At 42.4% G+C, this 66,075-nt stretch overlaps 4 protein-coding genes across 4 annotated transcripts; 1 reads left to right on the top strand and 3 right to left on the bottom strand.

The window, feature by feature from the left end:
- The first annotated feature begins 5,549 nt into the window (after positions 1 to 5,549).
- Positions 5,550 to 13,628, top strand: LOC120241367 (olfactory receptor 6K6). The gene is given in 2 exon segments (XM_039246425.1): positions 5,550 to 6,488; positions 13,590 to 13,628. Coding segments are annotated over 2 exon segments (978 nt in total).
- A 1,165-nt stretch (positions 13,629 to 14,793) lies between these two features.
- Positions 14,794 to 32,498, bottom strand: LOC120241332 (olfactory receptor 6N1). The gene is made up of 2 exons (XM_039246385.1): positions 32,435 to 32,498; positions 14,794 to 16,417 (listed from the first exon to the last, which is right to left on the bottom strand). Exon 2 carries the CDS (start codon positions 16,397 to 16,399, stop codon positions 15,425 to 15,427), a length of 975 nt encoding a protein of 324 aa, XP_039102316.1. The 5' UTR covers positions 16,400 to 16,417; positions 32,435 to 32,498; the 3' UTR covers positions 14,794 to 15,424.
- Positions 26,314 to 32,736, bottom strand: LOC120241331 (olfactory receptor 6N2). Its single transcript, XM_039246384.1, has 2 exons — positions 32,435 to 32,736; positions 26,314 to 27,800 (listed from the first exon to the last, which is right to left on the bottom strand). Exons 1-2 carry the CDS (start codon positions 32,483 to 32,485, stop codon positions 26,850 to 26,852), a joined length of 1,002 nt encoding a protein of 333 aa, XP_039102315.1. The 5' UTR covers positions 32,486 to 32,736; the 3' UTR covers positions 26,314 to 26,849.
- A 6,946-nt stretch (positions 32,737 to 39,682) lies between these two features.
- LOC120241366 (olfactory receptor 6N1-like) lies at positions 39,683 to 40,627 on the bottom strand. Its single transcript, XM_039246423.1, has one exon. It carries the CDS (start codon positions 40,625 to 40,627, stop codon positions 39,683 to 39,685), a length of 945 nt encoding a protein of 314 aa, XP_039102354.1.
- Positions 40,628 to 66,075: the final 25,448 nt, after the last annotated feature.

Raw genomic sequence — 66,075 nt, 5'->3', positions numbered from 1 at the left:
GTTCGAGCCCCGCGTCGGGCTCTGTGCTGACTGCCAGCTCAGAGCCTGGAGCCTGTTTCAGTCTGTGACTCCCTCTCTCTCTGACCCTCCCCTGCTCACGCTGTCTCTCTCTCTCTCTCCTAGAAATAAATAAAAAAACATTAAAGAAAAAAAAGAGAGAAAGAGACAGAGTACGAGTGGGGAAGGGGCAGAGAGAGAGAGACAGAGTACAAGCGGGAAAGGGGCAGAGAGAGAGAGGGAGACACAGAATCTGAAGCAGGATCCAGGCTCTGAGCTGTCAGCGCAGGGCCTGACACGGGGCTCGAACTCACAAACTGCAGGATTGCTACCTGAGCCGAAGTCAGATGCTTAACTGACTGAGCCACCCAGGTGCCCCTGTCTTTGTTTTCTTAATGGTACCATTTGGTAAATGGAAATACTATATACCTGAATTTAATTATCTTTTCCTTTATAATTTACATTTCTATTGACTTAAGATTTTTTCCTACATGAAGTGATAAAATAGTCCCCCCAATTTTAAGTATTAAAGTTTTAAAAGTAAAGTCTTTTTTTTTTAAGGGAGGCACCTGGCTGGCTCACTCAGTACAGCATGTGACTCTTGATCTCAAGGTTGTGAGGTCGAGCCCCGTGTTGGGTGGAGAGATTACTTAAATATAAAATCTTTTTAAAAAAGCATTAAAGTTGACTTCTCAGATTAAACCTTCATTCTATCTATAGCTGAATGGGAATGTAACTTCAGGACAATTTTATTTTATGTCGCTCATTTGCTTAAATCGAGATTCCTGCACCACTTAGTAATAATCAGCCCTTTCTGCAGACCCACTGTGTGGCTCTGCCCATCCTTCCCCCATACTCTGCTCTGGGGCTTCTGTTCCACCATATGTCAAAGCTCCGTATTGTGTCCCTCTAGACCCTGGCTTCCATTTGCTTGCTATGTTGCTCTGCTATAACCTTTGATACATCTTAGGACAGGCCTTACCATTTGAATCTCTTCCTTTGACATATCTTAGTCTTTTCCCTCATCTTGACATTCCCCACTCCCCCTCCCCAAATGGAATTTTGATGGAAGTTGCATTGCAGGAATGGACTGATTCATGTAGAATTGCCATGTTTTGTAATGAAGACATTCTATTCGTGAACACATCATATCAATCCACTTATTTGGCTGTTTGATATCTTCCAACACAGTTTTATAAAGTACAGCATCTACATGTTACACATCCTTTACAGTTCCTTATGTTTGTCGATATTCCGAGTGATTTATCATAAGTATCATCGTCATCATTCTGAGAGCAGCAGAGGGAATGCACAGATCAGTGAAAGTTGACAGAATGTTTCCAGAGAAGCCTGGCCCTGGGTGGTCAGTTCTGACACCCGCAGCTACTCCAGCCCCAGGGCCCCGCTCTATGGTCCCCTGTGAGACACAGGTGAATTGGCCACAGGAAGGCCTTTGAGACCTGACCCAGGGGAATATCTAATTACTGTGTGACATTTTCCCCTTAATTTATCCCTCAGAGGGAGGGTGGAATGTACCACTTGCCTTTAAATCTTGCATCATCTAAAGAGAAAGTCCCAGGAAATGATTTTTCCTCTCTAGAAATTCCTTGAAGGGCCTTCTAAGACATCAATATCCTTGTTGACAGACAGGCAGAGAGGGGTAAGTGGCTGCAGGGACTCTGAAGAATGTCAGTGTGGCATCAGGCAAGGTGAGTGCAAAAGGCTGTTCAAAGGAAGTTTTCCAATCTAACTGCTCACCTCCTCCACTCCTTCTGCGCCTGCCTACTGCTTTCCTTGTATCCTCAGCTCCTCTGGACCCAGATTTGCCCTCATTTTCCAGGTAAAGTTTCCTCAATGTCTGGGGTAAAACTTCATATTTTTAGAACTTTATTACATGAGTGAGAAAGTTAAAAAAAGGAAACATGGAATCTGGAAGAGCCATTGGAAAGATCATAGTGCAGCCAATGGATGAAGATACTGATAATATGTAAGGTCTTTCCAGCACTAGAATTTTTGTCAACACCAAAAAATTACAGGGGGAGTCACAGGGCTAAAATCTAAATCGAGTCTCTTTTTACTGTACAAGGGATATTTGTAGGCTGAGCTCCTTGGGCACGGCTGATTATCTGACATTCAAGGAAACTTAAACTGTTCTTTATGTGTTTCAGGAGAAGAATAAAGTTTTATTCACCAGCAGGTAGCTCTCAGATTTATGGCAGTGATTGGGACATAACGGAGGGTCAATATGAGTCAATATGACTGTTAACTGAATACATATTTGAACAGTGACCAATGGAGTAACCTTCCTAGTGAGAAGCGCCTCACTCAGCGCAACAAAACAGTCACTCTATTTGCCTGTTATGAGACACTTAGTGTTGAACTTGCTTGCCTTTTCTCATAACGCCGTAGCCTCCTGTTTTGTCCATCAACGTTCTCCATAAAGATCACTCAGCATGGCCATGCTCTGGGGCTTCTGGCTGAGAACGGAGAGAGAAGTGGCTCCTTCAGTCAGAGAGCATTCAGCTCTCCCAGCTCTCCCAGTGCAGGCTCTTCCCTCTGCTAAGCACGGATACCTCCTCCCTCCCAAAGCCTTCTTCGAGGCTTGAGGCTTAAGACAAGAGGCATTTTATATAAATTAATTTTCCTAACCTGCAATGCATTTATTGTAATCTGCTTTTGACCTGAAAGAACAAAATGAAACAACCTGCTCATTTTACCCTCAGGACGGTCCTGAGCATATGGAGGTACTCAGGGTAGGAAGCAGACAGAGCGAATGCCTGGTGACTCCTGACCTAAATTTCCCACTGTGGAACAGAAAATAATAGTGGAATTTTAAGACCTACAGACCAGGCTTCCAGTCACTGTTTTGGATCCCAGAAATGTGTATTTGAACAAATATTTCTCCCCCTCCCCGGTTCTCAGCTTTTCTACTTATAAAACAATAATAATAATCTCTCTGTCATAGGTAGAAATTAAATGAGAGAAAATAATGTAGGGGCACCTGGGTGACCCAGTCGGTTAAGTGCCCGACTTCTGCTCAGGTCATGATCTCATGGTTTGTGGGTTCACACCCCGCATCAGGCTCTGTGCTGACAGCTCAGAGCCTGGAGCCTGATTTGGATTCTGTGTCTCCCTCTCTATCTGCCCGTCTCCCTCTCTCACACACAGACTCTCTCAAAAGCAAGTGATAAACATTAAAAAAATAATAATGTAGGGGTGCCTGGGTGGCTCAGTCAGTTAAGCTTCTGACTTCAGCTCAGGTCATGATCTCACTGTTCAAGGGTTCGAGCCCGGCATCGGGCTCTGTGCTGACAGCTCAGAGCCTAGAGCCTGCTTCCCATCCTGTATCTTTCTCTCTCTGCCCCTCCCCCACTCATGCTCTGTCTCTCTCTGTCTCTCAAAAATAAATAAACGTTAAAAAATAATTGAATGCTGAGAACAAACTGAGGACTGATGGGGGGGAGGGGGAGGGGGAGGGGGATGATGGGCATGGAGGAGGGCACTTGTGGGGATGAGCACTGGGTGTTATATGGAAACCAACTTGACAAACTATTTAAAAAATAATAATAATGTAAAGTGCCTGATATCATGATTATCACATGGGAACTCTTAACTATTTTATTTGTACTTTATAACTCCTCCTGAAGAACTTTCAGTCCACTTGGGGGAGGGGGGGATACCGCTAATACACATATATTTAAACTGTAGGAAGCAGGCATTAGAAGTCACGGGGGAAGACAAGAGCAAGCGTTCCTGGGGTCAGAGGACAGAGTGTGCACTTCCAGCAGTGTAGGTCAATGAGAGGTGCAAGAAGATGGGAATGTTTGGTGGACACCGGCAACTACGATTCCAACAAGAAGAGAGCAAGAACAAGGAAAGAAGAAATGGCCTCAGCAAAAATAAAAACACAGGAAATTCATCCTATTTGGCTGAGCTGATGAGTATGTAGAAAAATATTTGGCTCTAGAATTTGATTGAAACCAGATCAGAGAAGATAATGCATATCAGGCTTATCCTTGAATGGTTTTGGAAAAAAAACAGGGACAGTGAAAGCCATGCTTAGGCACGTTCATCTGCAGAATGGCTTGTTGGAGGTTAGAAGGCCAGTTGGAAGAGGTGCTAGAATAGTCCGGGCGAGGGGCGCCTGGTTAAGCGTCCGACTTTCGCTTAGGTCATGAAGTCGCGGTTCGTGGGTTCGGGCCCCGCGTTGGGCTCTGTGCTGACTGCCAGCTCAGAGCCTGGAGCCTGTTTCGGTCTGTGACTCCCTCTCTCTCTGACCCTCCCCTGCTCACGCTGTCTCTCTCTCTCCTAGAAATAAATAAAACATTAAAAAAAAAAAAAAAGAATAGTCCGGGCGAGAGGTAATACACCCTGCTATCATGAACTTTAAATAGACTTACCCAAAATCTGCTTGGCCCTTCTTCCTAACAAGTAGATGCTGGTCTGATTTCTATTGCAGCTTGGTTTTGGAACAGTTCCCTCCCAAGGCCAGTGTAGTTATGTTAGAAATGATTTTTTATTTGGAATTATTTCCTTCCTGTTGGCTCTTAGATGAGGCCTGGGAGGTGTGCAGTGTGTAGGGTGGAGTTATATGCCTGCCTGAAATTCAGTGACAAATAGTCAAGTGCAAGGTAGGTCTAGAGAGACTCTTGGCTTGAGGAACTATCAGGATCAACCACTGGGAGAGGCGGAGAAGGGGGAGTAGGAGAGGGATGTGAGGAGGAGTATTTGCTGACATCTGGGCACTTAGCATCTAATGAGAAACAGATGTCACCGTGAAACAAACAGAAACAGGGTAGTGAAGATGACAATTCAGCCAGCCTCAGATTAGGGATCAGGGCCAGAAAAAAAAAGGAGAACAAAGTCGAATTATTGAGGCAAGGGCTTCTGACAGCGTCTTTGTATTTTTTTTTTTTTAAATCACTGTCTGAAGAACAGGAGTGGAGAATACTTGGAAGGAAAAGTACATATTTTAGAGTTAAACACAGAGAGGCAGAGAGTGAGGAGGAGAACCAAGGAATTAAAGAAGTGGTCCCCCAGCAAGTATTTCCAGAGAATTAATTTGTGTGTCGCTTTGTGTTTTCTTTGCATCAACTGAAGTTGTTTACAAAACAACAATGTTTACGCAATGACGGGTGCCTCAGTGGCTCAATTGGTTGAACGTCCCACTTCAGCTCAGGTCATGATCTCGTGGTTTATGAGTTCCAGCCCCTCATCAGGCTCTGTGCTGCCAACTCGGACCTGGAGCCTGCTTCCATATTCTGTGTCACCCTCTCTCTGCCCCTCCTCTGCTCATACGATGTCAATCTCTCTCTCTCTCAAAAATAAATAAACATTTAAAAAGTTTTTTAAAGATGCATTGAGGAGTCCAAAAGCAAATAGTCCAGATATTTCTGGTGTGGAGATACAGTTGAGAGATATTTCTAACTACCCTGTCTAGGATCTCGAGGTCGACTGAGATAACTGATTACAGAAAGGAGTGGAGCTGTTACCAGTGTACGATCACCTCCCCAATTCCACGAGTTTCTTTGTCTCCTTTCTTCCCTTCGCAGATGACACAGTTGGTCACCAGTGGGAACTCGACTATGGTGACTGGGTTCCTCTTCTCTGTGTTCCCACATCTACATGAAGGTGGCCTCTTATTCTTTATTGCCTTGCTTCTCATCTACTGATTCATTGTAACTGGGAACTTGATAATATTCATCGTCGTCCAGCTGGACAGGGCCCTGCACACCCCCATGTATTTCTTCATCAGTGTCCTCTCTTTCCTGGAGATCTGGTATACCACCACCACCATCCCCAAGATGCTCTCCAGCCTAATTAGCAAGCAGAAGACCATCTCGTTGCCTGGCTGCCTCCTACAGATGTATTTCTTCCACTCCCTGGGCATCACAGAAGGCTGTGTCCTGACAGCAATGGCCATTGACAGGTACATCGCTATCTGTAGTCCTCTCCGTTACCCAACCATCATGACTCCTAAGCTCTGTGCCCAACTGACAGCTGGGTCCTGCCTCTGCGGCTTCCTTCTTGTGCTTCCTGAGATTGTGTGGATTGCCACCCTGCCTTTCTGTGGCTCCAACCAGATCCAGCAGATCTTCTGTGACTTTACACCCGTGCTGAGCTTGGCCTGCACGGACACGTCACTGGTGGTCATTGTAGACGCCATCCACGCAGGGGAAATCGTGGCCTCCTTCCTGGCCATCGCCTTGTCCTACATCCGGATCATCGTGGTGATTCTGGGGATGCCGTCAGCTGAGGGCCGCCACAAGGCCTTTTCTACCTGTGCTGCCCACCTTGTTGTGTTCTTGCTGTTTTTTGGCAGTGTGGCCGTCATGTACCTACGATTCTCAGCCACCTACTCCGTCTTTTGGGACACAGCAATTGCTATCACCTTTGTCATCCTTGCTCCCTTCCTGAACCCCATTATCTACAGCCTGAGAAACAATGACATGAAAGATGCCATTGGAAGGCTTTTCCATTGTCGGAGAAGAGCTAGCGGGGCCAGGGGGTAGATCTAGAGGCTGGATCCACCACCTCTTGACTTGTTCGTGAGTATGCTCTGTTACTATTGCCATGACCTACTCACTCTGTTATTATAAACAAGAACAGAAAACGACGGTGTCCAAGGCATTGGCGGCAATGTCACAGCCTGTTTGCATCAGTGCCCCTGCTGTGTTGTCTCTGAGGCAGCACGAACAGACTCTGCCGTGACACAGCACAGGCTGGTCTCCTCCTCCCCACCCCGTCTGGGCACCTGCCCTTCTCTGTGGCTGCACATGCAGATGAGACCAGCCAGACCAGTACTGACCAGCAGGACAGAAGAGGCATGAAAGACATGGTAGTTCTGAAAATTGCCACAGTCAACTCGCCCCCAGCCCTCTTTCCATTCACAACTCCCCCCACTGCTCAGCACCCCACATTAATAAACCATTTCCTGACACTAAAGAGAAACTGTCTCCATTTTTAGCTTATTTAATCCAGAAACTCAATTCAATGTCCACGCACCCATCACACACACACCAGGTGGTATGGAATTTGAGGGTCCATGGAGTGACATAAAGGTGAATAGTGACAATAGTCTACTTCTCTAGCAATTTACCATTTGAAATACCTTCACATATATGAATCATCTTTAAACTGAAAATATCCCAAAGTAATTCGGTCAGAAATCACCATCCTTTACATGTTGGAGCTGAGCTCTGGAGAAGTTTACTGACTTGCCTGTCATGTAGGTACTTATTGACAGAGCTGGTCTTGACCTCAGGCTCTACTTCATGCTATGTTCCCAGTAAATGCACACTTCCATTCGATCTATTTGGTGTTCAAGGAATGAAACTATATGAATGTCCTTCCCCCAAAGTTCAGGAAACCCAGTGGTCTCTGATGAAGTCTTTGGCTCTGACCTCCATGAGCTTCAAGTCCTTTCTCAGGTGACTGTCATCCCTGAATCACTATTGTTCAGACCAGATTTTATACCTTGTTCTGCCACTAAGATGTACTGTTTGTGTAAAACCTTTGGTTCCATCAGATCAGCGGTTCCCCAAACCAACTGATTGTTGGAACTAAGGATTTAGAAAACCTGATGGTGAAGCCCATGTATCTGCATTTCTGAAGAGCTGACCTGAAAATTCTAAGGGTGGGTCAGCGTTGAGAGCAGCTGCATAAGATGATCACTAAGATCATCCCCAGCCCTGGGGCCCTTTGGTATTTAGAAGAGCTAACATTTTTTTTTCCTTAAATAGTTTATTGTCAAGTTGGTTTCCATATAACACCCAGTGCTCATCTCAACGAGTGCCCTCCCCCATGCCCATCACCTTCCTTCCGCTCTCCCCCATCCCCATCAACCCTGTTTGTTCTCAGCTTTCAAGAGTCTCTCATGGTTTGCCTCCCTCCCTCTCCCCAACTATTTTTCCCCTTCTCCTACTTCATCCTCTATTAACTTCCTCCTAATCCACCTATATGTGCAAACATATGGTATCTGATCTTCTCTGCCTGACTTATTTCACTCAGCATAACACCATCTAGTTCCATCCATGTTTCTACAAATGGCCAGATTTCATTCTTTCTCATTGCCATGGAGTATTCCATTGTATAAATGGAATGTACCACATCTTCTTGATCCGTTCATCAGCTGATGGACACTTAGGCTCTTTCCATGTTTTGGCTATTGTTGAGAGTGCTGCTATGAACCTTGGGGGTTCAAGAGCTAACATTTTTAATGACATCTGAACTTGTAGTAAGTACCTTACAGGTACTGTCCCATTTATACTCACAACAATCCTGGAGAAACAATATTAACCCTGATTCTTCCAAAGGAGAAAGGTGAAGTACAGAATTTCAGTAACTAGCCTGGGTGCACAGGGTTAACGATGAGGAAAGCAGGGCAGAAACACAATGACTTCTGTGCCCGGACCCAGGGTCTATTCACCGTGCTCTGTGTCCCTTCCATACAGCTTTCCCCCTAAGGCAAATTGTTAAACCCAGCAAGAAATCCAGAGGAAATGTGGCCTTTCAGTAAGTCTGATACCTAATTATTACACAAGACATGCTAAAGCTTTTGCTTCTCCAGATTTCAAGATTGATTTATTAAAAACAATTTGCATAGCAATTCTATGTCAGAGACTGTGTTAGGTGCAGAGGATCCACTTAGTGACTGTCACACCAGCCACTTGGCCTTGGAGTCCTCAAGGGCTAATCATTCATTAGCTGCTCTTTTTTTTTTTTTTTTTTGTATCTAAAGCAATTTATTGGTGTTAATTTCTTCATTTGCAAATGCACAAAGTTCACCTGTTGAAATGGATGTTTTAACACATACTATAAATTGTTTCTGAACTTGCACATTGTTTTAAAATTATCTGTAGTTCAGTTAAATTTGTGTGAGGGTGCTAGAGAGGACCTTTCTCTCTTATCCCTGCATAATTGAGTATTTCTGTTTTATATATAGGGAAATAGGCCCTCTGGAAAACAGTGTGGAGGTTCCTCAGGAAACTAACAATAGAACTCCCCTAGGATCCAGCAATAGCACTGCTAGGAATTTACCCAAGGGATACAGAAATGCTGAGGCATAGGAGCACATGGACCCCAATGTTCATAGCAGCACTCTCCACAATAGCTAAAACATGGAAAGAGCCTAAGTGTCCATCAACAGATGAATGGATCAAGAAGATGTGGTTTATCTATACCATGGAATACTACATGGCAATGAGAAACAATGAAATCTGGCCATGTGTAGCAACATGGATGGACCTTGAGGGTGTTATGCTGAGCGAAATAAGTCAGGCAGAGAAGGACAAATATCATATGTTTGCACGTATAGGAGGATTAGGAGGAACTTGACGGAGGAACAAGGGGGAGAAGAAGGGCGGAAATGGTGGGGGAAAGGGAGAGAGGCAAACCATGAGAGACTCTTGAATGCTGATAGCTGCTCTTAATAAGAATGTCACTAGCCATTGAATTTGCCATATTTCTTGGGATGAGATGCAATGTTCCCTGTACCTTCATTGTTCCCAGCCATTAGGTTGTTTTATTTCCTTTAAACCTTCCAGATGTGCTATTTTTGTTCCAATTCTCTTTGACTATGTACCTGTCTTGGTCCTTTCCTCTCTCAACTCCATGCATTGGTTCTTTCTTTTCACAAGGACATCTTAACCTTTGGGATCAAGGCTCAGGAGTGATTACTTTTTGCCACTGTCACTCCCTATTTCTCAACGTTACTCCAAATTGCTGGAATCTTCAAGAAAGATTCCTTACGCTGATCATCACTACCATTGGTTTCAGGACCGCCGTGGGTCCTTGTTTTGACATTACTTGCTTTCTGTCTTTCTGTTTTTCTGTGGTTTCCTGTTTGCCCCACTCAAACAGGATGTTTGGATTAAAGGCCCACAGACTGCACAGGAAGACGTTTCCCTCATCCTTCTGAACCTCAGAGCCTTCAGCACAGGGCTCTGATGACTGCTTGTCAACTAGCCAAGCCTTGTTCTTGACTTGTGGACCCACCAAGTCAATGTGGCTGTGCTGGGGCTGGCTGACGGGACAGGTCGATGGATGCCTGTAAGAGAAAAGGCAACAGAGAGAAGAGCCCTGATGACAACACCGGGCAGTCCCTACATCTACCCAAAGCAGCAAAAGGAGAAATATGGGAGGGAGGGTCGATCACCTGTGGGGAGACAGGACCCAAAGGATCCAGGCTAATCTGATAATTCCATGTTCTCAAGAGCTTTGTTTCCTTGACGTCTTCCTAGTCCCAGCCCCCCTTCAGTACAAGAGCATCTCTTACGCATAATAACGCCTTTGCTTTTTGCTTAAGTTCATCAGTTTTAGAGAATATCTATTTTCCCCATTTGTTTTGAAGTCGAAGCTACTTTGGGAGATATCTAGCTATCTCTGCACCTGAGGTAGGAACTCCTCCCCAGCATATCTGAAAAGAAGATAACCCAGGCTCTGCAGGAACACTCTACCAAGACGGTCTCCTACCAAGGTAGATAGTTACCAGATAACTCCTCCTTACTGGAGTGAATTTCAGATGGTCACTAAGACAATGGACCCTGAAGTCACACTGTCAAAACATGAATCTGGCTTTTGTACTTTCCAACAGTACAACTTGGAAAACTAACAAAGGTGTCCTGAGCCTCAGTGTCCCTATTTGTCATTTAGGAGCTTTGAGGACTTTGAAGATTAAATGCTATAATGTGTATAAAACACTGAGCACAGTGCCTAAAATATTCATCAAGTATTATTTATTATTTAATGCTTTTGTTACTCTTACTATCGTTCTGAGCTGAAAATCACATCAAGGGCCCTCATGTTGAGTCACTCCAGGGAGTGGCATTCAGTCCTTCCTTCTTGCTTTCCAGGAACCCAGTAGCAAATGCTGGATCACCTAAATTTCACAAAGTAGGTTTCACAGGGCCTAGAATTAAAATTGTTGTATGCTTTTTGGCACAGAACAAAAGAACGCCTTGCACGTATAGTTGAGAGAGTCCTGTTTAGGATGGATGATGCTTCCTCATGTTGGAAATTTCCTATTTTTCATAAGACATGGGTTTTTTAAATTTTGGAACTGGAAAATGATCAATCTTATAACTAAGTCCCTTCGCAGGAAGAGTCACCCCTTCTCTGAGAATTGGAAGAAACTAACACTTTCTGAGACCTCTCTGAAAGAAATAAAAATAATTATGCCAAGCAAATAATAAGTATGGATATGGAAAAATCAAACTTAAGTTTGAATATATATATATATCCTATAAATACATATCATATTATATGTAATAAGCTTTAGTTGCCTATAACATAAATTTTATATGTAAAATAATATACAAGTGTTATATATATATAAAGTTCTGTGTGTGTGTATGTATATGGATAGATAGCTAGATCTTATATATCCAACTTATAGAGGAAACACATACATAGGAAGCATTTACCAAGTTGATACAACTCATAAAGAAATTCTCTACTGGGGCCCCTGGGTGGCTCATAGGTTAAGCATCCATCTTCGGCTCAGGTCATGATCTCATGGTCCATGAATTTAAGCCCCGTGTCAGGCCCTGTGCTGACAGCTCAGAGCCTGGAGCCTGCTTCCAATTCTGTGTCTCCCTCTCTCTCTGCCCCTTCCTCGCTCGTGCTCTGTCTCTGTCACTCTCAAAAATAAATAAACATTAAACACCTTTAAAATATTAAAAAAAAAAAAAAAAAGAAATTCTCTATTGAAATACAGATGCCTTAATGATTGCATTCTCTGAAAATAATGATTTTAGGTGGAGGAAGGGGATGGGAAGAGACTATTTAAAGGAGAGAAATGCAACAAAATAACTGTTTCTCTAGCGTTCGCTCACCCTCTGTTCCTACTCCCTTCTCCACTTCGTCTCTCACTCTCTCTCTCTCTTCATCTGTCTCCCTAAATCTAAAGATCGTGTTTAAAGGCTTCTGTCTTGTGGAGGTATCTAGAAAGAGTCCATTCAGTCGACAAGCTGGTGGACAGGTTGGACGTGTTCTGGTGAGACTGTGTTCATACACCTGTAAAGCCCAGAACTTCCTAGAAAACTCCAGACAGTGCACTGCAGTCGGTTTTAAAGCAAATATTCATCAGGTTAGCCTAACTTCAGCCACCTTTTTTAGAAACAGCTTTACTGAGATACAATTTACAAACCAGAAAATGCACTCATTTGCAGTATGAAAATGAATGGCTTTTAATATATTATTTTATATTATTAAAATGTATTAAATATATTTAGTTAAATATATTATTAATATATATTTAATTAATTAAATACATGTTTAATTAAATACATTAATATATTAATTATTATATTATAATTAATATATAATATATTAATTAATATTAATTAATAATTAATTAATATATTAATTATTATTATATTATTAAAATAATTAATATATTAATATCTTTTAATATATTCACAGATGCTGCAACCACCACTACAATCAACTTTAGAAATGTTTAAAGACCTCAGAAAGAAACTCTGTATGTTTTAGCTATCACCACCCCTTACCCAGTTGCCCCCTAGCACACACTTCTGCCACTAATCTAGTTGTTGCTTTATGCTTTCTCTATTCTGGGTATTTTAGATGAACGATATCACAGAGTATGTGGCCTTTGTTGTGTCTGGCTTCTTTCACGTAGAGTAATACTTGCAAAATTCCTCTGCGCTATGTATGTATGGGGACTTCATTGCTTGTTATATATGAAGATATTCCAATGTTTAGAAATGTACATGTTTAGTTCATTCAGTTCTCCATCGATAGACATCTGGATGGTCTTTCTGTTTTGGCTACTAGAAATAATACTGCCATAAATATTCATGCACAAGTTTCTATGTGGACATTTATTGTCATTTCTTTTGGATATACACCCAGAATTCGAATTGCTGGGTCATGTGACAACTCTATGTTTAATCTTCGGAGGAAACCCCAGGCTGTTTTTCAAAGTGGTTACATCGCTCTCTGTTCCCACGAGCCATGTGTGAGGGTACTGGTCCCCCTGCATACACACAGCATATGTGGTTATCCAACCCTTTGACACTAGCCATCCTAGTGGGTGTGAAGTGGAATCTCATTGTGGGTTTGATTTGCATTTCCCCGAGGACTAATGATGCTGGGCACTTTTCATGCTGGCCACTTGCATGTCTTCTTTGAACGAGTGTCTACTCAGATCATTTGTTCATTTTTCAATTGTGTTATTTGCCTTTTTATTACTCAGCTGTAAGGGTGCTTTATACTTGCTAGAAACAAGTCCCTTATTGGATACAGGGTTTGCAAATAATTTTTCCTGTTCTATGAGTTGTCCTTCATTTTCTTGAAGGGGAGACCTACTTTCATACCTGCCTCTACAAGTACCGATGTCCTGGCTCAAGGGACAGGTGTCCTCAAGTGCCGATGTCCTGGCTGTCACTCTCTGCTTGTTTCCAGGCCCAGAACCTGGCTATCAACTCTTTCAACTGGTAGTTTCATCTTTTCTCCTTTTCCTGTGCTTTCCTGGACCTTTTAAAGATGAGAGGGACCTAACTGGGAGGCTGAAGATTTTGTTTTCTTAGTCAAAGTCCCCGAGTGAATTGTTCTGTAGTGTCGGCAAGTTGTTCCATCTACCAGGGTCTCGATTTCCAATTTTATGAAATAGATACAATCATTGCCTTGATGAAATGGCTGATTCTAATTTATCTTTCAGTTTGCATCTTCAGTGTAACCTCCTCAAGAAGAGGGTGTATGTGTATTTATTACTAATTACCACAATTTTAATTAACTAACTGTAACTAAGTATAAATCAATTATAATTTTAATATCTATATTCTCAACTCTTTCCAACCAGCTTAAGGGCAGGAAATGGCCAGTATCTGTTTTGTTCACCCTTCTATGGCCTTATCAGTCACCTGATGTATAGTCAGAGCTAAATAAACATGTGCTGGATGGAAAAGATGGCTGGCTGGATGGGTACCTTTAAGATGGTATGAATATAAACACTTAGGGATTTTTGTAAAAAGTTCTATAAAAGTGCCAGTTTTCTTAATAGCCAATGTTTGACTTCCTAGTCACAGTAGGCATTCAGATGCATGATAACCTCTAACACTGGCTAATAATTCAATTACCATATATGTCATATGCTAAACTATAGGATTAGTTTTCACATATTTTCATATGTCTAAGGAACTAATTAGCTTGAAATAGAATAAAGACGAAGTCCAATGTAAAATGTAACCCTATTTCTTGCCAGCTGTTCGACTCCTGCACTGTCCTTGTGAACGGATGTCAAGGTCACAAAGACTGACATGCACAGAACCCAAATGCAATGAGCTAGCCCACCTCTCAAGTACATCTGCTGGCTCCCTTATTCTTGTCCTTTGGGGGAAAGTATCTGGGAAGTACTTTTGCTTAATTATATTTTCCTGGATATCATTCTAAGGCTAAGAGTAATGAAGAGAGGTTTGCAGCATATCTGCCATGTGGATGGTCTCGACACAGGAGCCGAGAATCAACAGGAAGGTGGCCAGGATCTGGCAGGAGTTGATGACAAAGTCCACTAAGACGTTGATGTGTCAGTATAAGCCAGGCTCAGCACAGGAGGGAATACAAAAGATGTGTGCGTGTGTGTGTGTGTGTGTATTGAGAGAGAGCATGAGTAGGGAAGGGGCAGGGGGGGCGGGTACAGAGGATCCAAAGCGGGCTCTGCTCTGACAGCAGCAAACCTGATGTGGGGTTTGAACTCACAAATCATGAGATCATGACCTGAGCCACAGTCGGACTTTCAACCAACAGAGCCATGCACATGTCCATATACATATATATTTTGCTATCAGTTTTATGCCAGACACTTTGTCTGTGTGTACAGACCTTATCACTAATTCACAAAGCAACCTTCAAAAAATATTTTTAACACATGGGTAAATTAAGACTCAGAGGGTTTGAGTTACTCGATAAAGATCATATAATCAATTAGTAACTGAATGAACTAGGATTTAAACCCACATGTATATAGTCAAAAACATGCTTTCCTCTACTACACTGGTATTTTCCATTTCAATACACAAAAAATTGGTATACATGAAATACCATTTGATTGTAAATGGTACATGAAAAAAAGCAGTTATTTTTTGTTCTAAAATTTATCTCAATATTATTGTTTAGAATATGACTAAATGTATTTACATTAAATATATATCAAATTTACTGTATACATATGTATAGTAGGTAAGGCCCAGATGTGACAAAATTCCTACGTATGGCATACAAGCATCCGAGATTTGAAAACCATATTCCAGTCTCTGGTCTCTGGCCACGTGTGGCTCCAGTATGGTGGTTACATAGACACCGAGATCCAGGAAACACTTACTCCAGTTCTGTATCCCATGTAGAAAAGCACTCAATGCTTGATTTCTCATCTGTGGTGATTGATGATCCCCAGAGTCCCCATACCTCATCCCCCTCCTTGGCCTGCCTTCCCCACCTTCACTTCAATAAGTATCCCTGATCTCCTCAACTGCCTCTTCACAGCCTCCTTAATATCCTTGTTGCGCAAGCTATAGATGAAGGGGTTGAGGAAAGGTGTGAGCACCGAGTAGATCACAGCCAGGGCGCGGTCATAGTCCAGTGAGTAGCTCTTCTTCAGCCGCACATACATAAAGAGGATGCTCCCATAGAAGATGAGAACCACGGTCAGGTGGGAGGCACATGTGGAGAAGGCCTTCTTCTTGCCTGCAGCTGAAGGAATCCTGAGCACCGTGCGGATGATCTGGACATAGGAGCTGAGGATCAATAGGAAGGTGGCCAGGATCTTGCAGGAGTTGATGACAAAGTCCACTAGGACGTTAATAGATGTGTCAGTACAAGCCAAGCTCAGCACAGGAGGGAAATCACAGAAGATGTGCTGAATGCGATTGGGGCCACAAAAAGGGAGGCGGGACACCAAGGAAATTTCAGCCACCGGCCCAGCCAGGCCCCCCAACCAACAGCCAACAGTGACTTTGGCGCAGAGTGCTGGGGTCATGCGGGTGGAGTAGTGGAGGGGCTGGCAGATGGCTAAATACCTGTCATAAGCCATAGCTGTCAGGAGGTAGCACTCAGTAGCCCCAAGAGAGTGAAAGAAATAGATTTGCAGGAGGCATCCGGAGAAAGAAATGGTCTTCTCCTCCTTGAGCAGGTTCGATAGCATCTTGGGGATGGTGGCTGCTGTGTAGCCAAGCTCCAGTAGGGAGAGAATGCTGACAAAGTGGTACATGGGTGTGTGGAGTCGGGAGTCCAGGCGGACCACTAGGAATACCAGCAGGTTTCCCAGTACCGTGGTGAGATAAATTAGAAGTAACAAGACAAAAAGGTAAGTCTGGATACCCTGGAGATGGGGAAAGCCCAAGATGATGAACTCTGTTACCTGGCTCCAATTCCCACTGTCCATGGCTCACCATTCGTGCCCCTAGAATGGAAGGCATGGAAGGATGAGGTAGAAAGTTGAACCACAGAAGTCCTAAGAACAAGATCCCTCAAAGGACTTTGTCTTCCCTCTGCTACCTCCCAGCAAATAATTTAAGAGGCCAGAGTTTCGATCCCTTCCTAGCCCTTACCATAGTCAGCAGCTTCCTTCAGAGTATCTGCTCTTTTTTTAATTTTTTAAATACTTTATTGTCAAGTTGGTTTCCATATAACACCCAGTGCTAATCCCCACAAGTGCCCTCCTCCATGCCCATCTCCCCCTTCCCCTCTCCCCCACCCCATCTGCCCTCAGTTTCTTCTTGCTCTTATAACCTGACTCTAAGTCCTTCTCTTATATCACAGCCCATTTTTTTTGGCCACCATAATCCATCCTATAACCCAATTACCTTGCTTAATGGAAACTATATAGGTTTTGGAAACTTAAGTATTCCTCCTCCAAGGTTTATCTTATTATTTGTCTATATTCCTTGTCTAAGGTATAAATTATCATTTATACTGATAAAACATTTGTAGTGTACTCAACCAAGGTTACATATTTTCAGTTATATATTTTGATTTGTAATTTCAATTTATTTTCTTCCTCAAATTTCTGGATACCAAAGAATCAGCCCTTTCATCCTTGGCTCCCTCTCATTTCCTAATGGAGACTGCAGGTCTACCTGCAACATCCTCCAGAAGCAGGTAGGTCAGGGTTTCACCTCTCTTGGACACTGGTGTGAGTCTCAGTCAAGGTGAAGGGGGTTTGAATAAATATAAGAGCCACAGAAAACAAGGAGGCAAATCTACGTCTTTGCATTTCTATCTCAAGCTGTGGCCACTTCATCAGTTCTTTCTTCCACTTGCCTCCTCCACCAACTTCAAGTATGCTTTTCTGATTTATTGCTTCTTAGATGGTAAATATTTAAATTGTACTGTGAGGTCAAGTGACAAAAACTTATTGAACATTTTTTGTATTGGAGTCATTAGTCTTCGAATGTGAGTTAAACCATTAAGCAAAATATGACACCTGAAGTTAGGAGATTGATATTCTAATAGAGAAAATGGAGAAGTCACTCATTGCTAACAGCCGTGTAATGGAACACTCCATCATCATAGAAACATGCTCCTATTCTCACTTGTTTAACAAGTAAAATACAAGCCCCCCGAATTCCTTTTCTTGACTCACTTATCCCAGAGCCACTGGTCTGTTTCCTCCCTTGTTCCTGCAACAACAGTTCCCCAAAGAGCTGCCTCCACTCTAATTCCTCCTGGTCAGTCTTCTCTTAAACCTTTCCAATCAGACCTTCACCACCTAACACTCCATCAGTTCACTCCTCCTCCCACACATAAGTTATCCCATATTTGCTAAATCCAGTTCCCACTCTTTAGCCTGCCCAGGCTATCCTCCGACCTTCACAGAGGTCCCTGTCCTGCCCCTTGACACCCTCTCCTTATTGGTTTTCAGGGCTCCATCTTCCTATCAGACTGCCATCATTCAGCTTCTTCCTTCTTGACTGGCCCCTCCCTCGTACTTCCTGTGCTAGGTCTTTCTCTCTGACCTGCCTTTATAATTCACAGAGGTCAGTGTAGATTCTTCTTTTTTCCTTTCTCTGTAAACTCACTCCTTTGTCGGTGCCATCCAGTGTCATGGCTGAAAACACCATAGATGTTGACAGCTTTGTAAATCGACTCCCCAGACAACATTGTCTCCCCTTCTAGGCTTCCCCTCTCCCATATGGACAGTCACAGCCTTGTAGCTCATGAACCCAAATTCTCACGGTTGTCATTGCTTCCGTATTTCTGTCAAATCCAGGATCTATTTTTCACTGGAGTTGAGCCATGACATTGCTCACCTTCATCATTGTAATGGACACCTAACAGAGCCTATTTGTGCTTGTCCATTTTAGCCTGACCTCGACACTGCAGCCACAATTATCTTTTTCGTTTCAAGTCAGGTCTTGCTTTCCCTGCTCACACCTCTTCAGTGACATGACAGCTTATAGTCTTTGTTGTAGTTTTCTCTTCCTAGAGTCGTTTTCTGCCAAATGGCTCCTTGGGTAGCTTCTCCGTTTGTTCAGAGCCTTTGTATAGATGAACCCTCCAGCAGCTCTGCCTGAACCGACCTAAACAGAACCAGGGTCTCCCTCCTTCCCCACACCCAGGTCCTGTCCCAGCACCACCTTTTGTACTCCACATTTAATCCTTCCCATGGTACTCACACGTCCTAGCGATACAAAGGAGCTTACTTGTCATCTCAACTATTTGTGGTTTTCTCCCTTGTGACAACACTATCTCCAAGAGGGCAGGGAGATTTTCTGTTTTGTTCACTGATGAATCTCAGGTGCTTACAGCTGGGTCTAGACCATGATAATGATTTGATCAATATTTGTTACATGAATAAGCAAATTGGGTCATGTAACTAACTTCTTATTTGCATATGTGGAAGGAGCCATGAATGAGCCATGGGCTGGAAGTGGAGGTCAGGACCACCTCACAGAAGACATAATTTTTTTTCTTAGTTTACTTATCGGAAGAGGGGGGCAGAGAGAAGGAGAGAGGGAATCCCAAACAGACTCCATGCTGGCATAGGGCTCCATCTTATGAACCATGAGATCATGACATGAGCTGAAATTAAGAGTTGGATGCCCAACCAACTGAGCCATCAAGGCGTCCCAGAAGACATCATTGTTATTTGAAGTAAAGAAAGTGTCAGAATTGCCAGGTGGGAAAAAAATGCAATAAAAATATTCTAGGCAGAAAGGAACACTTGTTCAAAGGCAGTATTACAAACACATCCAGTCTCCTCTTTCTGTTCACCAAGCTTTTTATCACTTCTTCCCTCTCATCCCAACCAAACCCACATTATTTACTCTGCTTGCTCCCAGCTGCACTGACTTCTAAACCCAGGCAACATGCTTTCTTCTTGTGCCAACAGCTTTCTCATTCCACAGTTAGAATGTTCTCTATCAAGATATCGGAGGACCATTTCTGGGCAGGATCCTTGAGGGATTTGCTTCAGGAAAACCTTCATAACAATCTTAATATTAGATATTTTCCCTTTGCCTTAGTTTTCCTTGCTTCAAATCTATATCTGCCCATTGTCCAATGCAGATGCGTTTCCTACAAAAGATTATCCCAACATTTCTATCCAACTCAGATCATATTTATTCTAGACTTTTTACATTCCTTCCCCTTCAAGTATAAATGTAAAGTTTCTGCTCCATCTCTGGCCTGCAAAGCCCTCTCACAGATGAGCTGTTTAGTGACCTTAACTAAACTTCCAGATATATGGGGGCTGGCCTCAAAGTTGAATACTGGAAGGCAATGTCTTCCTTTCCTTCCTCAGAGGGTAAGGTTTCCACATGCCTCCAAAGAGTTAGTCTCAAGCTATAGAATAGTCCCCTTACACATGGTTTGTCTTTCCACAGTTTCACTTACCTGCGGTCAACTGCAATCTGAAAGCAGATGTTCCTCCTTCTGACGTATCCTCAGAAGGTGAGTAGTAGACTAACGCTATGTCACAATGCCTACATCATTCACCTCCTTCATCTCATCACATAGGCATTTTGTCATCTCACATCATCACAAGAAGGGTGAGTATAGTACAGTAAGATATTTTGAGAGGGAGAAAAGCTACACTTACATAACTTTTATTATGGTATATTGTCATAATTGTTTTTCTTTTATTGTTGTTAATTCTTACTAGTTTATAAATTACAAATTTAACTCTAACTTATAAATTAAACTTTATAATTGATATGTGTGTATAGAAAAAACATAATATATGTAGGATTTAAGACTATCTCTGGCTTGAGGCATCACTGGGAGTCTTGGAATGTATCCCCTAGAGATAAGGGGGACTACTGTACATTGTTCCTCAGCTCACTGATGTCCTGTTATTATTTACTCCCTGGAAATCAAAGTCAGCACAACCAGGACAAACATTATCTCTCCCTGAAACTAGAACCCCACACCTTCTTAACCCCACACCTTCTTAACCTTCCAAAACTGAGAGATATTGAGTTTGTGTTGGAAGAAACTTTAGGAAACATCAATTCTCTGTAGCTCCCATAATCTTGGGTTTCATTGGATTGTGAAAAATATCTCAACTGTATCAGATATTCCCAACAGTTCATAAAAATAAAAAGATCTTTTAAAACCACCACAAGCAAAAAAATAATAAGGAGGCTGAAGCTTCTTGCCCCATAAGACAATTCTGTCTGTTGAAGAGTTTCAGTCTATAAACTGAGTCCTTCCATTGACCTGAAGTCTGAGATTCACCCATTATCACCAGTTCTGCTTATGGAAAATCCCAGAGGTTCTGGTCCAGATTCATGGTTTAGACACTGTTTTCATCATCATCATAGAAATTTCACTGTTTGCCAAATGGGTTTCTGTACTTAGGTTTAATCTTTTTATTTGCAGTGCATCCTCCCAAGAACACATTTCTTCCTGAGCCGTTTTGGGGTCAAGTCCACCACTGTCTTTCCTTGACTATCTGCGATGAACACCAGTCTCCCCCACGTCTGAATTCCCAGTAGTCTTTCTTCACTTTGCCTCCAACTACACCCTGTCACGTGCTGCAGTATTTTCCATTCATTATCTTATTCCAAAGCAACTTTCTCTGAGGTTTTTGAAACTAAAGAAATCTCACATTGTGCCCCACCTCTCAGAGGACTTGGCACAGTGCCTGATGCCTCACAGTTGTGGTGGAAAATGAAAACCTTAATGGCGATCAGGATGACATGCCCAGATTCTTAGTCCACCATCTCCTCCCTTCAGTTTCCTGATATTAGAATCAGATCGCTCATACACCTCATGTATAAATTGGCATTTATTTTACGTGGATCCTTTGCAACCGTACCATGCTCCTCTTACTCCAAAATGCTTTTAGAACAAATCTTTTTCATTCTATTTTCTAGTTCTCACCATTGCATTATCCATGGTACCTGGTTATTTAGGCATAGGGCCAAAGAGCTGGGTTCGGAGGGGATGCAATTTTAGGTCATCTCATTCTGTCTTCACTGTGCAAAAGAGGAAACCAGGACCCAGACAAGGGAGATGGCTTGTGCCTAGACTGTATGATAACATTAGGAAGGCAGAATATCTGTGTATTTTATTTTACATACGTTTTGTGTTCTGAATGATATATCTGTGGACCCTAATTATCCTATACTCCTTCCTATTTCTGAATTCCCTTAGTTGCTTCCCAGTGCTCCAACCAGAAAAGAACATGAGGGCAAACGAGCCTGAGCCACAGCATCCTTACCCAGAGCTCTGGTGGGGAGGGCTCTGCAGGGCTTACCATGGGCAGTCCGGTCACTGCTCAGAGTGTGGAGCTGGGAGAAAGCTCTCTGCTCACTTTCTCCCCTTCTCATTTATGGTCACATGGGGCACTCCTGGGGCTGGAGGTAGTGGAGCACTTTGATGGGCCCCATGGGAATCCGTCACAGCATGAGAAACTCCTCTCTCGTGACCTGTGTCCTTGATAAGTCCTCATAGAGACAGACACCCCTGGGCCTTTGGAGCAGCCCTCCTGGGACTTTTAAAGTGTTTTCTCATGAAGGGAACTGAGACACAGGAAGTTCAGTAGCCAGGGGTGCTTCATCACCTGTGAGTTCACTTCAAAACTAGTAACTACTTGCCCGGATTGAGGTAGAACATCTCTCAGGGCACTGATTTTGTTCAACACAATATAGGAATTGGGGTGGGAGTCTGGGTTGCAGACAGGTTCTTGCGAGAAAGCACACACCTTCCGATGACAATAGGGTCTTTCTTTTTTATTATTATTATTTTTTTATTTCTAGGAGAGAGAGAGAGAGAGACAGCGTGAGCAGGGGGGGGTCAGAGAGAGAGGGAGACACAGACTCTGAAATAGGCTCCAGGCTCTGAGCTGGCAGTCAGCACAGAGCCTGATGCGGGGCTCGAACCCACGAACTGCGAGATCATGACCTAAGCGAAAGTTGGACGCTTAACTGACTAAGCCACCCAGACGCCCCAAGACAATAGGGTCTTTCTAAACTGTGACTGGCCTCTTGGACCCTGAGTGAAGACAGAGGTGGGCTGAGGACACAACACTCAAAGCAGACTTTTAATCCTGCCCTTTGCTCCTACCTGCAGTGGTTTTATCTTCTCTTACACACAGGAGCCACCCCTCTACTCTCCTGTTATCTCTCCCAAAAAAGAGCCCTGCTTCAGGATTTTGGATTTAAATCTCAGTTGTTCTTCCAGACATTTATACAACATTGGGTGCCCAACGGAGTGTTAAATTTCCTGTATTTCATAGGAAGAGGCCACATCTTGCCTCATCTGACTCCTCACACTCACTGAGATGACCATGATCAAAAGACAGACAGTCATAAATGGGGGTAAAGATACAAAAACATAGGACCCTCAGTACTGCTGATGAGAACGTGAAGTGATGCTGTCACTTTGGAAAGCAATTTAACAGTTTCTCAAAAATTTATTTTATTTATTTTTATTTTTTTATGTTTTATTTATTTCTGAGAGACAGAGAGAGAGAGAGAGACAGCGTGAGCAGGGGAGAGTCAGAGAGATAGAGGGAGACACAGAATCTGAAATAAGCTCCAGGCTCTGAGTTGGCTGTCAGCACAGAGCCCAACGCAGGGCTCGAACCCATGAATCGTGAGATCATGACCTGAGCCGAAGTCAGATGCTTAACCGCCTGAGCCACCCAGGTGCCCCTCAAAAATTTAAATCTACTGTCACCATATGACCCAGTAATTCCACTTCTACGTATGTCAACCCATGAGAACGGAAGTAGAGTTCATACACAGAAACACTATTTATAATAGTCAAAAAGTGGAAATGATCTAAATGTCCATCAAATGATGAATGGACAAATAAAATATGGTATATCCATACAATGGAATATTATTTAGCATTAAATGTAAGCATTTAACTTAGGTATTGATGTGGAGAGATTGAAATCTATGTTACAGCATAGATGAACTTTGAAAACCTTGTTTTAAGTGACAGAAGCTTGTTGAAAAAAGAAGACAAATTGTATGATTCCATTTGTATGCAAAGGCCAGAATATGCAAATGCCTGGGGTAAGGTTTCAGGGGAGGATAGGGTGATGCAAATATTCTACAGTTAGATTGCTGTGATTGTTGCACAAGTCTGCAAATATATTAAAAATCACTGAATCAATAGGTGAACTATATGACATACAAGTTCTATCACAGTAAAGAAAATAAACACTTTTAAAGAGGTGAAATAAAGACATTTTCAGGAACAGAATGAAAGAAATTATTGTCAGTAGACATGCATTACGTGAAATATTAAAGAAAACTCTTCACGCAGAAGGAAACAATACTAGATAGAAATGTCAAACCACACGAAGAAATGAAGGGCATGAGAAATGGCATAAGACAAATAACTAACATCAAATTGTGGTATATCCTACAACAGCCATGTAAACAAAAGAACTACAGCAAAATAAGACAATGGAGGTGAATCTTGTAAACTTGATATTGAGTAAAAGAAACGAGAAACAAAAAAGTGTAAATTATATGAACCAATTTCTATAATATACCAGAATATGTACAATCTACCTATAGTATTAGATGTCAGGTTGTCAGTTACTCACGGGGCAGGAGAGGCGTTGTGTTGGACAGAAAGGAGTGTGGGGAAAATTTTGGAGATGTCTCCAACATTGTGTTGTGAATGCTCCTTACATAAAAGTTTATTAATCTGTGGAAGTTCACTGAGAGGCACATTTATGTTTTGTACAGTTCTCTATATGTATATTTCAATGTCTTTTAATATCAGTAGTCTACCATCTAGCTTACACGTTTTCATTTCTTAGCCAGGTTGTGAGTTCTGTGTAATACCAGAGTTGTGGTTCTAAAAACAGTAGCTGCACGTGGTGCATAATTTACTAGAGTGTAGCAGAATTTAAACAAAAATCAGATAGGGGGTGTAAAACAAAGTAGGAAACAGGCCAGAAGAAAAGAGAGTGTTGTCTTCTCTAGTTTCTCTTCAAAATTTCCATGGAAATTTTGGTTCTGCTATATTTAAAGTAAGCACGGAGGAGATGTATGAGAAAGAAGGAAGATATTGCCTTTCTCAGAAGTAGGAAATAGGAAAGGATAGTGTGAAAGCTTTCTCCTCTCCATTAAGAACCATTTAGAGAAATAATAGCTGTAATACACAGTAAAATAGAGAGAAAAATGGATACAGAAATAGGAAAGGAGAGACATTAAAATATAGGTAAAGAAATACTAAAGCAATCTCATATAGAAATGAGGGTGATTTCTTCCTTCTTTGTTCCAAGGAGTTTTGAAAGTTACATATATATGCATGTTTATATGTTTGCATACTATATACACATATATATGTATATATATATATAGTATATATGTATATATATATAATTTTTGTAACTTCATATCCATATGATGAGCATACGAAAAATAGCTACTGTGTTCATTTAATCTGCATGGCTAATAAAAGTCTTATATTTGAAGTAATTTTTTGAATACATAGAAAATTTAATAAATGTATGAGGAATCTTAAAAGACTCTGGAAAATTTGTGACTCAGAAAAAAAAACCCTCTTAGTTTGTGAAAAATTGCAAGTCTTGGAATTCTGGGCCCCCAAAGAACATTTAAAAAAGTAAAGCATTAAATGGGGCCTTAGATCTGTATAATGTTAGCAGTGAACATCACCTAAAGCTAGCTAACTTACCCACCACAATTCGTGAATAAAAAAATAGAGATACAGAGAAATAACTGAGAGCAGCATACAGTTAGTGGTTAATATGGGTTAGCTGTCGGTTATTAGCCAAAAAGTGTTAAATAGCAGAGGTACCAACAAGTCGAGGCTGGTTGTATAAGAGACAAGGGTGAATTCAACTGGTGTGGATCAAAGCATTCTAAAAACAAGTGGGTTCCCGGAGTGACCAAAGTAGGGATCGAAATGTGTGAGTGATAGGAGTGGGTAAGATTCATTACATTTCTCTTTCTTGACATTTTTATTGATACTCAGCACATTTCAACACTTGTTAGATTCTGGACAAACAGTGAGTAACAAAACTGACATGATTTCAGACCAAATGCAGTTGATAGGCTTGTAGGAAAGAATGACAAGTAATATCTATACAATACTATACAATGTCTATACCTATCTATCTACATATACACATAAGTTGTGATACATATTTTGAAGGAAACAAACATAATTCAAAAGAGAAAAAAATGAGTAACATACATTAGGTGGGGGTTCAAGAAGTTCTCTAAAAGTTAATGTCACTTGAAAGTGACATTTGAATAGAAGCTCACACAATGAAAAGGAGTGAACCAAATGAAGTGTTGGTAAGAAAACAGTACAAAGTTCTTGGATCCGTACAAGACTTATGAGCTTAAAGACTTATGAACTTAAAGAGCTCTGGTACTTTAAGGTAGGAAATTGAAAGCCATAAGAATAACTCAAGCATCAAGTAAGATAGGACAAAAAACAAAAAACAAACAAAAAAACCCCAGAAAGATGGACTCAATGAGGAAGGAGAAAATCAAGAGATATTGATGCAATTGAAAGGAAGAGACAAACTTTTTAAAGAACTGGTCATGTGTATCAAGAGTTCAAGATGAATATCATATGATTTCACTTATATGTGGAATTGATGAAAACAGATGAACATAAGGGAGGGAAGCAAAAATAAGATAAAAACAGAGAGGGAGAAAAACCATAAGAGACTCTTAAATACAGGGATCAACTGAGGGTGCTGGAGGGGTGGGGGTGGGGGTATGGGCATTAAGGAGGGTACTGTTGGGATGAGCCCTGGGTATTATATGTAAGTGATGAACCATTAAATTCTATTCCTGAACTCATTATCACACTATATGTTAACTAATTTGGATTTAAATAAATAAATAAATAAATAAATATGTAAATAAGAAAGAGGAAAGACAAGAGTCGAATGGATTTTACAGCATGGAGTTCATCGATGATCTTGGCAAAATATTTTTCGAAAGGTCTGAGTCGAAGCCAGATTGCAATGGGTTGCAAACTGTGTAGGAAGTGAAGAAGAGGAGGTAAATTGTGTCATTAATCATGTTGAGAAGTTTAATTGGAAATGAGAGCATTAAGGAAATAGACCTTAATAGGGTCTGGGAATGTATGCCCAAGGAATGGACTGGCTGAGAATGTACGCCCAAGGTAATATGTGTGCTTGTTTCTAAGAAGGAAGATTCTAAAGTATTCTTATGTGCTGAAAGTACTGATGGAAAACATGGAAAAAATGGAAAACATAAAGATGTAGGAAATAAAAGAAAAACCTACTTTGAGAAGGCAAGAGTTGATGAGATCCATAAGCATGTGTGATAATGGGAAGATTATTCATGGCCAGGACCAAGGTACATAAAAATTTTATGAAGCCAACACTGAAGTAGAAGAAGGACCTTGGTAGAGAGTCAAGGGTGAGTCCTTCCCACCTTCTGGAAGATGGTCCTCTTGATGGCCTTAATGAGTTCCTTGTTACGAAGACTGTAGATAATTGGGTTGACCAGTGGTGTTAGTACAGAGTAGACTACAGCAAGCGTCCGGTCAAGGGTCAGGGAATAGCTCTTCTTCAGGCGCACATACATGAAGATGATGCTCCCAAAAAAAATAAGAACCACAGTGAGATGTGAGGCACATGTAGAGAAAGCCTTCTTTCTTCCTGCAGCTGTTTTTATCTTCAGAACAGCACCGATGATTCTTCCATAAGAGACCATAATAAAGAGGAAGGTGACAAGGATGATGAAGGCATTGATGGCAAAGTCCACAAGGACATTAGTGGATGTGTCCTTGCAGGCCAGGCTCAGCAGAGGTGGAAAGTCACAGAAGATGTGTTGAATTTCATTATAGCCGCAAAAGGGGAGCTGGGAGACCAGGATGACCTCAGAAATGGGACACAGGAAGCCACAAGTCCAACAACTGGCAGCCAACTTGCCACAGAGTGTTGGGGTCATAACTGCAGGGTAGTGGAGGGGCCGGCAGATGGCCAGGTATCGGTCATAGGCCATGGCCGTAAGAAGGTAGCATTCAGAGGCCCCTAGAGAGTGGAAGAAGTAGGTCTGAAGGAGGCATCCTGCAAAAGAAATGGTCTTCTTCTCACGGAGAAGATTGGCGAGCATGTTGGGGATGGTGGTGGCTGTATACCACAGTTCCAAGAAGGAAAGTATGCTGACAAAGCGGTACATGGGTGTGTGCAGGGCAACGTCCAGTCGTATGACTAAGAAGATGAGCATGTTGCCACAGAAAGTGAACAGGTACGCCAACAGCAGCAGGGCAAAAAGCCAGCCCCCAACATGTCCCACATTGGGAAAACCAAGGAACACGAACTCAGCCAGGCTCGAATGGTTGCGCCGTTCCATGGAAGGCTGGGGTGGGGAAGGGAAGGAGAAACGACTGAGTGGAGGTGATTGCCGAACCCAACTCAACACTTCATTTCTCTTTATTGTTTACTTTAAAGTTATTTAAAGGCAGAATTTTATTACTCTTACTGCTGCTACTGGGAATACTTTTCTAAAGGCAACAACAGTTAACACTCACCAGGCATCGAGCATTTTTACAAGTGTTTTGTAGTCACCATGTTAATTTTCACACAAGCCGTGAGGCAAATACCATTGTTTTTTTTAATGTTTTTTTTTTTTAATTTATTTTTGAGAGAGAGAGAGAGACAGCTGAGCAGGAGAGGGACAGAAAAAGAGGGAGACATAGAATCCGAAGACAGACTCCAGGCTCTGAGCTAGCTGTCAGCACAGAGTCCGACGCAGGGCTCGAACCCACAAACCACGAGCTCATGACCTGAACTGAAGCCGAACCCGTAACTGACTAAGCCACCCAGGTGTCCCCAAATACCATTGTTATACCCATTTTACAGATGAGAAATTTCAAGAACAGACAGAATGGTGAGATTATGAAACTCTCTTATTTCTTACAGACATCATGTCAAATTCGGAGACAGAATTTGAACCCATGCCCTCGGTGCTGTTTATTGCTTCACAATGTGGCCTTCCCCAAACCTTCTACCCTCTTCCCCAGGTCATCGTGTTTCTTTCAGGCAAATTCAAGAGGTGAGTTTTGTACATGAGATTAATGCCGTAGCAATCCTACTGATCAGTTCACCTCTACAAGCACTTATCAAACACCTACGTGTCGGGCGTAAGGATACGACTTCAACAAAGTTCGGTCCTTGTCCACTGAAGGCCGAGAGCCTCAGAGGGGAAGCAGACGCACCAGTTAGTCATCTTGGTATAATCTGTGAAGTGCAGAGCACCTGAGGTGCTGAGGAAGGGGCTCGTTTCTCAGACCAGGGTGACTGAGAAGCTTCTCAGAGGAGGAATCTCCAGAACTTTCCAGGAGCAGTAGCAGTTAGTTAGATAAATGAACAAAATAGACATTTCAGATAAAAAGTACATGGGCAAGTGCTGAGCAGGAAAGAGATGGACTTAGGGAGATGTGTGTACCCCTCTGTAGTGAGGCAACTGGAGACGTTCACCCAGTGACTTGGGACTTTACCACCTTAGGAAGAAAGTCCGCCAGATGGCTGTCACAATCAGATGCAGTTTTTAAATCATCGCTGATATTTCACTATTCTAACCCCAAGTGCAGAGACAAAGGTATGAATTTGCCTTGTGGGTGTTTCTGGCAGAAAGATGAGTGGGGTGGTTCACAAATCCGGTGAGAGACTACAGACCCCAAAAGAACCGATCAAGTAGCAGGAAATATGCATCCTTCATTTTCACAAAATGGATTGTATAACTGGAGACTGGGACTACATAGCTGGCTTGGTGAAATTTCATACTAAAAAAGTGTTGCACATTCTAATTGTTTTCAAGCACAGTGTAAAGCAGATGCACAGAGAGAGACAGAAAAACAGAGAGAGAGAGAGAGAAGAAAAGAAACTACCAACACAAAACATCACAAACAATATGACTGTAAATGCATAAAATGGTAGCCAGTGTCAGCCATGTCATATCCTGTATAGGTCATGGCGTGTCTGTAGAGGGCTGTCCAAATTCTAGCTTCTGTATAGACAAGTTGCTGTGTCTTACTTTTGCAGTCTTCACACTTGGTACAATGGTTTTCACATTCAAGGTAGTCAAACCGATTTTTTTAATCAATCTAATTAAAATAATAATTAGTAGAGCCCCTCCACTATCTCTTCAGCTCATACCACTCACTCACACCCAAACGTTACTCCCAAACCCAAGGCCCTGCACTGCAAATAAACTCCTGAGTTTGAGATTTTAAAATGCTCAAGTGAGTCAAGCAATTAGTGTTTAAGGCACTCTTCTTGAATCTCTTGTATCTACAGGAAATGTGCATTCACTGCTCTAATTATAGGAGACAAATAATGTTAAAACGGAAATCTTTGCTTTATTGCATTTCTGACTTCTGTGACCCTCCTAACCATTTCCTTCTGGTTTGCCCCTCTCTCTTTTTTCTCCATCTGGCTCCTGCTTCTCATCCTTCAAAATTAGGTCCAGTGTCAATTCCTCAGTGAAGCCTTTCCTGACTCCCTCGGAAAAAGTTACGTGTTCCTTCTTCTATGTCCTCATAATGTTTAGAGTGCCCACTAAACATACTGTATTCCCTTTATAATGAGTGTGTTCTTTCCCACAAATTGGTATGATCCTTGAGAGTAGATGTAGTACTTCATTAACTATTGTACCAATGCTCAGAATAACAAGCACAAACCTATGAACTCGTTAATGTTTTTTTTTTTTTTAATGTGCCTGAACTTTTTTTGTAGCCTGGATTTAACTTGTATTTTTTAGTTGCACCTGAATACATCTTTCTTGTTGTCCCCTTGGCACCTTGGGCTCCATATATCTAAAGGAACTTAATGAGGCATCCGGGTGGCTCAGTTGGTTAGGTGTCTGACTTCGGCTCAGGTCATGATCTTGCAGTTCATGGTTTTGAGTCCCATGTCAGGCTCTGTGCTGACAGCTCAGGAACAGGAGCCTGCCTCAGATTCTGTGTCTCCATCTCTCTCTCTTTGCCCCTCCCCCACTTGCACTCTGTCTCTCTCTCTCAAAAATAAACATTAAATTTTTTTTCTAAAGGAACTTACCATCATAGCTTTTTCTTGCATCCCTTCCTGTAATCCTTTTGAAGAACCCATCACTCTTACCCACCCAGAGAAACTGAATTCAACAAGTATTTTTTAATCATCTTTTGTGTGTAAGTAATTGTTATTGATGATGTTTTGTCTTTCCACCAGTTTGCTTTTCTGAAACCAACTGTATGTGTGGATCAACAAATGGCAAACATAGAATGATTCCAGAAGCACCCACCTTCTGGATCTAAAATTCTTATGTCAGCAAATGTCTTTAACCCCCCAGTTAGAGAGCCTGCATATGGCCCTCTCTAGGTGAAGTCTTGACCTTTTTCTTTCTTCTTAATGTTTATTTATTTTGAGAGGGTTGGAAGGTGGGCAGAGAGAGAAGGAGACAGAATCCCAAGCAGGCTCCATGATGAAAGCTCGGAGCCCGACTCAGGGCTCAAATCCACGAACCGTGAGATCATGACCTGAGCTGAAATCAAGAGTTGGATGCTCAACTGCCTGAGCCACCCAGGTGCCCCTAGGTGAAGTCTTTTCAAATATGTCTGCTTCCCATCAAAAATCTATAAGGAACTCACTAAACTCCACACCCAAAAAACAAACAATCCAGTGAAGAAATGGGCAGAAGGCATAAACAGACACTTCTCCAAAGAGTACATCCAGATGGCCAACAGACACATGAAACGATGCTCAGCGTCCCTCATCATCAGGGAAATACAAATCAAAATCACACTAAGATACCACCTCACGCGTCAGAGTGGCTAAAATGAGCAAATCAGAGGACTCTAGATGCTGGTGAGGATGTGGAGAAATGGGCACCCTCCTACACTGTTGGTGGGAATGTAAACTGGTGCAGCCCTTCTGGAAAACAGTGTGGAGGTTCCTCAAAAAATTAACAATAGAACTCCCCTATGACCCAGCAATAGCACTGCTAGGAATATACCCAAGGGATGCAGGGGTGGTGATGCAAAGGGGCACATGTACCCCAATGTTCATAGCAGCACTCTCAACAATAGCCAAATCACGGCAAGAGCCTAAGTGTCCATCAACGGATGAATGGATCAAGAAGATGTGGTTCACCTATACAATGGAATACTACATGGCAATGAGAAAGAATGAAATCTGGCCATGTGTAGCAACAATGATGGAACTTGAGGGTGTTATGCTGAGTGAAATAAGTCAGGCAGAGAAGGACAGATACCATATGTTTGTACATATATGTGGATCAGGAGGAACCTCATGGAGGACCATGGGGAAGGGGAAGGGGAAAAATAGTTGGGGAGAGGGAGCGAGGCAAACCATGAGAGACTCTTGAATGCTGAGAACAAACTGAGGGCTGATGCGGGTGGGAGAGAGAGGAAGGGGGTGATGGGCATGGAGGAGGGCACTTGTTGGGATGAGCATTGGGTGTTATATGGAAACCAACTTGACAAAAAACTATTTAAGGGAAAAAAAGATTTTACCAAACAACATTAAATAAACTAAAAACAATTGTTTAAAAAAATGTCTGCTTCTGAGATGGTAAAACACCTCATGATCTTTGTACTCACCATTCCTGTGTCATGAATAATTTTCACAGGACCCCTCCCCCACCCGCCACTTTCTGCTCTCCACGCCAGCACATAGCCAGTCTGGGGCAGCATACACAGGGCAGCTTCCTGTCTCTCAACATTTTCAAAGCAGCTGTTAGCACAGTTAGCCACTCTCAGTTGTAGAGTGAACTCAAGTATTGAATGGAGAGGACGATGGACAGGATGGCCTTCAAAGTCTCTTCCAATCTGGTAGTCTATGATTCTCACAACCAGACATTCCAAGTCCTAATTTACATCATCTTTCCTCTAAGCCAGCTCTTCGATTTCAAAATATTAGCTGTTTTCAAATCCCTTGTTCTGGCTCCCCTCTTTCCCCAATCTGCATAACTAGTGTGACCTTCAGATCACCTACCAGCAGCTGAACATTGCCCACATCCGCTTCTGTCGTTCCTGGCTCAGACATACGTGGGACACCAACACTGGATCTAGGAGCCTCTCCTCCTCTTCAGAGTCCTATCCCCATGGGGCAGGGTCCCCTGAGCCAACCCTGACTGTTTCAGGCCACAAGGGGCACAGACAATGGAGAGACCTCCGGCCCCAGAAGTAGGTGAGAATCAGCTCAAGCCAGCCTCCAGGGAGGGCACTTGGACAGATGCCACGTGCCTTCTACTGCCTGGGCTCCGAGAAGCTCTCCCCAAACACTCCCTATCTCATCATCCCTCCCTCCACACCCAGCCCTCTCCCGATCACCACTGACTTCTGAACACAGACTCTTGGACTCTGGCTCTGAAAACACGGCCCCGCCCTATCACCCCCCACTTCCCATAACCAACACACCCTTGCATTTCCTGTCTCACCTCACAAGCCCAAATAGACTGCATTTCCCCAAGTCTTTCTAAGCAATTACTTCCCCAATCATGTGCCTCATTCAGCCCTACATCCCTCTTCCTTCGAGAAGCCTCTCTGATAGGAGCTGCATGTTGGGGGGAGCGGGGAGGGAGTGGAAGAAGCATAGGTTTTGGTGCCTCAGAAACGTTCATTTCAACCACAGCTCTAATAAAATATCCATTTACTGAGCCTCTGCTAGGTCACACTTATCGTTCTAAGCACAGTGTCCACTAATATGATCCTTGCAGTTAGTCTGTGAGGTTGGTGCATTTGCTATTCCTGTTTCACATTTGAGGAAATCAAGGCACAGAGACTCTCAGAATGTGCCCCAGGTCACACAGCTGTGAGTGCCCATGCTCTGACCTCAGAACCATGTTCATGGCTTCTAAACTCAGAAATGTTGATAGCGGTTGAAGAGACATAACCAAGGTCTCAAGTGGTGACTGTTTAAAGGCTTGTACTTCTGTCTCCCTCCGCTCTCTGCCTACCTTCCCTTAGGCAGTCATTTGTGTCTTTGAGTCTGTATTTTCCTGTGTATAAATATATGCAGTGAGGGTTAAGTGAGATAAATGTAAAAAGAAACTGCATTCGTTCTAAAATGTGTCCACATACCTGTAGTTTAATGAAATGGGCTCTACTGACTCCTCGCAGTTGGGGGGGGGGCGGCACATCATGGGGACTGTGTAGTGTTTCCGTAAGGGGGGGGGGGGTCAGAATGGAACTTCTAAAGGATTCATGGATCCGTGTTAGGTGATCTGGGCGCTGGGCTCAGGGAAGCAGGGCTTCATCTAGAGTGAATCCTGTCAGTTACTGGAGAGAATTCTAAGATGGGGCATCTTAATGAATCTTATCTAGAAGTCAGGCAAAAGCTGTAATTGATTTAAAAAAGCAGGAGTCATTCACATTAGCTAGGAGAAGGAGATTCTTATAGTTTGCATGGTGATCTCATTTTTGTACATGTTTATACAAGATTAAGGGGTCTTTTTTTTTTTTTTCTCACGACATCACGATCACAGAGCAACCTAGTCTGGTGTTGGTATTGTGAGAACACTATAGCTGGCTGTGAATGTCTCATTTCTCAGATAAATTACACATAAAAGGCAGAGTATAAAAGTACCTAAAGGTGATCCATATACTTTTTTCCTTCCCTGCCATTATACCATTTTCCTGTCTAGTGTTTCCAACGTTAATTTATAATTTCCCTATTGAGGAGTTTGACTTCTTACAAAATAAAAGTACCAGTCTGAATTGTTAAAACTTTAGTTTCCATGAACTGAATCTGAAAGTCATCCTTGTCACTCCCACGCATTGGCCCTGAAGTGACCTTCTGGAGCCCCTACAACTCTAATTTCACAAATACTAGAGTGAAGCTTTGATGTTCTGCCTTGATTATCTTTTCTTCCAGCTGAAGAACTTCTGACTAAGCTACATGTATGTCAAGGTCCTTCAACATACCAGTCACTCTTTCCCAAATGGGCTTGAGTTTGTCACTGCCTTGCTCACTGAAAACAGCAACAAGGTTACAAAGATTCCACACAACAATAGAAATCAGCTACATCCCCTAAGTTTTTGAATCCCATTCGCCTCTGCTTGGAATGTTCTACAACAAAATCCCACCGTTGTTCCTTCTGTCTCCGCCTCCAAGGTAGCACCTCCTCATTCTTTGGTCTCTACCTTAATGTCTCTTTTTCAAAGAAGTCCTACCTGACCATGTTATGTAGACACCTTATCTTCCAACCTTTATTTTGTCATTGCAACCAGGAGATTCTTTTCATAGCATACATTTTAATTATTGATTTATATGCTTATTTCTCTCTTTTTACCAATAAATTATGAAGTCAGTGAAGACAGAGACCAAGTTTGTTTAACACTATCATTCAGTGCCTGGTATTTTTCTTTTTGTACAAAGTAGGCATTCAATTACTGTTCATTGTATGAATTAAGGAAAGGGTTCCCTGGGGCACCTGGGTGGCTCAGTAGGTTGAGTCTGACTCTTGATTTTGGCTCAGGTCATGATCTCATAGTTCATGAGTGCAAGCCCCATGTCAGGCTGTGCACTGACAGTATGGAGCCTGCTTGGGGTTCTCTCTTTTTCCCTCTCTCTCTCTCTGCCCCTTCCTGCTCACTCTCTCTCTCTCTCTCCCTCTCTCTCTCAACTTGGGGCTCCAACTTACAAACCATGATGAGATCATTTAGTTATTTATTACAAAATAAATTATGTTATGATTTAAAAACCAGTCTATTGGTCACCTGGGTGGCTCATTTGGTTGGGTGTCCCATTCCTGATTTTGGCTCAGGTCATAATCCTAGGGTAGTAGGATGGAGCTCTGCATAGGGCCCTGTGCTGAGCATGGAGTCTGCTTAAGATTCTGTCTCTCTCTCCCTCTGCTCCCTCCCTCACTCTCACGTGCACTTTCTCTCTCTCTCTCAAATTAAAAAGAAATTAAAAAAATAAAAACCAATCTATATAATATTAACTCTCTTAACTATGTTGAGGCTTATTTTATTTTCACTTATTTTCAGCTTTATCAACATATGATTGAGAAATAGAAATTGTACATCTTTAAGGTGTACAACTTGACGTTTGGGTTTACGAATGCAATAGCTCCTTCTCATCTGCAGGTATTATGTTCCAAGACCCCCAGTGGGTGCCTGAAACTACAGGTGCATTATTATATTTCTTCCTATACACAATACCTAGGACCAAGTTTGATTTATAAATTAGGCACAGTAAGAGATTAGCAATAACAGCTAATAATAAAATAGAACAATTATAAGAATATACTGTGATAAAAGTTATATGAGTGTGGTTTCTTTTTTTTTATGTCTTTATTTTATTTTGAGAGAGAGTGGGGGAGGGGCAGAGAGAGAGGGAGACACAGAATTGAAACAGGCTCTAGGCTCTGAGCTGTCAGCACAGAGCCCGATGCGGGGCTCGAGCCCACAGACTGTGAGATCATGACCTGAGCCAAATCAGTCAACTGACTGAGCCACCCAGGTGCCCCATGAGTGTGGGTTCTATCTCTCTTGCTCTCAAAACACCTGACTGTCCTGCACTTACCCTCCTCCTTCTTGTGAGGATGTGAGATGATAAAATGGCTACGTGATGAGATGAAGGAGGTGAAAGACGCAGGCATTGTGACACAGCGTCATGCTACTACTGACCTTAAGAAGATATGTCAGAGGGAGGATCCTCTGCTTCTAGACCGCAGTTGACCACGGCTTACTGAAGCCATGGATAATGGAGTAGTCACTGTGAAATGATGGCCATAATCAAGCTAATTAAATATCCATCACCTCACATACTTACTACTCTCTTTTCTTCTTCTTCTTCTTCTTCTTCTTCTTCTTCTTCTTCTTCTTCTTCTCTGTGGCAAGAACTCTGGAGAGCTCTCTTAGCAAATTTCAAATATACAATAAGGTATCGTTAACTATGGTCCCCGTGCTGTACATTAGATCTTCAGAACAAAGGGTATACAACTTTAGTGTGCCTTATTTTACAGCCTGGCAGGTACTTAATTCATACATGCTTGAAGTTGATCTTTATTTCATGTGCCTTCAGTGGGTGGATTGTGTTAATTGTTATCATTAAATGGTTTATATATTTACTTATGATTTATCAGCCTGGTGTATTATCTACTCAGGGGAGGGCCTTCAAATATCTTACTTTGACAGTGGGTGTAATCATTTTTCTTATAGGTCCCCCATCTGATTACTGGACTTCCTCCATGAGAACAGTTCTCTTCCACTCCATGGCAGGGAGAACATGCAAACTGGGTGGGCAGCTCCCAAGGACAGAAGCAGAGCGAAGGGCTGGGGCACACATGACCACATCATCCTCCAATTTCACCAATCATATCAGATCAGTGGTTCTGACTTGACCTTGCTCCGAATTATCCTGAAGTTTGTTGAAACACAAATTGCCAGGTCTTACCTTCAAGTTTCTCATTTAGGTAGTTGTTGGATGCACAGTCTCACTAAGATAAAGTTCATTATTTGTGGTTATGAGAAGATTCCAGGTGACTTGTTGAGGCTCATTTATCCCATGGCTAGTCAATGCCCCCGTGTTTGGGAAAGCTCAGAAATGTTGTGACTTGTTCACTAAGTGAAGCAGAGACCTGGAGACATTACCTATAATTTCTTATTTTTAGGCCTTTATGACTGTGGAGAGCAAAATATTTTTCCAGTGATGACTCTGCTGTTTCATGTAAATAATGTTTAAAAGTATTTTCTGCAACTAGCCTACATTTAAGTGAAAAGTCACTTCTGAGTTCACACAGACAGCAGGAATGGCAGAGAAAGCGAAGACTCAGTCAGCACAACCAGAGTCTGTTTTGTTAAATGTTGTTCTTTCTTTTTGCTCATTTTTGACGTGAGTTCAGACTCTTCATCTACTAACTGATTCATCCATTTTCCTGCTGTGGGGAATTTAATGAGAAAACGGACACGACCTAGTCTAGTATGAATGGTGTGTCTGCATAAGAGACTATGGAGTTAGGCAGGAGCTCAGGAAGGCTTCGGGAAGGATGGAAACTACTCTTTCCTCTGGCAGGCAAAGGAAAAATGGCAGTGGAAAGCCTTGTACACCCTGTGGCAGGCCACGTTCTCTGTAAGTGACAGTTGCTCAGTGGGAGAGACAAGCAGGCTGCCCCACAGACCGCCATGACACACCAACTTTGCACCACCACCCCTTCTCCTGCTGGGTGGTGCTCACTCAGGGCCACAGACTTTCTGCTTCAGATCAGCAAGGCCACTTAGAGGCCATGTGGCCTAGGGATATAGTGAGAAGAGTTAGAAACCCTTAGAACTGTTCCACTCCCAGCCTGTTTCTCAGTTCCCACGTAACCGTGGGTAGGTGATTTCCCACCTACTGACTTCATTTTTATTTTCCATAAAGGCAGAGGAGTTGGGCCATCTGGCTTCATAGCCCCTACAGCCCCCAACTCAGAAGTTCAGTGATTCAGTGACTTCCTGGTGGCTTTCATCTACTTGCAGATGGTGTCTGCTCCAAGTTGGTCTTCATAAATTCTGTGTTGGCTTAACCTGGACTTGAACCTAGTCCACTTATCTTACCTGTACAAGCCTCTCCCTGCCCCAGTCCACTCGCACAAGAAAACAACCATCACTTTGACTGGGGACAGTTTGAGTTCTGCTGCTGCTATTATGGGGAATAATATTGTTATTCCCCATAAGATTTGCTTTCATGCTTTAAAATATTAAAATGGGTTTCTCTTTACTCAGGACTCCCTCAAAGGTCAGAGCACAGACGGTAGTCCAGATCTGGGCTGGATGGTCAGGGAAAATTGACCTAAAGCCAAGGCTACATTGGTGCTGGAAAAACCTCAAGTTGGACGGTCCATCTCCATTTAAGAAACGGAAATGGAAACTCCAGAGGCACCTGGGTGGCTCAGTTCATTAAGTATCTGACTCTTAGTTTTGGCTCAGATCGTGATCTTATTTTTCCTTCCAGTAAAATAAGTTAAAGTAAACACCAAGTCATCTTTGCCTTAAAAATAAAGTATCTCAACATCATTAGGAAAAAACCAAGAAACCCAACTCATTTATTTTATCATTTCTAAAAATGCTTCCCAGAAGAATTATTTGGAAAATAAATTTTCTTTCTGTATTTTCAGTAGAGATGTTGCCATGTTATCTTGAGACAAGGCATCTCCAATGCGGATCCTACGGTTCCATGTCTGGTCTGAAGGGAACTTCCAGAGAAGTCCCAACTAGGTACCCAGGGGATTAGGATTCCACAGTCTGAGGCTTGGGAAATTTATCAGGATCAACAACTGTGAAGCTACTTTATTTTCCCTCAGTCCTTTTCTGCCAATCCTGCCACCGCTTCCTAACTTCATGACCTCCCACCACTGCAGATACACAGAGAGCAAAAAGCAAAAAAGGAAACATCTATTTCTTGATATTAGTCAATGTCACTGGTGGTGGTGGTGGTGTGTGTGGGGGGTGGGGGAGAGGGAAGGAGGACTGACTCTTCCAAACAAAACTATAAACTCTCTTAAAACATAAATTGTGCCTCCATTTTTATTATCTCCTCTTGGTTCCCAGAGCTAGCTTTGTACTCAAAGGACTCCAGTGTTTTTGCCCAAATGACTAACTGATGATTCCAAATCCACACTGCAGGACATATTCCTTTAACTCACTTTTAACCACCAGCACCCCCAACACGCTCATCTCTAATTCTCGATCTTCCCCTTTGTGGAATAAATTCTCAGTTCCAGCTTTAAACACTCTTGTACTGCAGGATTTTCCAGGAACATGGAGCCCCACACTTGTTCGAGCCCCCTTCCCATGGTTTCCCAATCCCCATCTAAACATGTGCCTGAGAAGCTATTTCCCTTTTCATCTGCTGGCCTTCTTTTTCTCCTTTCTTCATGCTCCTCCAGGATCCCATCTTGGAGGAATCCTACAGTCAGATTTTGTTTTTCCCAACCTTCTCAAACATAGTTCCATTTCTAAGTTCTAAGTCTACCTAAATACCTACACGTGCATCCTTACTTTTGGTTACTTTTTATAACATGTGTCTTTTCACCCATATTGGATAGTAAAGGGTTCAGAGGCCATGTTGGTTTGACCTCTACAACTGTCTCAGTTTGCTTCAATCCAAGGCATCGCCTGTTTGAATATGCAGGGTGTTTGAATATCCATTGAAATTTAAATCCAGTGGAATATACAGTGCATTTGAAACAATTATCTGATTGATTGAGTGACTAGCCAACTGAATCCTACAGTCACCAAATGACTCCATAGATCCTCAGTGTCCCTTCAACAGAGCCCTAATCCTCTGGGTGACCCTCCTGACAGCCTCCTTCACCTCCTTGTTACGAAGACTATAAATAATGGGGTTGAGGAAAGGAGTGAAAAGGGTGTACACCAAGGCGATGTGCTTGTCTGTGCCTTCAGAGCGGCTCCCAGGTGGCCCCACATAGACCGCGAAGGCAGAGGCATAAAAGAGGGCCACCACGGTCATGTGGGAAGAGCAGGTGGAGAAGGCCTTGGCCCGGCTGGCAGCCGAAGGCAGCTTCAGCACAGCCCTCAGGATACCCCCGTAGAGTCCCAAAATGAGCACGAAGTTGCAGCCAGTGGCCACACCAATCACTGCCCCATGCACTCGAGCGTGCCAGCCAGTGTCCACACACGCCAACCGCATCAGCGGTGCCAGGTCACAGAAGTAGTGGGCCACCTCTCTCAAACAGAAGGGCAGAGTGGCCGTGAGGCCGGCCGGCACCAGCGCCGCTGAGAAGCCCGCCACCCAAGTGGCCCCTGCTAGCCAGCACCGTACCTTTCTGCTCATGAGTGCGTGGTAGTGGAGCGGGCGACAGATGGCCAGGTAGCGGTCCAGCGCCATGACGCCCAGCAGATGGCACTCTGTCATGCCCAGGGAGTGGAAGACATACAGCTGGAGGAAGCACGCCGCCGCCGAGACGGCTGAGCGCCCACGGAGCCAGGTGTGCAGCAGCGTGGGCACCGTGGCTCTGACGTACCAGAGCTCCAGGAAGGAGAGGACCCCGATGAAGAAGTACATGGGTGTGGACAGTCCTGCATCTGCCCGGACCAGGACAATGATGAACAGGTTCCCAGCCAGCGTGAGGAGATAGATGCACAGGGTCCCCAGGAAGGCAAGGGGTCGCAGGGTTCCTGAGGCACTGAAACCAGCAAGGATGAAACTCTGGGCCCATGTGTGGTTGAGCTGAGCCATGATTCCTAGGAAGTACCTCAGGGCCTTCCTGTCTTCCAAAGAATCTTCCTAGTGCCAAGAACACTAAGTGTGAGCGCCTAGTAGGAACTTGGCATTGTGTAACCAATGCTACTCCCTTGGCAACAGAGAAAATGCACTCCCAAGGGCAGAAGTGGTTGGACTTACATCATAGAATCTGTGGTTGACAGGGCTGGAACTAGAAACCAAGGCTCGAGATTGCAGTTCAATCCTCTAATTTATAATATTGGGTTCTACAGACTCAGACACCTGGATTTGGTCCCTAGTTCCCCATCAGGAAATAGGAGATAGGAAAATTCCTACCTCTGTCCTTCCTATAGTTTCCAATGATGAAACAACCAACAAACTGAGCTGTGCAGAAGAAAGAAGTCATCCCCTAAAGGTGACTGCCGGGGCCTCTTTGAGGAAGCCCCACTAGAGTTTATAGACTGTTCCCGTAGTGCTAGAAGGAGAAGTGGGAAATGGCAGAGATGTAGGCAGTCTGACAACAGTCCCCGACAACTGCTGAAGTCCGCAGTGCCCAATGGTACCTCCTTTAGCCGACCCACCATGTCTTTTGAAATGTGATCTCCACAGGAGACATGCACTGGAAACTCTCAGAGAGGAAAACAATAAGGTCAAAAGTCCCAAGCAAGAAGTCCTATAGTATAAAAAGAAGAGCCTTGTCTGAATCATCGAGATTTGGTTTGGGCACGTGCTCTGTTGCTGACCGCCAATGACACTGAGCTGAGCTTCTCCTCACATACCCTCAACTTCCCTAAAATAAACAAAAAAACAGTGTTGATCAGATGTTTTCTAAGACTCTGACAACACAAAAAATTTATGGTTCCCTAAAGTCCCTGAAAAATGGTTTTGGGGTGAGGGTGGAGGTAGGTGATCTACACTAACTTCCCCAGAGTTCTCCTCCCACAGCCTTCATCCTAACAAGCCTCCCCTAGGAAAGATCAATGCCCTCTCCTGGTCCTCTGCTTTCACCAGACTCACCCCTGTTGTCCCGTCCCAGCCCGTTACCTGACTGTTTGGATGACATTAACACTCACGGCATCCTCCTCAGCACCCTCTGCCTCCAAGATTCTGCCCTACTTATATCTCATGTTCCTGGACATGTTGGCCTCTCTGGGGCTCCTTGCTGTGTGCTCCCTGGGGTTTCTAGGCATGACGAGGTCTCCCCAAGGGGTTCCTCTGGGGCAGAAAGTGGGGCAAAGGAAAGTGAAGCAGATCCACTCTGTTTCTCAAACAGTTTTTCTCAGCCCTGCAACCCTGACTGTCAGGCTCTGGAATCCAGTGTTGGCAAGTTCCGGGAGCTTTCTCCAAGGAGAGATGACCCATCTCACATAATCGTGGGCACACCTGGACAGTAACACCTTGAGCACCCCAGAAGTGTCTTCTTCCTAAATATTGTCTTGGTAAGAGATTTCTCCAACAGCTTCATTTGCACCCAAAACAAGAGCTGGGTGACCCAGGAGGACTGAGCCATGAATTTGTCTACAACTAGCCTTGCCATGGTTTGAGAAAGATGAGCAGCACAAGATTCTCTTCTTGTCCATGACAAGCACCACCAGTCCTGCCTGACCACATCTGCTATCACTCATTCACTGAGTCACCCAGCACTGCATGTCCACTCTATACCAAGCACCATCCGAGACACCATCACCACTACCACCATCACTTATACCACCACCATCATGACTACGACATGGGATACCCATGTGCTGTGGACCCAGCTTCTGACCATCACTCTCCATTTATGACCATCAGGATCATCATCATCATCAAGGCCCTGCGGTCAGCTATGGCTCCCTGACCTCAACTGGGCACCATGCATGTGCCTGCACTGGATGGATATAGAGGCCATATAAATAATGGACTGAAAGCATCAATCCATTGGAGAATATTCAATGTCCACCATTTATAGGTGCAAACGTGGTTTAACATCTAGGAATCAGAAGCACAGAACAAGATAATAGCAAAACTAAACTGGTTCTCAGGACACTCACAATGAAAGATTTGCACATAGACTACATAAATGCAGAACAAACTCTCTTCAGGTCAACCTAGAAAATCTTCTTGAGAGAGCTGGAGTTGCTTAGTTGGTTTCAAGAATTTTACCTCAGAAAATAATGTAACTTCAAGACTGGAAGAATCCTGACTACAGTAAAAAATTTGCAGATCCTTGGGCAACTAGAAGTTCTCATTCAGTCTTTTCCAGTCTTTAAAAATATTTTTTAATGTTTATTTATTTTTGAGGTAGAGAGAGAGACAGAGCATGAATGGAGGAGGGGCAGAGAGAGAGGGAGACACAGAATCTGAAGCAGGCTCCAGGCTCTGAGCTAGCTGTCAGCACAGAGTCTGATGTGGGGTTTGAACTCACAAACTGTGAGCTCATGACCTGAGCTGAGGTCGGATGCTTAACCAACTCAGCCACCCAGGCCCTCCAGTCTTTTTCGGTCTTGAGCCTGTATTCCACATCATCTGAACACTGACTTTCCTCCAGGATGGATGTTTGCAACTGACAGTTGACAATATTTCTGCATTCTCCATAGTCCCAAACATGAAAACACCCCTGATGTGCAGTCTTATCTATGGGTCTGTAGGGCTCTGAGACAGACTTCCCCCATGCTTTATAGAGTTCAGTTGTATATCACCTGGCCTGGCAATGAGTATATTATAATAACTGTGTGCTTGCCTTCAGAAAGCTATCAACATGACACACACATGTGTTTATAAGAAACAAACCCAGACCAATCCAATAATATGTGCCAAAGACTTGGCAGTGTGTATGAATAAGAAGTGAGGTGTTTGACCTAAAAGTAGCAAAAAGAGAGAAAATAAAAATCAGAGGGTTGCCTGGTTCAGGAAATTTATTTTCTTCTTGGGTCATCCTCCACCAACAAGGTGGGCTCCCTTAATAATATTTATTCTGTGTTAGAAACTGAGCAAGAGTAAAGGACGACTTCTGATGCCTCCATTAAGAAATTTATAATGCAGCAAAAAAGACTACTGAGAACCGTATTACAGTATTAGGTAAAGAAAGTAAGATTTCCAAAGTGTCGGCATATTACAATATGATTGTTAATATTTCTTAAAAAGCCTTTGGACAGGGAATGATTAGGAATAATAGATAGTCATTGTTTAAAATTATTTTATTATGGGGCACCCAGGTCGCTCAGTTGGTTGAGCGTCCAACTTCAGCTCAGGTCATGATCTTGTGGTTCTTGAGTTCAAGTCCCCCACCGGGCTCTGTGCTGACAGCTCAGAGCCTGGAGCCTGCTTCAGATTCTGTGTCTCCATCTCTTTCTGCCCCTCCCCTGCTTATGCTCTGTCTCTGTCTATTTCTCTCTCTTAAGAACCAAATATTAAAAAATAATTTAAAAATAATAAATAAAATAATTTTATAAGTGATTTTTTAATTTTTATTCATCTAAATACTCTGTATTATGGACATATTTATATGTAAGATTGTGATCCAAAGGTTAGAAAAATTGCTATCAAAAGCATTTTAAATAATATGCAGAGAGTGAAAATCACAGTGATTCTGATAATCATTAAATATATTTAATTTATTAATTTTTTTTTATTTTCCACAGTCCATAAGGGAAAGTATGAGTTGTATAAAGCATTATCTCTTTTCTCATGATGCTTAATTTGGAGTGAGGGAGACAGACTCCAACATAGGCATTTATAAAAGAACATGGGCACTTAAATGTATGAAGAGGTATTCAACCCAACTTATAATAAGAGTCATATGAATTTAAATACATTGAGGTACTTACCTCACCATCGGATTGACAAGGATCCAGACGTTTAAAAACACCCTTTACAGTTAAGGCTGCAGGGAAACATTCTCATGCATTGCTCATAGGAGAACAGAATAGATAAGAGATTTGAAGGAAAACTGAGCAACGCTTCTGTACCCTACACATTCACTTCTGGATAGCAACCCCACCTCTAAGAATCTGTCGTACAGATATGTTATACGTATATATGAAATGATGTGGACCCAGGGTTATTCATTGTAATTTTGTCTGTGATACCAAGACTGGAAGCCACACATGAACCTTCCAGTAAAGGACTGGTTAAATTAAACACAGTGGAGCACTGTGGAGCCTTTTACAAAAAGGTCGTTTCTACAATGATATGGGATGAACTCCAGAGCATGTAGAATAGTCCTACTGACCTCTTTTTGTGTTAGGAAACACTGCAGAACTGTAGGAAATGCTAAGGGAAGTTGTTTCCTACTATGGGGATGGGGGTGGGCAAGGGACAGAAAGAGGCAGATGGACATGGGTTGGAGAAATACTCTGCTACATATACCATATATATATACTTTATTTTTTAATAATGTAGCTATATTATCTGTTGAATGTTGGGAGGCATTCTGAACCCACTAGTCGAGAAAACTCCTTGTGAGGTTAAGGCAAGTTTGCACAGTATCTTGCCATCAGATGACGACTGATATCCACCCCCACTCAATTATTTCTGCTTGAGCACCGACCCACAAGATACCTTGTTGATTGGTATCTGGAGTGACTTGTCCCTGTATTCTGGCCCTGGTATGATGATTGCACCTTGTGAAGGAAATTATTGTAGGAACTTCTTCTTTTGTGATTATAGGAGCAGACATATTGTCTCCGGCAGGTCCTGTTTTCCTTGATACTTCCCTTGGGCTATAAACAAGCTAATGACCCTTACTTATAAAATATTGACCTTTACGTGCACAATTCTGTTTCTACTGTTGCATTAGTCCAAGAGGTTCATACAGCTCAACATGTAAATCAACTAACCAAAAACGTCTCCACTGCCCTAGCTATTCAAGGAATCATAGACAAAAAACTAGACACAAAGGTAAATGCACTCGAAGGGGCTATTCTATGTATTGGAGATGAGCTAAACTCTTTAAAGGTATGGTTGGCTCTCTGGTGCCATAAGGAATATAACTGGACAATTAAGTCTTGCCCAGAGACAAAGAGCCTAACTTAGAGAGAAGGAACAGATAAGGGCAGAACATAAGTTACTACATGTACCTTTGCTAACTGGTGATGTATAGCAGTCCCTTCCCTAAGGCCTACATTCTACAAACACCTTCCCTTACCCTGGCAGCTGTGATGAGGATGGATAGGAGTATCTACAACTTAACCTATGACTTAATCTTAGCGTTATTAGAATGTGTATGCTATCCTGCTTTTGCTAAGAACACCCTATTATTTTCTTAGTTACTCAACCTCACTATGATTGGGGTACTTCTGCAAGAATGCTTCTTTAAAACCTGTTTCTGTGCTCATCCCCACAAGCACCCTCCTCCATGCCCATCACCACTGGTTGTTATATGGAAACCAACTTGACAATAAACTATTTTTAAAAAAAAGTTCTCACCACACACACACAAAATAATAAATCTTAATTTCACCATTTAAAGAAAAAAAAACCTGTTTCTGTGCACTTTCCAAAGCATCTTATCACAGAGAACTATCCATTGTAAAAATTCCATTTACTGATGCCATGTTATCATTTGACCTGTAAATAAAGACACCAAAACCAACAGTGTGGAGATGCCTGCCTGGTGATCAGAAAGAATCTCGGGGCTCTCTCATTCTGTCTCACTGACACCGTCCATCCTTCAGGGACCCCTGGACTAGCTGGAGCTGGACTTCAGCAATTGAAAGAAATATATATTTTTAAATACATATCATTATAGCGACACAGTGCAATCATGTATCCTGGTTTGCCCAGCTGAGTTCTGGTCAATGCCTGTTTTTCAGGGATAATTATTTGTAGAGCCCACTTCATTCTGAAAATTATTTGGGTTTATTTAACTGATAAACTCTATAAGCATCTAGGTGATAGAATGTTAGCTTTAACACTACCACAGAGTTTGTGATCTGAATATGTGTGTATGTGTACTTATACTCATGATTCTTTGGCTCCTTTCTTCTTCCATGTTGACAACAGTTTATCACTACAGAATGAAAGAAAGAAGTCAATAAAGTACTGTACAACCTTGGTTTGCGAGCATAATTCTTTCTGAAAACATGCTTGTAATTCAAAGCACTTGTATATCAAAGTGAGTTTCCCCATAAGAAACAATGGAAACTCAGACGATTCCTTCCACAATCTAAAATATTCATATAAAAATGAGTACAATACTGTAATACAATATAAAATAATAAAGAAAATATGAAATATAAATAAAAATAAACAACCTGCATTTATCTTTGAAAACCTCCATGGCTGGTGTGAGGGAGACAAGAGAGAGGAGGGTTATTGTATAGGATAACTTTCACTATCACTGTTGGATGTTGGCTACAGTATTACTAACCTCCTGTCATAGACTGTATTTAATGGAACTGGCAGTAAGGCAGCAAAGAAAAGGGTCTGTGTCTGCAAGCCGCCTGACTTGGAATGAAGACATTTCTAAGCTTTCTCTTGGATGGAAAAGCAAAGGACTGTCCATAGGTGCTTTGAAGTGACAAAAAAAAAAAAATACACTAGTACCAGCTGTGGGCATCTTCCAACATTCTGAAAAGTCACTGATTTCTGCCAAACACCGTGGCCTGAGACAGAGCATCTGATCATGGGAGATGATCACTTACAATCCCACAGCCAGAGAGACAGACAGACAGACAGACAGAGAGAAGAACCATTGGCTCAGTTGGAATCATGTGACATTCGGCATCACATACTGCTCATTATTGCAAGACATTGGTCATTTATCAAGTTAAAATGTATTAGAAATGTTTGGTCATCTTGCAGAACACTCGCAGAACAAGTTACTCGCAGACCAAGGTTTTACTGCATACAGGCCTATATATATAGTGTGTGTATATATAGTATACAGAAACAGACGGATATAGGATATAGTATATAGAAATAAGTATATATACCTATATATAAGTATGTAAATAACTTAGTCTGTTTACTTAGTCTATACATATATAGTATACATAGATACAAGTATACACAGATAGCACATAGAAATAGGTGTACATGCTTATTTCTTTCCTTCTAGAATAAGAGCACTGAAGGAAGTAACCAGAGTGGTCCCGAGACATCCACCCAATAAGACACATGGATGCATGGCTTCTGACTTCTTTCCACATCACAGCAAAAGAAAAACAGTGGCATTCTGGCATTCATAAGATGCAATGGGGTGAACACAAAGACTGCTTGCTGGCCCTGCAAACAGCCAAGGGGAGGTGATTTCTTCGGGCTCTCTCTAGTCTGTCTTGTCGCTCCAGGGGAGAGGCACCTGGGGAGGGGTCAGTTGCTGGCCTCAGGACAGCGTCTGTTCCGAAGTCCTGCTCTAAGAAAACCTGAAGGGAAGGGCCTCAGAAGGCTATGGAGAGAAAAACCTGTGAAGTGAGGAGGTGGGCGGGTCTGGTGCACGACACCGATGTGCGTGAGAGAGACAGCTGCTGGCTGGGCTTTGGGAAGCTGACCTGATCCCTGTCATCCTCATTCGATATTTAGGACTCCAGTGACGCATTTCTTTTTTTACCCATCAGTTGAGGGGCATGCAGACCCCGTGCTTGAAGTCCGCAGTGATTTGTACACTCCCCTGGGTTGTTAGATGGGCATGCATGCCTCCACAAGAGGCCTACAGGCCCCATGGCTCACTGCGAGGACCTGGACAACTACCACCAAGGCTTTTGGACTGATACCAAGGAAATGCGTTGGCCCATGACTGCCCCCTCACTAAGAAGAGCTGAGAGAGCACAGTGCAGGAAAATAGAAAAGGCCAAAGACCCCAATCTAGAAATTGAGCTCAAAGTGTAGATTTTACAAGGGCAGGGAGAAATGCACAGAACGTTCCAGAATGATTTTGGAAACCTAGATCAGAAGAAGACACTTGATTTGGAGTCTTAACAGTTATACTGACCCACAGCAGCAATGCGAAATACAGGCAAAACTGGGTGTGCTCTGGAGCACCGGGGTGGCTCAGTCAGTTAACCTTCCAATTTCAGCTCAGGTCATGATCTCATGGTTCGAGAGTTCGAGCCCCGCAGTGGTCTCTGTGCTGATAGCTTGGAGCCTAGAGCCTGCTTCTGATTCTGTGTTTTCCTCTCTCTCTCTCTCTCTATCCCTCCCCTACTTGTGTTCTCTCTCTCAAAATAAATAAATAAACACTAAAAAACACAAACTGGACCCTCTCAAAGGAAAGGAATTCCCCCTGCAGAAACCTATTTGGCAAATTCGACATGATAATGACCATCGCTTAGGTAGTGTTTTATTAGTCTCTGTGCTTTGCAAGTATAAAATTATTTAACCCCCACAGGAATTACTTAAATAAGATTCCACTCTGCTCCCCATTTTCCAGATGAGATTGAATGCCCGGTCCAAGGTCATGGAGCAAGAAATCAGTAGAGGTAACCATGTCTCTAACCAGGACATTGCCCTGCCTCCAGGATAGTGAGGCTTCTTTATTATGCATGGAGCACCCTTTAACTATCAGGAGCACCTAGGTGGTAGGCATCTTGCATATTTTGTTTCCTTTCATCTTTATAGAACTATGTGATGGAGATTACACACACACACACACACACACACACACACACACACGGCGAGAAAAATGGATGTTTAAAGAGAGGTTGTGTGTTTTACTAGCATCAATAAAAATGGCAGAAATGGGCTTTGTACCAACATTTTCCCCTCTCTGTGTTGGATGTCCGGATCTGACCCACAGGGGCCACGTTCAGCCCTGCTTTCTCCAAGCAGTGCTGCAATCACAGAACCAAAGCTCCATAAGCAGGAAGGGATGTGAGTGGCCACGCTCTGCAGAGAGGGCAAGGCCGTGGATCTTGTCAAGGTCATGCCCGCCCAGTGGACCACGGACCCAGGATTGGGTCTGTGTCTTCTCACAGCAAGTCCAGAAATCTTTGTGGTGTTTTGTTTTGTTTTGTTCACTTTTACAGAAAGATTAAAAACAATTTTATGAAGACAGTGACCTGGAACTGGTCCAGGACAATGTTCTGGAACTGTCTTTGTCATGAACGAGCCATGCATCCTTGGCAGGGCCTGTCACCTCCCTGATCCTCAATTCACTGGTCTGAAAAGTGAAAAGACTGAACTGGATGATCTCAGCTGAGGAAGTAGTTGGGAGCCAGGGGAGAAAAGAGGGTGTAGGGAGAGGCTTGGGCTTCCAGTCCCCATTTCTACTTTCTATTTCAGTCTGTTTTCTATATTGTCCGTGTCTGATTCATATAGTATGGTTCTAAGGCTATTTGTTTGAAAATAGGAGATCAATGGGGCGCCTGGGTGGCTTAGTCGGTTAAGCGTCCGACTTTTGCTTAGGTCATGATCTCGCAGTTCATGGGTTCGAGTCCCGCGTCGGGCTCTGTGCTGGCTGCCAGCCCAGAGCCTGGAGCCTGTTTCAGAGTCTGTGTCTCCCTCTCTCTCTGACCCTCCCCTGCTCACGCTGTCTCTCTCTCTCTCTCTCTCCTAGAAATAAATAATTAAAAAAAAAAAAAAGAAAGAAAATAGGAGATCAAGTGATTTCCTGGGTGTCTCTGCTGCCTTTAAGAGGGTCTGCTTCTTGCCAGGCTGGGCTGCAGATGAGGGACTGACATGAAGAAGGAAAGCGTCCCCGATCCCCGGCGGCCTGCCCACCGGCGGCAGACACACAAGTACACACTGAGCAGGTAACACAAGGCAGCGTCCTCACTGAAAGGGTCAACAAGAGTAGGGCCACGGGATTCTGGATCGGGCTCTGGGAGCCAAGGCCTAGATGATGGCCTAACTTAGTTTAAAAATTCCCACTAAAGGCCAAGGGGAGGGGTGTGGTGAGGATGGGGAAACTGAGGCAGGTCGGAGCCCTCTGTTATATACTCATGACTCTTCTGTTTCTGAAACTGGGTGCACTAAGAAACTAAGGATGAGTCTTTTAGTGTATCCAGGTGCCACGGGCCAGGGAAGGTAGAATTAGAGTAGCGATGAGTTCTAACATTTTCTGAATCTATTGTCTTTAATTACATCTCCCACTCATTCCCTGCATATATGCCCTTCCTCTGCAACCATTCTGGACTGTCCCTAATCATCAAACCATCTCCTTGCCTACCTAGATGGGTCCTTTATAGGGGCGCCTGGGTGGCTCAGTCAGTTGAGCGTCCGACTTCAGCACGGGTCATGATCTCACGGTTCATGGATACGAGCCCCGCATCGGGCTCTGTGCTGACAGCTAGCTTGGAGCCTGGAGCCTGCTTCGGATTCTGTGTCTCCCTCTCTCTCTGACCCTCCCCTGCTCATGCTGTCTCTTATCTCTCTCTCAAAAATAAATAAAATATTTAAGAAAAAACAAAAAAACAAAAAAGTCCTCCTCCCCCCACCCCCGGCCCTGGGCCTGAATCCTAGATTCGTCCTTTTTCCAGCAGCCTAGACTAGTCATAGAACATTCTGAACCTCAGTTTCCTCATGTATAAGGTTATATCCCCACTTGAGTGGGCACTCAATAAATAGTGTTTCTGCTGTTACAACTAGTTTGTTGGTGGTAAATATTTAGTATTGCTGAAAGTTACTGATGGTTGATCTGAATGGGCTGAGAGAGCAGGAACTCTGAATGTCCTTTCAGCTAACCTTAATGAATAAACCCACATAGTCAGTGTCTGTTCCGGGTAAGCCCCCAGAGCCTCAGGCCCCTATGTGCGGGATGGGAAGTCCACACATGCCCTGTCTTCCTTGCCTGGGTGCAGAAGCCTTCCAGATATGGGAGCAGCTCCAGAGCTGTGCCCATGTGGGGGGCCTAAGGGAAGGATCAGCATCCAAGGGCTGGATGATGGCCTAACTTAGTTTAAGTTTAAAACTCCTACTAATGGTAGAAGAGCAACAAGGATGGGGAAACTGAGGCATGGTCTGAGACCTCTGATATACTAGTGGGTCTCCTGTTTCTGCCACTTCTGACACAAAAACTGGGTGCATGAAGAGCCTCTCTGCTCATGTTGTCAGCGTGAGATGGCCCTGGCATTTTTGAGCAGTGTGTCTAAAACAAGCCTTAGATTCCCCTGCTTCTCAGTTAGATCTCAGGCAGTTTTGCTGAACTTCCATATCCTCAACCAGCCCAGGCTTCTGCTTCCCTCCACTTTGGTCCGGCAGAGACACCTTGGAGCCACCGCTGAATGGTCACTTGCCACACAGATCCTGTCGGAAGAAGCTGGGCACCTAGATTTCCCACCGGGAAGCATGACGGCCAGCTCCATCCAGCTAAGGAATCCCTCCCACCAAACTTGCCTTCTGAGCACCTCAGGGGACAGAGGAAGGTGCTAACAAGCTTGCTAATAGGAAGGCAAACAAGCTGTTTAATTGAGCTGGGGAAGCCAGAGGTTGAGGCAAGAGTCTTGTTCCCGGGAGGGGGCTCTGCCTGCTTAATGAAGCACAGTCTGAACTTTGATGATTATCAGTATTTTGTCAGCAGAGATCCTTCCCTCCCTCCCAACCCCCCCACCGGAGCTGTGCATTGTGAAGTCTTTTCTGCTTGCCTCCCTCAATTAATACTAATTGGGAACATGGGGACCCAGACCCAGGATGTCAAAAAGGCGGCTTCAGAACACCATACTCCTGAGAGTCTTTTCCCTAGGCGTGGCAGGAGACACCAGGGTCCCAGCTTCGCCTGAGCCACACCGAAGAGCACCTGTCCCCACAGTCACAGAGCCCTGTGGACGTAGTGTGGCTTCCGCAGGCCCGAGTTTTAATCTAGGCTCTGACTCTGCCTAACAGGTTCATGGTCGGTCTCACACTTTCCCTGACCTGTATTTTTGCAGTACATGAAATGTGGAGATTGGGTTTTATGAATGATGTGGTTTCTTTGAACTCTAATTTTATGCACTAAGATAAATGTGGGATTTTTCCTTCGGATACCCAGGAAAACAGCATCAAGATTCAAGAGTAGTAGACTAACTTATGCTTTAAAAAAAAGAAAGAAAGAAAGAAAGTTTCTTGGGGCACCTGGAGGGCTCAGTCAGTTAAGTGTCCGACTTCAGCTCAGGTCATGATCTCACAGTTTGTGGGTTCAAGCCCCTGCATCGGGGTCTGTGCTGACAGCTCAGAGCCTGGAGTCTGCTGCAGATTCTGTGTCTCCCCTTCTCTATGCCCCTCTCCTGCTCGCACTCTGTCTCTCTCTGTTTCTCAATAATAAATAAATGTAAAAATTTTTTTAAAGTTTCTTGAGGGTGGAGGAAGTGAAAGAGAAACAGGGAATCCAATAGGCACATGTGTGCCCCTGTCTCCCAAAAGAGGGGCTTATACTCAAAGGAAGGTATTGCCACACTTGTTTGCTCTTTCAGATATTTTTAAAACTCTCGTTTCCTTTTTAAGAAAAAAATTATCATTTCCTTCTAGAAAAAAATGAAATGGTCTGATCCCCTGCCTGTCAACACACGCCTGGTTGTCTGTATACCTATTCACGTACACAGGGCACTGGGTCTCAGGCTATCCTGTGACCCAACCATCAGAAACCACGCAGTGCTGATAATCATACGGAGAACACAGTCAAGAAAATCTTGTGTTTGAATTTTACTTCCCACAAACCAGCAGTTATGAAACGTAGTGCAATTTAAAGAACCCCTTTTGCCTCATTTTCAAAACTGAAAATGTTAATAACAGCTAGTTCTAAGATTGTCACAGGAATTGCGATAATTTGTGTTGGCAAGTGCTGCGTGCTATGAGAACAAAATCTAACTTGGTGGATTGCTGCTATTAGCGACATTGTGGAGAATACACAGCTAATTCCTAACAGAACCAAAGAGATGACTCTTAGATCTGTGAGTATCAGTCCATTGAGGGGTTCGACAAAGGGCATAAATCCAAAGGAGTTTCAGGTCTGTGGAATCACCGTGTCCTTTAGGAAGCCCCACGACCACACACGGATTAATTAACAGTGGTCAGAACCACTTGTGACACTGAGCCAGACTGTTCCCTTCCAGGACACTAACTGCTCCTGACAAGAAGCAAGCAGACCAGGGTGTGTTGAGGAGATCCTACCCAGAACATATGATATCACAAGTAACATATGACATCACAGCCTTCATGAATTATTGGGAGGAATCAAGGGACGTGAGAAAGGAACCTGACCATAGCCTAGTACAGAAAAAAAGTTCAGTCATTATTAAGGCCCTGTCTTCTCCCCTTTTAGAAATGCCCCCACTACGACCACAGGGCGATCACTTAGCTTGCCCACAGGGCTTCATATTAGCTCTCCTCTTCTTGTGGGTTCTGTTGCAAAGAAATCTTCAGCTGTCTTTAAATAACATAGCACAGACTTTCCTTTAAAAAAAGAAACAGACTATTTTTTTAGGGAGGTTTTCGATTCACAGTAAAACTGAGCAGAAATTACAGAGCTCCATTATACCTCTTGCCCCATACATGCTTCTCCTCGCCCCACCCCCCAGCATCAACATCCTGCACCAGAGTAGTCTATTTATGACAATCGATAATCACATTTATGACAATCAATATCACCCAAAGCCTCTAGTTAGCATTAGGGCTCAGTCTTCGTGGTGTACACTCTATGGGTTTGGACAAATGTACAATGACATGTATCCATTATGGTATCGTCTACAGTTTCACTGTGTTCCACCTATGTCTCCCCTACTCCCTAGCAATCACGGATCTTTTTACTGGGTCCGCACCTTTGCCCTCTCCAGGATGTCCCATGGTTGGAATTATTCAGTATGTAGCCTTTTCAGGTTGGCTTCTGTCACTTAATAACATGCAACTAAGGTACTTCCATGTCTTTTCATGGTTCAACAGCTATTTATGTTTATGATGGTCCACTGTCTGGATGTATGTATGATGTTAGTTTGGACTAAGACAATCAGCTTTCTTCTTTTCTGTAGAGAATGTTTTCTCACATTAGCTTTAGGGAAGCTTCATCCATCTTGCAGATCAGGTGGGGGCTTGCCACAATACTGTCTGCTGGCTGATGCCATTTATGTGACACGTCAGTGTTTATGCTACTCTGGAATGTATCCACTTGGTCACAGAAAAAAAAAAAAAACACTACAGAGAAAAGGGTTTATCAGGCCCCCTAATCTTAGAGAAACTCTGGGGTCTTCCAGACCTTTCAAGGCTTCCACACTGTCAAAATGCAAGTCCACTACCCAACTGTACCCATGATTAATGCAGAAAGCGTGTGCAATCAAGATTTTAATCATTGAGATAATGCAACCTAGTCAAGAGGCAACTAGTTCCAAATTCCTCTGATATATTTGAGTAAAGACTTATATTTATAATGACCTTCTATGTCTTTGAAGCTTCAGGTTTGCTAATTACTAAAAACTGGGTGAATGTGTAGGTACAATTTAACCCAAAGCAATTTCACAGAAGGCCTGCCTCTTTTCCAGAAAATGCAGTCAAGTACTAGTAGATATAGATGCCTCTACCAACATCTCCTGCTGCTGATGGTCCTTGAACAAGAACGTATGAGGATGTAGCTGGGTGGTGAGCCTTTCCTGGTCAATAGGCTGAGCCTCATTCCTATAGGTTTCTTTTTTTTAATTATTATTAATTTTGTATGTTTATTTATGTTTGAGAGAGAGAGAGAGACAGAGCACGAGTAAGGGAGGGGCAGAGAGAGAGACACAGAATCCGAAGCAGGCTCCAGGTTCTGAGCTGTCAGCACAGAGCCTGACGTGGGGCTCGAACTCACAAACTGTGAGATCATGACCTGAGCCGAAGTCAGACGCCTAACCAACTGAGCCGCCCAGGCACCCCAGGGCCTGTGGGTTTCTAATGACCCACATGTAAGTGAGCTAAAAAAGAAAATTCTAATGTTCAAACTCCTTTTAGCCCCTGATATTTTTAAGTCAAAAAACCAAAAGAGAAATAGCTTAGCTATTGTTTCTCTTTGTGGCAAAATTACTATTTACAGACAGGAAACTTCGATTTCTCTGGCTGCTGAAATAGAAATCTACAAGCCTGAGAAGTGGAGCCTCAAAATCGCTCCCTAAATATGTAACTTCTTTCCCCTTAGAAGTTAGCACAGTGTAATGGGGCACCTGTGTGGTTCAGTCAGTTAAGTTTCTGACATCGGCTCAGGTCATGATCTCACGGTTTGTGAGTTTGAGCCCTGCGTTGGCCTCTGTGATGACAGCCCGGAGCCTGCTTTGGATTCTGTTTTTCCCCCTCTCTGCTCCTCCCCTGCTGATGCTCTGTCTCTCAATAATAAATAAAAGTTTTTAAAAATTAGAAAAAAAAGCAGGGTGTGACATGAACGTCAACAATCAGGTTTTTAACCAGGTTTTTTCTAACTAGTGCCATTTTTCCTTACTCTTGTTCAGAGAGCTTCATTTTCTCTGCCCTCCGTGAGATGATAACATCCTGAAGGCGCGCTGCAAAGCACTTCTCTGACATTTTATTCATTCAGACAAGACCGTGGTCCCTGCATTTCTGAGCACTACCATGGAGGATGCACCCAGTGAGGTGAGGTATGTGAAAATTTCTCCAGAAAAGCCCTGAGGGTACAGTCGGAAACCTCAAGATCACAGTGGAGAATAAATTATGGGACTGTCTGGGAGCATAAACGCTGTGTCAACAATATGCAGACAAGTGAAAACAGATTCTTATCCTTCCCCTTTCTCGGTGGAAAATAGACATCTTTTATTCTACCACCACCGAGATCTGAACAAAGGTAAACGTGTTTTGTCTATAACAAATTTAAAATTCTTTCTTGGGTCGCCTGTGTGGCTTAGTCGGTTAAGCGTCCGACTTTCGCTTAGGTCATGATCTCGCGGTTCGTGGGTTCAAGCCTCATGTCGGGCTCTGTGCTGACTGCCAGCTCAGCGCCTGGAGTCTATTTTGGAGTCTCGCCTGGAGTCTATTTCGGAGTCTGTATCTCCCTCTCTCTCTGACCCTCCCCTGCTCATGCTGTCACTCTCTCTCTCTCCTAGAAATAAATAAAAATATTAAAAAAAAATTCTTTCTCACGTGGGTCCTGACATACGTTGGCATTTAGAGGAAAGCTTTGTTTTTGTCCACTGGAGGGTGAGTAAGAAACTTGGAGACTGGTGTTGGACCCGTGTAAAAGACAAGAGAGTAACATGAGAAAATCGTCATGAGCTGATATTAAGCAAAAGAAGAATCAGGAACGTAAAAGCTATATTCTGTGGTATTAATACTAAGGTATTATCTGAAATCTAGAGTACGCATAAGGAGATACTTTCTTGGTTCTACAAACACAGTTATACCAAAATGTGGCTTCTTTTCTTTGTCATGAGTCTGTTTAATTTATTCTGAGGTTTATTCTACAACAAGGGCCAGAGGCATTATTTCAACACTTTTGGATAGCTCTTCCTTTAATTTGTCATGGACAGCTTTCAGTGGTGCCAAGGGATAAGGGAGAGTTTTAAATGTATTATTTAGCTATGGTATATATTTTGATTTTTTTTATTTCCAATATTCTATTTAAATTGAAGTTAGTCAACATATAGTATAGTGTTGGTTTCAGGAGTAGAATTTAGTGATTCATCACTGACATTTAACACCCAGTGTTCATCACAACAAGTGCCCTCCTCAGTGCCCATCACCCATTTAGCTTTTCCCCCACCCGCCCCCCTCCATCAACCCTCGGGTTTGTTCTCTATCATTAAGAGTCTCTTCTAGTTTGCTTCCTTATTTTTCCTTTCCCCTATGTTCATCTGTTTTGGTTCTTCAATTCCACATATGAGTGAAATCATATGGCATTCTTCTTTCTCTCACTGACCTATTTTGCTTAGCAAAATGTACTCTAGTTCCATCCACATCATTTCAAATGGCAAGATTTCAAAAATATTTCTTTTTGATGCCTGAGTAATATTCCATTGGATAGACATAACACCTCTTCTTTATCCATTCATCAGCTGATGGACATTTGGGCTCTTCTCTTACTTTGGCCATTGTTGATAGTGCTGCTATAAACATTGGGGTGCCATGTGCTATCTTCCAATCAGTATTTTTGTATCCTTTCAGTAAATACCTACTAGTGCAATTGCTGGATTGTGAGGTAGTTGTAGTTTTAGTTTTTTTGAGGAACCTCCATACTATTTTGCAGAATAGCTACACCAGTTTGCATTCTCACCAACAGCGTAAGAGGGTTCCCTTTCTCCACATCCTCATCAACACCTGTTGTTTCCTGAGTTGTTCATTTTAGCCATTCTGACAGGTGTGAGGTGGTATCTCATTGTACTTTTGGTTTGTATTTCCCTGATGATGAGAGACACTGAGCATCTTTTCATGTGTCTGTTGGTCATCTGGATGTCTTCTTCAGGAAAGTATCTGTTGACTTTGTATGGTCAGGTACATGATGAATATTTTCTAATTATTTCATGTGCTTTAGAAGAGTTTATAAATGTGGGATTCAGGGGACACCTGGGTGGCTCAGTCGGTTAACCATCCAACTTTGGCTCAGGTCATGATGTCACCTGAAATAATGGGTTTGAGCACCGCATCAGGCTCTGTGCTGACAGCTAAGAGCTTGGAGCCTGCTTTGGATTCTGTGTCTCCCTCTCTCTCTGCCCCTCCCCAGTTGCACTCTATCTCTCTCTCAAAAATGCATAAATGTTTAAAATTCTTTTTAAAATATGGGATTCAGAATCCTATAAGTTATATAAAGTTTCTTGAGCTTGTTAATTCTGTTGGTCATATCTTCTAAATCATAACTACTTTTTTTAATTTGCTCTTTAAACAATTGAGAGAGATGGTAAAATCTCTACCTTTAATGGTGATTTTGTCAATTTCTCATTGTCATTCTACTGATTTCAACCATATGTTTTTATATATAGTTTGTATACCTATACAAGTATATATGCCATGTGTACATATGTGAAAATATATAAAATATGTAAAATAAAGGAAACAAATTTACTATATGCTGCCATATTTCTAAAGTCATAACAAATTATATATATACATATATATATTCATATATATTTGTTATTATTATGTAAGTACATAATTTAACTTTAATTTTCTTGGGAGTTGAATATTTTGTCCTTATGTAGTGAAATTCTACCATATTGACAGCTTTTTTCTAAATCTTTATTTTAAGCGACCCTACTAAACTGGCTTTCTTCAAGGTAAGGCTTGAATAATGTAACTTTTTCTAATTTTTTGTGAAGTGACTTAATGTTTTATGTGCATTTGGTCAACCATGTAGCTGGATTTATTTTTTAATCTAAATTGAAAACATTGGTCTCTGACCTGGTGAGTTTGGCCCATTTATGTATTTTATTTACTATGTTTTAATTTGATTCCGCCATGTTGGTTTATTTCAGTTTGCTTTCTTTTCCTCCCTTCTTGCCAAGTCTCCTTAAAAATTTTTTATCCACTGGAAAAAAAAGTATGTTATTGTTTTTTTAATCTGCCTTTTCCTTAAACACAAATGCCTTAGGAAACTCTCACTTCCTCTGGTTCTTAACCTCCGGGTTACTATGTTGATAGACTTCCTGTTTTCTTCTCTTTTGTTCTGGTTTCACTTACTTGTAAGATTGCTGATGAAGGTATTTGTTAATGCTTACTCCTCTTTTGGTCTCCAACTGTTCTTTAGATTTATTCTGTTCTATTAAATAGTTCTTGTCAAAGAATTGTTGGTGTGGGTCTTTGTTATGCAAAATTCCTGAACCCTTGAATCTATTATTTTGCCTTAATTGTGGTAAAATACATGTGACTTGAAATGTACCATCTTAACAATTGTTAACTATACCGTTCAGTATGTTAAGTCTCTTTACATGGCTGTGCAACCAAACTTGAAACTCTGTCCCCATTGAACATTTTCCCAATTCTCCCTCCCCTGAGCCCTTGCAAACACCAGAAATACTACTTTCTGCCCTTGTGAATTTGAATACTTTTGGTACCTCATACAAGTGTAATCATGTAAGTTTGTTGTTTGTTTTTTTTTTGTGTGACTGTCATACTTCTATTAGCACAATGTTCTTAAAGTTTATCTGTGCTGTGTTGGGTGTCAGATTTACTTCCTATTTATTTTGTTTTGCTATAAATGATCATATTTATTTATTCATTCATTCAATAGTTTAAATCAAGTATAATTAACATATAGTGCTATATTCATTTCAGATGTACAAAAAAAAAAAACAGTCTCTTAAATATAAACAACAAACTAGTGGTTGCCAGAGGGGAGGTTGGGAAGGGAATGGGTGAAATGGGTGGTAGAGGTTAAGAATGCACTTACTGGGGTGCCTGGGTGGCTCAGTTGGTTAAGTGTCCAACTCTTGATTTCACCTCAGGTCCTGATCTCATGGTTTTTGAGACTAAGCCCCACATCAGGCTCTGCACTGAGCATAGGGCCTCTTTAAGATTCTCTCTCTCCCTCTGTCACTCTCACCTGTGTATGCACACTCTCTCCCTCTCTCAAAAAAATAAATAAATAAAAATTTTAAAAGTAAAGCAACAGCAAAAGAATGCACTTATTTTGATGAGAATTCCCTTCCTTTTTAAGGCGAAATAATATTTCATTGTATCATATACCACATTTTATTTATTCACTCACCCACTGATGGACACTTGTATTGCTTCAATGTTTTGCTTATTGTGAATAATGCTGCGATAAACATGGGTGTGTAGATATTTCTTTGAAGTACAATTTTCACTTCTTTGTGGATATATGCCAAGGAGTGGAATTCCTGGAGCATAATTCTATTTGTAAATTTTTAATTTTTTTTTAAAATGTTTTTATTTATTTCTAGGAGAGAGAGAGAGAGACAGCGTGAGCAGGGGAGAGTCAGAGAGAGAGGGAGTCACAGACTGAAACAGGTTCCAGGCTCTGAGCTGGCAGTCAGCACAGAGCCCGACGCGGGGCTCGAACCCACGAACCGCGAGATCATGACCTAAGCGAAAGTCGGACGCTTAACCGACTAAGCCACCTAGGCGCCCCAATGTAAATTTTTAATTTTTAATGTTTATTTTTGAGAAGAGACAGAGCATGAGTGGGGGAGGGGCAGAGAGAAAGGAAGACCGAGAATCTGAAGCAGGTTCCAGTCTCTGAGCTGTCAGCACAGAGCCCGATGCAGGGGTTGAACTCACAAACCATGAAATCATGACCTGAGCTGAAGTTGGACACTTAACTGACTGAGCCACCCATGAGCCCCTATTTGTAGTTTTTTGAGGGTTCTCTATATTGTTTCCATAACCACTGCATCATTTTCCATTTCTCACAACAGCACAACACAGGTTCTGACTTCTCCACATCCTCACCGACACTTGTTATTTTCTGTTTGATAATAGCCATCTTGATGGATGTGGTACAGTATCTCATTGTGCTTTATTTCAGTTCCCATAATGATTATCCTATACTGAGTATTAATTATCATTGAGCATTTTCTCATATACTATTGTCCATTTCTATAGCATTTTGAAAAAAATTCTATTCAAGTTCTTTGTTCATCTTTAAATCAGGTTGTTTTTCTCTGAGTTGTAGAGTTTTATATATTCTAGATATTAATCCCTTAGCAGATACATATTTTGCAAATATTTTCTGTCATTCCAAAGGAAAAGGTTTCCTCTTCATCCTGTTAATTTTGTAGTTTGATGCACAAAAGCTTTTCATTGTGATGTGGTCAGATTTATGTGTTTATCTTTTGTTGACTGTACATTGGGTGTCACATTGAAGAAACCATTGCCAACTTCACTGTCATAAATCTTTCCTGTAATGGTCCTGAGAGTTTTACGATTTTCTCTCTTATGTTTAGCTCTTATTTATTTTTGAGACAGAGAGAGACAGAGCACGAGCTGGGGAGGGGTGAAGAGAGAGGGAGACACAGAATCTGGAACAGGCTCCAGGCTCTGAGCTGTCAGCACAGAGCCCGGTGTGGGGTTCGAACCCACGGACTGTGAGATCATGACGTGAGCCAAAGTCAGACGCTTAACCGACTGAGCCACCCAGGCACCCCGAGTTGTATGAGTTCTTGATATACTTTGGATATTAACCCCTTATTGGATATATCATTTGCAAATGTCTTCCATTTAGTAGGTTACTTTTTTGTTTTGTTGATTGTTTCCTTTGCTTTGCAGAAGCTTTTTGTTTTGGTGTAGCCCCAGTAGTTTATTTGGCTTTTGTTTCCCTTCTCTAAGGAGACATATCCATAAGTATGTTGCTAAGGCCAATGTCTAAGTGACTACTGCCTCTGTATTTTTTAGGGATTTTATGGTTACAGGTCTCACATTTGGGTCTTTAATCCATTTTGAGTTTATTTTTGTGTATGGTGTAAGAAAGTGGTCCAGTTTCATTCTTTTGCATGTAGCTGTCCAGTTTTCTCAACACCATTTGTCAAAGAGGCTGTCTTTCTCCATTGTATATTCTTACCTCCTATGTTATAGACAAAACAGGTGTTACTGAGGATGTGGAGAAAAAAGGAATCCTATACACTGTTGGTGAGAATGTAAACTGGTGCAACCACTGTTTCCTCAAAAAACTAAAATTAGAAATACAATATGATCCAGTCATTCCACTGCTGAGTATTTACCCAAAGAAAATGAAAACACTAATTCAAAAAGATATGTACACCCTTACGTTTATTCCAGCATTATTTACAATAGCCAAGATATAGCAATTCAAGTGTCAATCCATGATGAATGGATAAAGAAGATGTGTTATACCAACAATGGGCTATTACTCAGTCATAGAAGAGAATGAAATTTTGCCATTTGTAACAACATAGATGGACCTGGGACATATTAAGCTAAGTAAAATAAGTCAGACAGAGAAAGACAAACACCATCTGATTTCACTTCAGTGTGGGACTTAAAAACAAAACAAGCAAGCAAGCAAATAAACAAATAAACCAGACCCATAAATGCAGAGAACAACTGGTGATTACCAGAGGGGAAGGAGGGCTGGAGATGGATAAAGGGGATGAAGAGGGACAAACGTCCAGCTATAAAGTAATTAAGTCACAGGGACAAAAAGCACAGCGTAGGGAATACAGATACAGTGAAAATTTTGTATGGTGACAGAGGGCAACTACACTTCCTGGCTGTAAGCACAGTGTAACGTTTAGAATTGTCGAATCACATGTTGCACGCATGAAATTAATAAAACATTGCACGTCAACTACACTTCAATTAAAAAAGTGTGATTTAAAACAATTATTGGACCCTATATGTGGTGAGGTTATTTCCGTGCTATTATAGTCCATTGGCCTATTCTCTGTCTGTCTTTATGCCAGTAAACACTGTTTTAATTGAAATCAGAAATAGGAGACCTCCAAATCTGCCCTTTCTTTCCAAGATTGTTTTGACTATTTGAAATCCTTTGAGATTCCATATAAAATTTATCATGAATTTTTCTACATCTGCAAAGAAATGCCATTGGGATTTTGATCAGGACTGCGTTGAATCTGTAGGTCACTTGAGTTAGTAGTGATACCTTAACATATTAGGTCTTCCTGTCCATGAAAACAGGATGACTATCTGTGTATTTGTGTCTTCCTTCCTTCATTCCATTCAGTCAGTATTTGTAGTTTTCAATGTACAAGTCTTTTGCCAACTTGGTTAAGTTTATTCCTAAGTATTTCACATGTTTGAAGTCATTGTAACTCATGGTTCTTGAGATCAAGCCCTGCGTTGGGCTCTGCACTGACAGCGTGAAACCCACATGAGATTCTCCCACTATCTCTGTCTCCCTCTGTCTGCCCCTTCCCCTACTAGTGTGCTGTCTCTCGCTCCCAAAATAAATACAGAAAATATTTTTTTAATGCAAGAGATAACCAATGCTGGTGAAGATATGGAAAAGAAGAGAACCCTCATGCACTGTTGGCAAGAATGCAAACAAGTGATCCACTTTGGAAAACAGATCGGAAGTTCCTTAAAAAGTTAAAAATGGAACTACTATATGATCCAGCAATCCCACTTTGGCATATACATCCAAAATTATTAATGGGATATCAAAGAGATATACTTGCACCTCTTTGTGAATGCAGACCCATTCATAGTACCTAAGGTAAGAAACAACTTAAGTGTCCATCAGTGGGTGCATGGATGAAGAAAATGTGGTATAAATACATAATAGAATTTTTATCAACCATGAGAAAGAAGGAAATCTTGCTCTTTGCAACATATAAAGGTAACAAATCAACACACATGCCCTAAAAGTACAAAGAGCTACATGTCAATTATATCTCATTGAGGCTGAAAGACAACCCAGGGACAAGAGGGCAAGCAGTGCTGGGCCCAGTGCCGGTCGCTTAAGTAGAGAGAGAAGCTCTCCGCCATTGCCACCCAGCTTGACACCATAAGACTGAATCCTAGGAAGAAGGCCCAAGTATCCGAGAAGGGACTGTTATAAAATACACACTAACAGGGGCGCCTGGGTGGCTTAGTCGGTTAAGCGTCCCACTTTCGCTTAGGTCATGATCTCGCAGTTCGTGGGTTCGAGCCCCATGTCGGGCTCTATGCTGACTGCCAGCTCAGAGCCTGGAGCCTATTTCAGAGTCTGTGTCTCCCTCTCTCTCTGACCCTCCCCTGCTCATGCTGTCTCTCTCTCTCTCTCCTAGAAATAAATAAAACATTAAAAAATATATAAAATAAAATAAAATACACACTAACAAAGCTCAAAACTAATCCCTGACTTGACTCAGAGTTTGAGTTCTGAAAATCAGACGGATGAGGTAAACATCAGGGAATTTACGCAAATCACTTCAATAAAGCCAGAGCCAATCTCTGACATGATACATAGAAAGTTGGTTAGAGATTTCATAAGAAGAGAAGAAGCTTGGGGAAGATCTTGGCAAAATTTTCAGAAGTCATAACAATGCTAGAAGCACACTTAATTAAAGCTTCAAATTACAAAGCAAAACCTAACAGCGCTAATATAGTGCAAGATAAATCAGATAGATATTTAAGCCTCTAATGTAATATGTGATAGAAGAACATCAGAAAGATACTGAAAAATGTATCCTCAAATTCAACCAGTATGATCTAATTTTCATTTAAAGGATGCCATAAAAACAACTGAATCCTCCACATTCTCTTCATGTGCACATGGAATGCTCACCAAAGTAAGTATATGCATGGACTTACATTCGTCTCAGTGAAATTCACATCTGAAATCTTAGAGTGTATTTAATGACCACTACCATTAAAAGTTAACAGTATGATATCTAGGGGTGTCTGTGTGGCTCAGCTGGTTAAGCGTCCAACTTTGGCTCAGGTCACAATCTTGTGGTTCGTGGGTTTGAGCCGCACTTCAGGTTCTGTGCTGATAGCTCAGAGCCTGGAGCCTGTTTCAGATTCTGTATCTCCCCCTCTCTCTGTCCCTCCCGTGCTCCCTCCGACTCTGTCTCTCTCTGTCTCAAAAATAAATAAACATTAAAAAAATTTTTAAATACGATATCTAGAAAAGGTACAACTTTCCTAAAGTTACATAATGTAACAAATCTTAAAATAAGCCATTTATTAATACATGCCAAGGATTATGAAAGACAATACAATCAGACTCCATAACACCTAGGGAGTAAGACCAGTAGTCCTGACTGGAAAAAAAAAAAGTTACTTTAAGTGTTTTAATTTAAACGAGAGAGTACTAATATGGTTCATATAAATTTATACCTTCTAGCACTAGGAAAAAATGGAACAAGCAAACAATAAATGGTACTTAGAAATAACAGAGCTATATGAAGAGATCAATGCATGAATTGATTTTGTATATTGTTAAATGCAGCTAAACAGACAAAATGAGAGTAAAAAGCAAACAAACAGTAAAATAGAACGCCCCCCCAAAAAAACCCCAGAATTTTAATATAGCCAAGGGTAGGTTCTTAGAGAATATAAATTCAGGTGGCTGATAACTTGGTAAATGGGTGAATCAAGTTGGCTGGCTCAGGCTCACACAGTAATAGGGTGTATTCTGGCCCTGTAGGAATGGGCGGTTTTGATTGGATTACATCCAACACATCCTCCCCTCCCATGTTCTTCTCTGAGATACAATGCTTACCTTGTATCTTTAACCCAAGATTGAATATGGAATTTTAAGGACCTTCCTGTGACTTCTTGGTGCAGGTGCTCTTCCATCTGCTCGAACTCAGCTCCATAGGAAACATCTCCTAACAGTGAGACCTACTTTAGGACATCAACTTCGTGGTGACTCTTGACTGAGGATCTTCAGTCATCTTCTAAAATAGTACTAGAGACCAAGGCTAGAGATGACAGCAGGCCCACAAGGGTTTTCCAGACTTTCTCCCCATATTAAGCGTTCTCTCCTTTCCTAGGTGGCTCTTCTCATTACAACAACGGAGACCTGCAAATTCGGGAACACTGATATTTTTGCAGGCGGAGGCCCAGGTCAATCACTTTTGTCTCTATCTCTATAATGGCCCAAGTCACTGATGTTTGACTGCTGATTAAGAGTCAGGGAAAAGGCACATTTGTTTTTGGTTTCTTTGGTTCATCTTCTGCAATCCTACTGCACTCATGGATGTCGGAGCTTTGTCCTGATTCCCTGTTGTGTGGGCCAGTGATGT

This window comes from Hyaena hyaena, unplaced genomic scaffold (assembly GCF_003009895.1).
Source record: "Hyaena hyaena isolate Hyena2069 unplaced genomic scaffold, ASM300989v1 scaffold_281, whole genome shotgun sequence".
Classification (NCBI taxonomy): Eukaryota; Metazoa; Chordata; class Mammalia; order Carnivora; family Hyaenidae; genus Hyaena; species Hyaena hyaena.
This window is presented reverse-complemented; position numbering and strand designations above follow the sequence as displayed.

Coding starts and splice junctions, on each gene's coding strand:
- LOC120241332 (XM_039246385.1), bottom strand. CDS start 16,399: ATGGACAGTGGGAATTGGAGCCAGGTAACAGAGTTCATCATCTTGGGC.
- LOC120241331 (XM_039246384.1), bottom strand. CDS start 32,485: ATGTCTGAGCCAGGAACGACAGAAGCGGATGTGGGCAATGTTCAGCTG. Junction 27,801..32,434: donor TGGGCAATGTTCAGCTGCTG/GTAGGTGATCTG, acceptor TCCCCACCCCAG/CCTTCCATGGAACGGCGCAA.
- LOC120241366 (XM_039246423.1), bottom strand. CDS start 40,627: ATGGCTCAGCTCAACCACACATGGGCCCAGAGTTTCATCCTTGCTGGT.